This window comes from Salvelinus sp. IW2-2015, linkage group LG17, assembly GCF_002910315.2.
Source record: "Salvelinus sp. IW2-2015 linkage group LG17, ASM291031v2, whole genome shotgun sequence".
Taxonomy (NCBI): Eukaryota; Metazoa; Chordata; class Actinopteri; order Salmoniformes; family Salmonidae; genus Salvelinus; species Salvelinus sp. IW2-2015.
In genome coordinates, this window is record NC_036857.1 from 13,062,535 (window position 1) to 13,134,623 (window position 72,089).

Below are 72,089 nucleotides of genomic sequence, written 5' to 3' on the forward strand. Positions count from 1 at the left end.
TCCTCTTCTGGCTGTGCCGGGTGGAGATTATAACAGACATGGCCAAGATGTTCAAATGTTCATAAATGACCAGCATGGTCAATATAATAATCAACAGTAGTTGTCGAGGGTGCAGCAAGTCAGCACCTCAGGAGTAAATGTCAGTTGGCTTTTCATAGCCGATCATTAAGAGTATCTCTACCGCTCCTGCGGTCTCTAGAGAGTTGAAAACAGCAGGTTTGGGACAGGTAGCACCGTCCGGTGAACAGGTCAGGGTTCCATAGCCGCAGGCAGAACAGTTGAAAACTGGAGCAGCAGCACGGCCAGGTGGACTGGGGACAGCAAGGAGTCATCATTCCAGGTAGTCCTGAGGCATGGTCCTAGAGCTCAGGTCCTCCGAGAGAGAGAAAGAAAGAGAGAAGAGAGAGCATACTTAAATTCACACAGGACACCGGATAAGACAGGAGAAGTACTCCAGTATAACAAACTGACCCTAGCCCCCCGACACATAAACTACTGCAGCATAAATACTGGAGCTGAGACAGGAGGGGTCAGGAGACACTGTGGCCCCATCCGATGATACCCCCAGACAGGGCAAACAGGAAGGATATAACCCCACCCACTTTGCCAAAGCACAGCCCCCACACCACTAGAGGGATAACTTCAACCACCAACTTACCATCCTGAGACAAGGCCGAGTATAGCCCACAAAGATCTCCGCCACGGCACAACCCAAGGGGGGGCGCCAACCCAGACAGGATGATCACGTCAGTGACTCAACTCACTCAAGTGACGCACCCCTCCTCGGGACGCATGACAGAGCACCAGTAGCCAGTGACTCAGTCCCTGTAATAGGGTTAGAGGCAGAGAATCCCGTGAGAGAGGGGGAACCGGCCAGGCAGAGACAGCAAGGGCGGTCGTTGCTCCAGAGCCTTTCCGTTCACCTTTAACTCTTGGGCCAAACTACACTCAATCATATGACCCACTGAAGAGATGAGTCTTCAGTAAAGACTTAAAAGTTGAGACCGAGTCTGCGTCTCTCACATGGGTAGGCAGACCATTCCATAAAAATGGAGATCTATAGGAGAAAGCCCTGCCTCCAGCTGTTTGCTTAGAAATTCTAGGGACAATTAGGAAGCCTGCGTCTTGTGACCGTAGCGTACGTGTAGGTATGTACGGCAGGACCAAATCGGAAAGATAGGCAATAGAATATGCTTTCAAATGATGCCTATCTGACCCAGATTGCGATTTATAATGGACCGTTTTTGGATTTTGTAAACAGCAACAGTAATAGTGTGATGGTGGGGACAGAGGGCTGTGTCCAAACAAAAAAACTACAAGTGTGGGTGCTTCATTTCCTCAACAGCACAGCTACAAGYGCAAAAAAGCACCTAATAGTTGAAGGCTCTTTCCTTAAGTCCTCAAAGTGCATTAAAATGACGTACAAACTGTGCACAATTTGGAGACACCAGTTAGACCTCTCAGTCAAACACTTGTCATTGTTTTGTCTGTGCACCTACCCCAAATGTTCCATKAATATTCTTATTATGTCACTGAATGTGTCCAGAGTATTTTCAGATATCGTTGTCAACACATGCTGTGAAAAGTACAGTAAATATAAAATGCACATAAAATCAATGTTTGGGTTCAGTCTTGTGTTAGGTGAACTGTTGTGTCCTCACCTTTGGTCTAATAATTTCCTCATAATCTCCAAACTGTTCCCTTTCAATTGTTACCATGATTATGCACGTCATCACAWCATTCAAGTGCAATTTTGCTTTTTTTTGCTTTTTTTCAAGTAAAAGTGAAAGTCACTCAGTAAAATACTACTTGAGTAAAAGTCTAAAAGTATTTGGTTTTAATATACTTAAGTATCTGTCACGCCCTGAACATAGCTAGCTGTTTTTTCTCTGTGTTGCTTGGGGCGTGATGGTGACTTGGGTGGGTTATCTAGGAGAATATCTATGTCTATGGTGGCCTGATATGGTTCCCAATCAGAGGCAGCTGTTTATCGTTGTCTCTGATTGGGGATCATATTTAGATAGCCATTTCCTTATGTGTGTTTGTGGGATCTTGTCTATGTTTAGTTGCCTGTCAACACTATTTGTATAGCTTCACGTTTTGTTCGTTGATTATTTTTCATTTTTTTCAGTGTTCATTCATTAAAAGAGAATGTACGCATACCATGCTGCGCCAGCTCTACGCACGGTATCCCCGCTCCATAAGGGCGGGGATAGTAGTGATCTTTATCATTTTCTTTGGGAGAGAAAGGGAAACAGGAGACAAAGGGCTGTGGGACATGGGTTTGATCCTAGACACATGAAAAGTGGGATGTATAACGATGGTAGGCCACCAAAAGCGTTCTCGCACAAAGGCCAGGGTCCAACGGGAGCCTAGGTGGCAGGCAAGCTTGGAAGAGTGGGCACACTCCAGCACCGAGGAGCGGACAGCGTCAGTAACAAACATCCAGTTATTTGCCCCCCCCCGGGGTTCGTCTGGAAACGCTGCGCCTCACGAACCTGTTTCCCTATTCCCCAGCTGAGTGCCGTCGCCAGGCATGAAGGATGGTCTCGGGTTCCGGGGGTGTAGCCGTGGGGCTATAGTGGTGTGACAGAGCATCCTGCTTGACATTCTTGGATCCTGGTCAGTAAGGAAGGGAGAAGTTGAACCGGGTGAAAAGCAGGGCCCACTTAGCTGGCCTGGAATTGAGATGCTTTGCGGTGCGGAGATATTCCAAGTTCTTGTGGTTTGTCCACACAATGAACGGATGTTCAAGGCCTCCACTCCTCCCAACGCCATTTTCACAGCGAAAAGCTCTCAATTCCCCACATCGTAGTTCTTCTCCATTGCGTTGAGGTGAGGGGAGAAGAAGGCGYAGGGATGTAACTTGAGGTCCAGGGCAGAACGCTGGGACATGACAGCCCACACTCTGACATCCGAAACATCGGCCTCCACCACGAACTGGYGGGRCGGGTCACGATGAACCAAGATGGGAGCTGTGGTGAAACGGTGTTTGAGATSCCGGAACGCCCAGTCAGCAGCTGTGGACCACGTGAACRAAACCTTGGGAGAGGTGAGTGCAGACAGGGGGGAAGCCAGGGTGCTGCTGAAGGCCATGTTGAAGGCAGTCTTCCACTTGTCCCGTCCTGTATCCGCACCAGGTGTAGACATTCCGTAGGTCCAGCTTGAAGAACACGGTGGCCCCCTGGAGCGGCTCAAAGGCTGAGGAGATGAGTGGTAGCGGGTAGCAGTTCTTCACCGTGATGTCGTTGAGGCCTCGGTAGTCGATGCATGGGCTCAGGGTTTTGTCCATGTTCTCCACAAAGAAAAACCCTGTGCCGGTGGGGGAGGCAGGACCCTGCAGYTAGGGAGTCCTCAATGTAGGTCTCCATAGCCTTGGTCTCCGGACCCAACAGAGAGTACAGTTGTCCCCGGGGCGGAGTGGTGCCTGGGAGAAGGTCGATYCCGCAGTCACAGGGTCGGTGCGGCAGACGCAAAGTGGCCCAGGCCTTACTGAACACCTCCCAGAGGTCCTGGTACTCCGTGGGAATGGCGGAGASGTCCGGGGCAACTTCCGAGCCCCCAGGAATACGTCCCGGGGCAGGCTGATCTGATTTCAGGCAATGAGCATGGCAGAACGGGCTCCAGCCCATGATGGCACCAGCAGACCAGTCAATAAGGGGATTGAGAATCCCAATACCACGGGAACCTGAGGAGACTTAATAAGCATTGTGGGTGACCCGGCCAATAGAGCGCTCGTCCAGTGCTCTAACGTCCATGGGAATGGAGAGTGGAGATGTCCAGCCCGGACTCCAGGGTAGCGTCCATAAAGCTCTCATCGGCCCCGGAGTCGATGAGTACACGAAGAGATTTAGACTGGTTCCCCCACAGCAAGATGGCATGAAAAKGGTGCGAGTAAGGGGAGAGGACAAGTTCTCCATATTGCCCACCAGAGTACTCGCTCCTACCGGTGAGCCTGGTCTTTTAGTGGACCGGTTGAGACGAAATTACCAGTAGTCCCGCAATACAGGCAACTCTTAGTGTGAAACCTGTATAGCCATTCGGCTGGGGACAGCCTAKCTCTGCCTAGTTGCATCGGCTCGGGAAGAGGTGAATTGGCAGACTTCGGAGACTCTCGGGGGAACTCGGGTAGCCTCGGGTTCTCTCGGCAACGGAGCCGTCGGGGACTTCCGGGATGTCTCGGAGGCCAGGTGGAAGCCTTGGGCTGGTGAGTGAAATCGATCCCCCTCTCCTTCCTTCGCTCCCATAGTCGCCCATCGATCCGAATGGTCAAGGCAATGAGTGAGTCGAGATCCGTTGGTAGTTCCCGGGCTCCAAGCTCGTCCTTTACTTCCTCCGATACTCCGTGCAGGAAAATGTCGAACAGTGCTTCCGGGTTCCAGGAACTCTTAGCTGCCAACGTGCAGAAATCCACCTCATAWTCTGTCACACTGCGGGAGTCTTGCCGAAGCTGGAGTAACTTCTGGGCAGCCTCTCTCCCGGACAATGGAGCATCGAACTTTCTTCACCTCCGCCGCAAACTCCTTCAGACTGAAGCATACAGCCGACTGTTCCCATACTGCCGTAGCCCAGGCGGGAGCCCTCCCGGACATCATCGTGATGAGGTACGCTATCTTAGAGCAGTCCGAGGGGAAGGAGGAGGGCTGCAGCTCGATGATGAGGGAACACTGAGCAAGAAACGCCCGACAGGTGCMCGACTCTCCATCGAAGCATTCCGGGGGAGTTAAGCGGGGTTCCCGAGAAATTGGGGTGGCCAGGGAGGCGGCGCTGCTAACAGCCGGGTTACTGAGGGGCTGGGAAGTTATCATCGTGGTAGGCTGCCAAACAGACAACCGGTGGAATTGCTCCAGCAATGTGTTCAATGCTCTGTCATGGCGTTCGGCCAAGGTCTGGAACCCTTCCATAAGATCACGAAGCAAGACCTTGTGCCTTCCAATGGTGGCTCCTTGGGAGGAGATGGCGTTGCAGAACTGGTCCGAGTCTGCTGGGTCAGTTAGGAGAAGACACAGATGCAGATAGTGGCAAAACGACAGGTCAAGGGCAGGCAGAGGTCAGAAAATCCAGATCAGAGTCAATCAATCAATCAAATGTATTTATAAAGCCCTTTTTACATCAGCTGATGTCACAAAGTGCTGTACAGAAACCCAGCCTAAAACACCAAACAGTAAGCAATGCAGATGTAGAAGCACGGGAGCCCATAAGGTATAGAACGGCAGGCAGTCTCGGTTCAGGGCAGGCAGAAGTCAATAATCCAGGGTGGTGTGATAAGGTACAGCATGGCAGGCAGGCTCAGGGCAGGCAGAATGGTTAAAACCGGGAAAACTAGTAAACAGGAACTAGAAAAAGACAGGAGCAAGCGGAAAAACGCTGGTAGGCTTGACGAACAAAACGAACTGGTAACAAACAAACAGAGAACACAGGTATAAATACACTGGGGATAATAGGGAAGATAGGCAACACCTGGAGGGGGGTGGAGACAAGCACAAAGACAGGTAAAACAGATCAGGGTGTGACAGTAATAAGCAACTTTGCTCTTTTTTATCTGTGCATGGTATTTTGACATAAATCAATCTGGATTTAGGCCAAGGCACAGCATTATCACAGCAACAACATTAGTTGTTAATTATGTTGTCAATGATTTAGACGCTAAAATTAATTGTGCTGCTTTGTTTGTGGACCTGTCAAAAGTGTTTCATACTGTTGATCATGCTATTTTATTGAACAATTGGCCTAGGTTCTGATGCCTGCTCATGGTTTCATGGTTATTTTAGTAACAGAACTCAGGCCATTGTGATTGAAGAGGTTAAGTACGAATTTCTTGAAGTACATAAAGGTGTTCCGCAGGGGTTGATACTAGGACCTGCTCTTTTCACTATTCATATAAATGCTATTGGTTAATCTGTTAAAAAAATGTACAGTATGTACACAATTTCCCCGGCGGCTGATCTGGGTGTGACAAGGCTACAGTCCAATTTTGCAGCTGTGCAGGAAGCCCTTAGTGATTTATAACTCGTACTTAATACGGGCAAAACTAAATACATGTTGTTTTCAAGTTCTCGTAAGATTGTCTCATATGGATTACATCTTCACTCATCGGATGGTTCTATAATCGAACGAATCCCTGCATACAAATGTGTTGGTATTTGGATTGACAATGATTTAACATTWAAAAAAACATACGAATGAGCTTGTTAAGTAGCTAAGATTTAAAGCAGCCTTTTTTATACATAAACAGATTGCCTCTTTCTAGTTAGCATGTAGATCACATCATTACACATTTTTTGTTTACAAAGCCCTGCTCCACAAGCTTCCAATTTACCTAACTCCAATGTTAAAATGACAAGGGTTGGTTAACTCTGGAAACTCCTTCGGTGTCTACAGAGTTAGGTAAATCAGCCTTTAACTTCCTTGCACCCAATGTTTGGAATAATCTCCAAAAGATGTTTCCATCAAAAGATGTTTCCATTGGATGCTTTGGTATCCCTAGAGCAATTCAGACAGCGGACAGGATTTTTATACTGAAGAATGTGTTTGTTTTAATTGACAGTGTTTTGTATCTTAATGTGTATTTCATGTGTATATTTTGTGTATATTTATTTTGTATTTACTTTATTTAAGCTTTATTTAACTAGGCAAGTTYATACTTGTCTATTAATGTGTTTGTTTTTGTATTGTGCAGGACTCATTTGCAAGAGACTATTCTCAATATGACTTCTCTGTTGAAATTAAGGTAAATAAATATAGTAGCCTATCATACATTTCTAGTCTAGGAGAATCATGTAGCCTATATGGACTTTATGCACTATACTGGGAGGCGGCTATAAAGGGAGTCAACCGTCAACGCTTTCATTCTCGAGTTTCAGTTTCAACATATCAAACAATTTCAACCTTTTAAAAAAGCGAGAAATGTTTGCAACATCATCTATATTTTCTGTGATATTTTTAAAAACGTTTAAATTCACCTGTCTATGAAAACACAGATAACGTGTCTGTTATGATAAATAAAAAAATGCAGGCAATAACACGATATAAAACTGGAGTGGGGTCACAGCAGGCAATGCAGAAAATGGCATAGGTCTTCGAACTGTGGTTCAAATTTCGAAACAATCAACTTCGATCAGATTATGTGGTTTTATATAGAAATKACATCTTAAAAAACAGGTTTGCTTATCATTATTCTTGAACGCATCGACCGATCTTTGAATTCTGTCCCACCATGACACCCTACAATCCAGCGCGCTGGGTGCCACGCGCACGTAGCCTATCCAACCTATATAACCAAGTGGTTCAGAGAGTGATTGTCAGTAGGCGGACGGATTTGGTGTTCTCAACAGTTTATTATWGGGCAAAACCTTTCACTGGATATTTAGCCATTTTGCAACTACAGATGAATATGTGATAATTGTTTTCAGTCATGAGGACCTTGCTGTTGATTATATTCTCTAAATTACTTACTGCTCAGCCGTCACCCACAATTGTAAGTTTTTATTTATCCTATAATAATTGTTAAGTTGGGAGATGAATCCTTTTAATTGTTCATTATGTTATCCACAGRGTGTTACCTGTGAGGAATCAGAAGATGGTGAGTTAGCCCAGGGATGGTTCACTCARATTACAATATTATTTATTTGTTTTCTTACCTTGAATTATGGTGACAAGGATAGACTGTAATTCACAAGCTGTCAAATCAGTCTACTAATCCATAGACTKCTTTCAGGGTGAGGAAATAATATTTTAATGACCTGTGCCAAGGTATGCTCATTGCAATCTTCCTTAAGAGGGTTACCTTATTCCTACTAAAGCAGTGGTTAGCAAGTTTGTGTTTTGTAGACCTGCTGCTGTTCGCTACATTGGTGTCAGGAGTGGGATGCTGTCATTTATTGATGGGGTATTTTTTCCCCAAGGGATACCACCGGAATGGATAAAGATTCCTCAGGCCAGTCCTTCTAATCTGCTCGCACTCAAAGTTGCTGTTCTGCCTGAAGACTTTGGGGCCATTCGGCTGAACATAAGTTGGGCCATCAACATCGACAGTAGGGGAAGCCTTATCGTAATGAATTGCATGTTAATAGAAATAGATTTGGAAAAATAACAGTGATGCATATAATACCAACACTTCAAATATTTTGCAGAAAGCATTTACTATCTCACAGGAACTTGGATCGATATAGGTGATGATAAATACCGCTGTCGGTATGAACCACCTTTCGAAGAAGTTGACCTCAGGGGTCTCGAACAGGTGGGCCTACTGGAGCCTATTCCTTTACAACAAACTTCAAATCCCAATCAGTGGCTATATTGCTGATAATTGCCATAGTTAAAAAAGGTATATTTTCTAATGTCTAACTCTTTTTGTATTATTCAGGTAAGGCTCATTGAGATAATGTCTTTTTCCTACAGCTGTGGTTCTATTACCTTGCACCTGCAGAACCAGGGTTCCATCTGGTCATCACTGCTTACAATCTTCCGAATCCGCCAGAGGGCGAATTTTCCAAGTTTACGACATGTAATGTACCGTATCGTAAGTACGTTTAAAAAAAATGAATTGATATGTTTTTACAAGGATATTAGTTAAATAAAAAAGAAGAAGAATACTAATAATTAGCATATCTTACTGAAATTTATACTCTAGTATATAAGACTATACCTGCAGTGGCGTAGCGCAGAATTGTGGGGCCCCGCAAGGTCAGAGCAAGGCCCCCAACCCCTGGGACAGAGAGAGTTATATAAGCTAAACTCATGCTATTTTACACATTTTGACATTAGGCTGAGAGAACATGTTGCTGTTTTAGAGCTCAGGGATTCTTGAAAGACAGAACAGTCTTAACTTATTTTTCACAAATATTTGTCTTAATATAAAAAATTATATATATATTTTGATAGACCAAAGTATCAACTATCGCACCATGTAAAGGAACAACTTATTTTTGTTTTGTTTTATAGCCCTATTCAATGCTCCAGGGCTAATTTCATTTAGATCAATATTTAGCACATAAAATAACATTTATAAAGCAAATATTACCCCTTAGGTCCAGGAAATACTTCAATTGTTTAAGCATATGTTGCAAAACAGTGATGCAAATTATTTGTTCAGAATATTGACAAAACAAATGGATCATAAGGCGGCTAACATCAATGACAGATATTACAAACCACTGACGTAATTAGCAGATACTCAAAACACATATTTTAGYCTCTAAAAATAAAAGTTCAATACAAATATTTGGAAAATTTGGAAAATGATTCATTTGAAAATCCCCAATAAAAACATAACATTCTATCAGATCTGTCAGCACTCTTACGGAGTTGACGTTAGACACAAATCTGATGGAGTTCATGTTTAACGGAGTTGACGTTAGACACAAATCTGATGGAGTTAATGTTTAACGGAGTTGACGTTAGACACAAATCTGATGGAGTTAATGTTTAACGGAGTTGACAAAATTGGCATTTTTCTTCTTCATTCAAGTGGTATACACAGTAGCAAATAGTCTGGGTAGCCATTTGATTAGCTGTTCAAGAGTCTTATGGCTTGGAGGTAGAAGCTGTTAAGAAGCCTTTTGGATCTAGACTTGGCGCTCCGGTACCACTTGCCGTGCGGTAGCTAAGAGAACAGTCTATGACTAGGGTAGCTGTAGTCTTTGACAATTTCGAGTTCTTAGGAAACTATGCAGTATTTAGTTTTTTATGTATTATTTCTTACATTGTTACCCCAAGATATCTTAAATCTTATTACATACAGCCGGGAAGAGCTATTGGATATTAGAGCAACGTCAACTTACCAACATTACGACCAGGAATACGACTTTCCCTGTTCAGACCACCACCCAGGACAATGGATCAAATCCCAGTAGMCGACCCGAAACAAGCGGCCTTCTGGTCAGGCTCCATAGACGTGCACATTGCTCACTGCTCCTGAGTATACTACTCGCCAATGTCCAGTCTCTTGACAACAAGGTAGACAAAATTTGAGCAAKGGTTGGCCTCCAGAGAGACATCAGAGATTGTAACATTTTCTGTTTCATGGAAACATAGCTCTCTCGGGATATGTTGTCGGAATCGGTTCAGCCACTGGGCTTCTCCATGCATCGCTCCGACAGAGATAAACATCTCTCTGGGAAGGGCGGGGTTRTATGCTTTATGATTAACGACTCATGGTGTAATCATAACAACATACAGGAACTCAAGTCCTTCTGCTCACCCGACCKAGAATTCCCTCCAATCAAATGCCAGCCATTTTACCTACCAAGAGAATTCTCGTCAGTTATAGTCACAGCTGWGTACATTCCCCCTCAWGAAGACACCAAGACTGCACTCAAGGAACTTCACTGAACTCTATGTAAACTGGAAACTATACTATATCCGGAGGCTGCATTTATTGTCGCTAGGGATTTTAACAAAGCAAATTTGATAAGAAGGCTACCTAAATTCTATCAGCATATTGATTGCACGATGCGCAGGGGTAATACTCTCGGCCACTGCTACTCTAACTTCCGCGATGCATACAAAGCCCTCCCCCACCCTCCCGTTGGCAAATCCGACCACGAAGCCATCTTACTCGCACCGTCTCATAGGAAGAAACTCAAACAGGATGYACCAGTGACGAGAACCATTCAATGCTGGTCTGACCAATCGGAAGCCAAGCTTCAAGATTGTTTTGATCACACGGACTGGTATATGTTCCGGTCAGCCTCAGAGAACAACATTGACCTATACGCTGACTCGTGAGTGAGTTTATAAAGAAGTGCATTGGAGATATTGTACCCACTGTGACTATTAAAACCTGCCCTAACCAGAAACCGTGGATGGATGGCGGTATTCGCACAAAACTGAAAGCGCAATCCACCACATYTAACCATGTAAAGAGGTCTGGAAATATGGCTGAATATAAACAGTGTAGTTTTTCCCTCCGCAAGGCAATCAAACAATCAAAATGCCTGTACAGGGACAAGGTGGAGTTGTAATTCAACGGCTCAGACACGAGAAGTATGTGGCAGGGTCTACAGGAAATCAAGGACTACAAAAATAAAACAGCCACGTCACGGACACCGACGTCACGTTTCCAAACAAATTAAACACCTTCTTTGCCCGCTTTGAGGATGATACAGTGCCACCGTCGCGGCTCGCTAACAAGGACTGCGACCCCCCCCTTTCCTTCTCCGTGGCCGACGTGAGTAAAACATTTAATCGCGTTAACCCTCACAAGGCTGCTGGCCCAGACGGCATCCCTAGCCGCGTCCTCAGACCAGCTGGCTGGTGTGTTTACGGACATATTCAATCGCTCCCTATCCCAGTCTATTGTCCCCACATGCTTCAAGATGGCTACCATTGTTCCTGTACCCAAGAAGGCAAAGATAACTGAACTAAATTACTACCGCCCCGTAGCACTCACTTCTCCATCATGAAGTGCTTTGGGCGAGGCTAGTCCAAGGATGCCATGATCACCTCCAGCCTTACGCGGTGCCCTAAGGAGCGCAGCTTTCAGTTTGCATACCGCGCCCAAACAGTCCGCACAGATACACAGTCCGCGACACACTGCGCACACTGCCCTGTCCCATGCGGACGAAAATGAATGACGCGTACAGTGTGAAGCGGAAGATTACATGCACCTTAGGCCAGTACGGATTTAAACACAGTTTTTTTTCCAATTCTGACATTTAATCAGAGTTAAAAATTTCGCCTGCTGCAGGTCAGTGAGGTCAGCAGCACGTTATTTTAAATAGTCAAGGACTAGTTAGTAAGGAGGAGGAATGATTAATTTCGGAGCTGTGTTAGTTTGGATTTCATAACATTCCCAGCGGTGCGGTCAAAGTTACATAGCACTTCAATTAGTATTTGTGGCATTGTCTTTCAATTATTTAACTTGGGTCAAAAGTTTCGGGTAAGCCTCACAAGCTTCCCACAATTAAGGTTGGGTGAATTTTGGCCTGTTTCCTTCTGACAGATGCTGGTGAAAATGAGTCGAGGTGTTGTAGGCCTCCTGGTTGCACACGCTTTTTAGTTCTGGTCCACACATTTTCTATAGGATTGAGCGTCGGCTTGGGGTATGGCCCACTCCATACACTTGACTTTTGTCCATTAAAGCCATTTGCCACAACTCTTGAAGGGTATAGCTTGGGGTCATTGTCCGATTTGGAAGACTGATTCGGACCAAGCCTTGAACTTCCTGCTGCTGGTGGTCTGTGAGATGTTGCTTCAATATATCCACATCATTTTCCATCCTCTTTATGCCATCTATTTTAGGAAGCAGCACCAGTCCCTCCTGCAGCAAATCACCCCCACAACATGATGCTGCCACCCCATGCTTCACGGTTGGATGGTGTTTCTTCGGCTGCAAGCCCCACCCTTTATTCCTCCAAAACAAAGCGTATGAGTCATTATGGCCCAAACCAGTTTCTATTTTGTTGGCATCAGACAGAGAGGACATTTCTCCAAAAAGAACGATCTTTGTCCCTATGGCAGTGCAGACCGTAGTCTGCTTTTTATGGAGGTTTGGGAGCAGTGGACTTCTAGCCGTCTTGCTGACGACAAGACTCGTTGTTACTGTGGATTAGAGAACTTTTCTAGCCTGTTTCTCTCCAGCATCTTCGGACAAAGTTCCTTTGCGTTGTTCTGGGATGTGTTTTGCACTTTTCGCCACCAAGAATTCATCTCTAGGAGACAGAACGTGTCTCCTTCCTGAGCGGTATGACAGCTGCGTGGTCCCATGGGGTTTATACTTGCATATTACTGTTTGTACAGATGAACGTGGTGTTTGGAAATTGCTCCCAAGGATGAACCAGAATTGTGGAGGTCTACAATTATTTTCTGAGGTCTTGGCTGATTTATTTTGATTTTCCCATGATGTCAAGCAAAGAGGCACTGRGTTTGAAGGTAGGCCTTGAAATACATCCACAGGTACACCTACAATTGACTCAAATTATGTCATTTAGCCTATCAGAAGCTTCTAAAGCCATGACATCATTTTCTGGAATTTTCCAAACTGTTTAAAGGCACTGTCAACTTAGTGTATATAAACTTCTGACCCACTGGAATTGTGATACAGTGAATTATAAGTGAAATACTCTGTTTGTAAACAATTGTTGGAAAAATTACTTGTGTCATGCACAAAGTAGATGCCCTAACCAACTTGCCAAAACTATAGATTGTTCACAAGAAATTTGTGGAGTGGTTAAAAAACGAGTTTAAATGACTCCAACCTAAGTGTATGTAAACTTCCGACTTTAACTGTCTGTAAGAATGCTGTTCATTGACTACAGCTCAGCATTCAACACCATAGAACCCTCCAAGCTCGTCATCAAGCTGGAGGCCCTGGAGGTCTCAACCCCACCCTGTGCAATTGTGTCCTGGACTTTCTGACGGGCCGCCCCCAGCTGGTGAAGGTAGGCAACAACATCTCCACTTCGCTGACCCTCAACACTGGGGCCCCATAAGGGTGCGTGCTCAGCCCTTTCCTGTACTCCCTGTTCACCCACGACTGCGTGGCAATGCACGCCTCCAGGTCAATCATCAAGTTTGCCTACAGGGAGAAGGTGAGTGCACTCGGAGTGTGGTGTCAGAAAAACAACCTCTCGCTCAACGTCAACAAAACAAAGGAGATGATCGTGGACTTCAGGAAACAGCAAAGGGAGCACCCCCCTATCCACATCGAAGGGACAGCAGTGGAGAAGGTGGAAAGTTTGAAGTTCCTCGTTGTTCACATCACTGACAAACTGAAATGGTTCACCCACACAGACAGTGTGGTGAAGAAGGTGCAACAGCGCCTCTTCAATCTCAGGAGGCTGAAGAAATGTGTCTTGTCACCCAAAACCCTGACAAACTTTTACAGATGCACAATCGAGAGCATCCTGTCGGGCTGTATCACAGCCCTGTACGGCAACTGCACCACCCTCAACCGCAAGGCTCTCCAGAGGGTGGTGCGGTCTGCACAACGCATCACAGGGGCAAACTACCTGCCCTCCATGACACCTACAGCACCCGATGTCACAGGAAAGCCAAAARGATCATCCTGAGCCACTGAGCCACTGCCTGTTCACAGCGCTATCATCCAGAAGGCGAGGTYAGTACAGGTGCATCAAAGCTGGGACCGAGAGATTGAAAAACAGCTTCTATCTCAAGGCCATCAGACTACTAAACAGCAATCACTAACTCAGAGAGGCCGCTGCCTACATTGAGACCCAATCACTAGACACTTTAATAAATGGATCACTAGTCACTTTAAACAATGCCGCTTTAAATAATGGCACTTTAATAATGTTTACATGTCTTACATTACTCATATCACATGTATGTACTGTATTTTATACCATCTATTGCACCTTGCCTATGCCGCTCTGCCATCGCTCATCCATATACTTATATGTACATATTCTCATTCACCCCTTTATATTTGTGTGTATTAGGAGGTTGTTGGTTGAATTGTTAGATTACTTGTTAGATATTACTGCACTGTCGGAACTAGAAGCACAAGCATTTCGCTACACTCGCATTAACATCTGATAACCATGTGTATGTGACCAATAAAATTTGATTTGATTTGGAACACTAAACAATACTTGAATTGCCCTATAACGGTGACAAATGGTGCCCACAGACTGTTAGGGCCTACATAAAGCTGTCCCAACACCTGGCTATCAGCGGAGCCTTGTCTGGCAGCAAAACAGTTCATTCAGCCTCATTTACTTTATGTCCAATAGCCGATGAGCACCTATACGTTTTATCTATAATTTCTCTTCATATGACAAAGATTGAAAAGGATTTGCCAGTAGATTGTTGACTTGATTCATGATAATAACTGCATGTCTAGCTTGCTAGCTAAGATTTTGTAAGTATGATGTTGATATGATCAGTCCAATCAAAGCTATGGTAGATATAACGTGATTTGACGTCATGTTATCTGTGGCCAATGACCTTGAKCCTTCTTGGATTGGCACTTCTAATGTAACTCTATGGCAGCACCCAAGGGGCTTGAATTTTCGAGCTCTCCAGTTTTTGCGGTGACGTAGTGTCCTCCAGAGTGCCAGAACACTTAGGCAATCACGGTACAACTAGAGAACTTTACCAACCCATAGCTCTGTATTTTCCACAGGGCTAGGCTGAAAAACCTGCATCTTGGAGCTGCTTTAGTCAAAAAAGCAAAAAAGAGACCTTGTTTGTAGGCAGCTTTATTAACTCAATTATTATTTMTTTTTTGACATTGTTTTCAAAACAGGCAACAACAAAAAGCTGAACAGGATGGGGAGCCCCACCTGCCCTGATAGACGGGTCGCCACTGCTCGGGACATCTTTTAGAAATCACCGTTTTGGGATACATATCCTTTACTGTCACAGAGGGCTATTGCAAGAAACTACATAATATACTTTTTCAGTTAATATTGGCCGTTTTTTTTATTTTAAAAACTTTTGGAGAGAGTTTGAAATTTGGATCCTTTGCTCCAGACAAGAGTGTTTCCAGACATAGAGCCGACATGGAAATKAACAACATTGAAAGTATTTTGAAAATTTCCAAAAATCTTTCCCTTATCAAAATCCCCTAAATGTAMATTTTAAGCTCAAATAATGCCTTAAAATCTTATTTTTTTTCAACTATAAAAACTAAAGTTTCCCTGCCGGACAAGGATTGTCCTTACTTTCAAGAATCCCTGAACAAATTTCCTGCTATTCTACACATTTTGTCATGAAGCTGAGAGAAACTGTAGCATGTTTATATATTTTTTAAAGCTTTAATGTCGTGCACAATTGCAGTGAAATGCCTTTCTTGCAATCTCTGTTCTGAAGTGTCTGTCATATATCTGAGAGATACAGTGCATTTGGGAAGTATTCAGATCCCTTGACTTTTTCCTAATTTTGTTACATTACAGCCTTATTCTAAAATKGATTAAATAGTCCCCCCCCCCATCAATCTACACACAATACCCTGCCGCTAATGACAAAGCAMAAACGGGTTTTTAGAAAATATCACATTTACATAAGTATTCAGACCCTTTACTCAGTACTTATTTGAAGCACCTTTGTCAGCAATTGCAGCCTTGAGTCTTCTTGGGTATGATGCTACAAGCTTGGCACACCTGTATTTGGGGAGTTTCTCCCATTCTTCTCTGCAGATCCTCTCAAGCTCTGTCAGGTTGGATGGGGAGCGTTGCTGTACTACTATTTTCATGTCTCTCCAGAGATGTTCGATCGGGTTCAAGTCCGAGCTCTGGCTGGGCCGCTCAAGGACATTCAGAGACTTGTCTGGAAGCCASTCCTGCGTTGTCTTGGCTGTGTGCTATTGTAGAAATTCTAGTCAAATGGAAGAGAGACTGCAGATTTTTTCTAACTATTTTTTTATAAGATTAGCAAAAATTAAGCAATCAACCACCACTGAGAATAGTCAGACTTGAAAGTTCCACGAACGGAGTTGTCTCTCTCCTCTTATAGAAAAAGTACAACCTATTTTGTCTACATGGCAGTTTAGCAGATGGGTGGAAACAGGGACGGAACATGTGTAAAAACCGATTTAGCTTGTCTGTGCAGATTAAGATAGATTAAGATGTAGATTAAGACAGATTAAGATGCATGTTTCCGAACATCTAAGTTCCTGTAGATTGTGAAAACAGGATGTCACATACTGCAGTCGCATGGCTCTTATCTGTATGCCCAGACTTATGACTAAGTCACACAAGACAAGCCTGTACCAGCAAAATACTAACATATAATCTCTAAGTAAAAACAGCATAGTAGGTCTAATTAAACAGTATAGTATGTAATGATTATTACATTTCCACCACAGTGCTTAGGGTTGTTGTCCTGTTGGAAGRTGAACCTTCGCCCTAGTCTGATGCCCAGACCGCTCTGGAGCAGGTATTCATCAAGGATCTCTCTGTACTTTGCTCCGTTCATCTTTCCCTCGATCCTGACTAGTCTCCAACTCCCTGCTGCTGAAAAACATCCCCACATCATGATGCCGCCATCACCATGCTTCACCRTAGGGATGGTGCCAGGTTTCCTCTTGACGTGAACTTTGGCATTCAGGCCAAAGAGYTCAATCTTGGTTTCATCAGACCAGGAAATCTTGTTTGTCATGGTCTGAGAGTCCTTTAGGTGCCTTTTGGCAAACTCAAAGCGGGATGTCACGTCCCTTTTTATTGAGGAGCGGCTTCCGTCTGGCAACTCGAGCATAAATGCCTTATTGGAGTAGTGCTGCAGAGATGGTTGTCCTTCTGGAAGGTTCTCCCATTTCCACAGAGGAACTCTGGAGCTCTGTCAGAGTGACCATTGGGTTCTTGGTCACCTCCCTGACCAAGGCCCTTCTCCTCCGATTGCTCAGTTTGGCCGGGCGGCCAACTCCAGGAAGAGTCTTGGTGGTTMCAAACTTCTTACATTTAAGTATGGACAATCTTGTCTCGGAGCTCTACGGACAATTCCTTCGACCTCATGGCTTGTTTTTGCTCTGACATGCACTGTCAACTGTGGGACCCTATATAGACAGGTGTGTGCCTTTCCAAATCATGTCCAGTCAATTGAATTTACYACAGGTGGTCCCCAATCAAGTTGTAGAAACATCTCAAGGATGATTGATGGAAACAGGATGCACGTGAGCTCAATTTCGAGTGTGATAGCAAAGTGTCTGAATACTTATTTAAGGTATTTCTGTTTTTTTTTTATAATATATTTGCAAAAATAAATAAACCTGTTTTCACTTTGTCATTATGTGGTATTGATGAGGGGGAAAAAATATTTAATACATTTTAGAATAAGGCTGTCACGTAACAAAATGTGGAAAAATGGAAGGGGTCTGAATACTTTCCAAATGCACTGTATAAGAAAAATAAATACATAATTTTTATAATGGAATTACTCGTATACCTTTTATGTGGAAACGCCCTATTCACTTCAATACATTTTTCAGCCGGCACCAGRTTACCTTCAGACGAGTGCCGTGAAACATGTCGGAGTCGTGGAGCAAAACAGAGAATACCAACTTGTTCATGAGTCTAATCTTTCTGTAGCGAGGTCATATTAATGTGCAGCAGAAACCGTTCACACGCTACAGACTTTTTTGTGAGAACATCGATTTTCAGGATGTCTGATAAACACTGCTGTAGCTCTGCCACCTTCCACCGTTGTCACTAGTTAACACAGCCACAAAGTCAAAATTGGCTATGTCATAAAAAGTCATGAAAACAAAAATGAGCTTTTTGGTATTTTTGGTTAGGGTTAGGCATAAGGTTAGCAGTCTGGTTAAGGTTAGGGTTAGGCTTATAATCAGATTTTAAGTAGATCAATTGTAAAAATAGGCAGGGTTTAGCCATAATTATGATTTTGTGGCTGTGGGAACTAGTGACGACGGATGCGGTGGATTGACAACAAACAAACAAAAACAGAGTGGAGCATGAGGGGGCTTCAAGCGGAGATTCGTTTTTTTTATGCCCAGCTCATGAGGCCCCTTGATGATGTGAGGCCTGAGGCAATTGTCTCTTCTGTCTAATTGCCTCTTCTTCCAGTGTGTTCATGGCTTATGATGTGTGCATATGCTATCTACGGGCCGACCTCAGGGGGAACCCCAATCACCCCCCCCCAAAAAAATGGAGGGAGGTTGGGGGTCCCCATTGCAGGGGCTGCGGCTGTGTGTGCCACGTCAGTGTACACCTGAGATCATGGTGCTGAGGTGTTTTTCTTTATAGCTCGCACCTCATGTTCAATCATTTCTATATTTGTATATTAAAGTGGCGGGGCTTTGTTTAACCATTCCATTCTATTTTATTCCAGCGACATCAAATGACCACACAGGTCAGCAATCTGATTCATTTGACACATCTGATTTGAAGTGCAGGGATTCCTATGTATTTGATAGGTGKTATTTGTTCATTTTTCTTTTAAGCTGAGTTGACCAGGCCTACTTCAAACCCCACTGTGACGCCCAACTCTGGTAAGATCTTTAAGTCTTTTGAGTGTCTGAACATCTGTGATCTATTTGACATGCTGGTGCCTCCCACCACTCTGTGATGGCAACAATATTCCTGGTTGGACAAGCTTTGAATGTCTGCCCTGGACCAACTGCCTTGCTTAGATTGTCATTCTGAATGTCCTCCCTGCCAGACAGTCAGGTTCCTCCCAGGCCTACCTTGGAAGCTTTTCCTTGCTACTGCCTCTGCTTGCTCTTTGCAGCTTTAGGCCTTGGTTTCTGTAACACTTTGTGACAAATGTATTAGCAAAATGGCTATGTCGATACAAACACAATTTCTATGATTTATCATAATGTATTTGACATGAACTGTGTTCCCTTGTAATATACCTCTCCAAGTAGATAAATAGGGAGATTCTGTCCATGAGATTGATTAGCATTTAGTTTTTTATTAGGATATCCATTAGCTGCTGTTAAAGCAGTAGCCACTCTTCCTGGGGTCCACACAAAACATAAAACATGACATAATACAGAACATTAATAGTCAAGAACAGCTCAAGGACAGAACTAAGTAAATGTAAAATAAGACATACACTTTCACTACTCCGTTCTCCTGATGTGAACATAGCAGTGTCTCATGAATCATGTAGAGGTTATGAAGCTCACTCTGCGCAGCTCCCTCTACGTGAACATAGCCAGGTCTCCATGAATCATGTAGAGTTATTGAAGCTTCCACTTCTGGCTCAGCTCTCCGACCGTAACAATAGCAGTGTCTTCATGAATCATGTAGAGTTATGAAGCTCACTCCTAGCTCACCTCCTGACGTGAACATAGCAGTGTCTTATAATCATGTAGGTTATTGAAGCTCACTCCTGGCTCAGCTCCCTGACGTGAACATAGCATGTCTCATGAATCATGATAGAGTTATTGGCAAGCTCACTTCCTTGGCTCAGCTCTTCCTGACGTGAACATAGGAGTGTCTCACAATCTGTAGGAGGTTATTGAGCTCACTCCTGGCTCACGCTCTCCTACGTGAACATAGGCAGTCTTTCATGACTCCATGTAGATTTATGTAACTCAGCTTCTGGCTAGCTCCCTGACGTGAACAATAGCATGTTCTCATGAATCATGTAGATATTGAAGCTCACTCCTGCTCAGCTCTCCTGACGTGAACATACAGCTGTCTCTGAATCATGTAGAGTATTGAAGCCACTCCGGCTCAGCTCTCCTGACGTGAACATAGCAGTGGTCTCACATGAATTCAATGCTAGGATATTGAAGCGTCCACCTTCCTGCCTGCAACTCTCCTGACGTGAACATAGCCAGCTTGTCTCATGAATCATGCTAGAGTTATTCGAAGCCTCACTCCTGGCTCCAGCTCAGCCTGACGTGAACATAAGCCACATTAATGCCTAAGATCCCTGAAGTGACCATACAGTACCTACATATCATACGGCATATAGGCCCCACTGAAAATCCTTTGCTCTCGCTAAATTCCCCTGACGTGAATAAAGCTACATTGTCATTTACAGGTACCACCTGTAATGGGTCTCCTGGGGGTAAAATGTAGTCTTATTACAGTTACCACCCCATAATGGTCTCCTGGGGTAAAAATATAGGGTTATTACACCCACCACCCGTAATGGTCTCCTGGGTAAAAGCATGTAGGTTATTACAGTCTGACCACCCGTAATGAGTCTCCTGGGGTAAAATTAGTATAATTACAGTAACCACCCGTAATGGTCTCCTGGTAAAATATAGGGTTATTACATTCACCACCCGTAATGGGTTCCTGGGGAATTGTAGTATAATTACAGTGAACACCCGTAATGGGTCTCCTGGAGTAAAATGTAGTATAATTACAGTAACCACCCGTAAGAGTCTCCTGGGTAAAATATAGGGTTATTACACCACCACCCGTAATGGGGCTCCTTGGGTAAAATTGTAATCTTATTCAAGTAACCACCCGTAATGGGTCTCCTGGGGTAAAATGTAGGTCTTATACATGTTTCCACCCTAATGAGCTGGCTGGTAAAATGTAGGGTATACAGTTACCACCTTTGTAATCGGACGGATTTTGTGCCTGTCCGTGGGAAGTAAAATGTGCTGTCAGGAGGGATGGGGTGTGGTGTGTGTGGTGTGTGGTGTGTGTGTGTGTGTTGTGTGAGTGTGTGTGGTGTGTTGATACCTATTACCACCCATAATGTGGGTGGGTTGGTGTTCTCCTTGTGTTGGTGGTGTGGTAGTGGTGGTGGTGTGTAAATTTGAGTTTCACTGTAACTAAGTAGATGCTGTAGTACACATAATTCACACCCTCAATTAATGGTCTCCTGTGTGGTTTACGTAAAACCCTATGAATCTGGTCGTGAGGAGTATTGTAACTCTCCGCTATTACAGTTCACCTAACCCGTAATGATGATGAGGGGAAACCAGCAAGCCTTCCAATAGTCTATCTTGGGTTCTTAGCTGGGCTCGTGGCACTGGTGGCCTGCTTTCTCACTCTGTGTAAGCTAAACAGGATCTCTTTAAATTCAGGAATCAACATTGAACAAACTCTTTGTTTTGAAGTAACTATCTCCTCTCTTATTTCCTTTCCAGATCAAATGTATGGAATGCACTCAAATTCCCACTTCACTGAGCTGCCGAAGGCAACTGAGGTCACTGTGTCAGTGCTGGTGGTGTACCCTGCAGAAAACCCTGTCTTCCAGAGAGCTGTGCTAGCTTTTGCTGAGTTCCTCCAGTGGCATGGTGGCTGCCAGGTGGCTATCGACATGTGGCAGCGTGGCAGGCTGGCAGAGCAGGGCCCGATGCGCTGGCTAGCAGATCAAGCCAAATCCGTAGCCAGGGTGATGGTTGTAAGCCCGCAGCCCAACCACTGCCACACTGGCCCAGGGGAACACACAGTACCAGCCGCGGCTCATGACCTGTTTCCTCTGGTGCTCAACATGGTGGCAAGCCACACTCAAAGCCCCAACGAGCTGGCCAAGTTCTGGTTGGTGCACCTAGGCACGGCCCCGGAGAGGAGCGGCCTACCTGTGGAATTGACATCCTGTAGGGAATTTAGTCTGAACAGGGACTTGGAGAAACTGTGTAGACACTTGCATCAGCAGGGCTCCAAAAGACCAGGGTTAATGTTCAGATCAGGGTTGGCCTATGGGGAGAAGGCGACAGGGAAGCTAAAGGAGGCTGTGCAGCAGTTAGAGGCATGGCAATGCTCTCAGCCAGGAGGTGCAGGGGAGGCAGCTCCTTTGACCAAATTGATGGCTAGACTGTAAGAACCTGATGATGCTGGTGTGATGACAAACCCAGAGCTCTTTGACCACTTGTAAAGCAATGGGACTGCAAAAATGAGGGCATGCTAACTTTTCTCACTTAGCTTTAAGATTACTTTTTAAATAGTTTAATATGTTATTTTTCATCAAATGTTTCTGTTTTGGAAATGAAACAAATATTCTATGGCGTTGACATTTCTTATATACTTATTGAATGTTTTGTTTATGTAAATAAATACTTTAATCTAATTATTGACTAACTTTAATGAGTATACAATATTACACTGTATTTTTTCTTTATAAAGCTTTGTAGTATCACATTTTGTATAAGATGCGCATTTTCACACACTGAATTGAATGGAAAATCAGATCAAAGACCATGGTTTCAAAGACAATGGTTATCATGGTTTGTGATATTTTTCACTTCATCTTACTCAAAAACAACATATGGATTTCACATGCTTATAAATATGTGTCTATAATTGTTTACTACAGAATTACTTTTCCCCTGATTTCTACTGAACAAAAATATAAATGCAACATGCAACAATTTCAAAGATTTTACTAAGTTACAGATCATATGAGGAAATCAGTCAATTGAAATAAATGTTTTTGTCACGTCTGCTCCCGCTCCCCCTCTCTGGCGCTCGAGGTCGCCAGGCTGCTTATCATTATGTCGCCAGGCTGCTTATCACACCTGTCACCATTGTTACGAGCATCAGCGCTTCATCGGACTCACCTGGACTCCACTACGTTATGAATTACCTCCCCTATGTCTGTCACTGCCTCAGTTTCTTTCCCAAGCCAGCATTAATGTTGTTATGTGTCCCTTGTACAGACACTGTTCGTGTTATGTTTCCTGTCTGTTTATTCATTAAATATTCACTCCCTGTACTTGCTTCTCGTCTCCCAGCATCTGTCTTTACAGTATTAGGGTATAATCTATGGATTTCATGACTGGGAATGCAGATATGCATCTGTTGGTCACAGATACCTTTAAAAAAAATGGGCCTCAGGATTTTGTCACTGTATTTTTGTGCATTCAAACTGCCATCGATAAAATGCAATTGTGTTCATTGTCCGTAGCTTATGCCTGCCCATACCATAACCCCACCGCCACCATGGGGCACACTGTTCACAACGTTGACATCACCAAACCGCTCGCCCACACAATGCCATACACATGGTATGCAGTTGTGAGGCCGGTTAGACGTACTGCCAAATTCTCTAAAACAATGTTGGAGGTAGCTTATGGTAGAGAAATTAACATTGAATTCTCTGGCAACAGCTCTGGTGCCAGATAATTAAATGTTCATTTCTCTACCATAAGCTGCCTCCAACATTGTTTTAGAAAATATGGCAGCATCCTCCCTCAACTTGAGAGATCTGCGGCATTATGTTGTATGACAAAACTACTTATTTTAGAGTGGCCATTTATAGTCCCCAGCACAAGGTGCACCTATGGAATGATCATGGTGTTTAATCAGCTTCTTGATATGCCACACCTGTCAGGTAGATGGATTATCTTGGAAAATGAGAAATAAGATTTTTGTGTGTATGGAACATTTCCGGGATCTTTTATTTCAGCTCATGAAACATGTTTACATGTTGCGTTTATATTTTTGTTTAGTATACATACAGAACACCACTGTCATCTCTTTCTCCCTTTGTGATGTCATATGGTGTTCCTGTTTATGCACCAGGCCAGCTGAGTGCAGGTGGGCTCTCCGTCAACCCAAGGCTCTTGCTGGTCCCACCCCAAGTACACACAGGTACACACATACACAGGTACACAGGTACACACACAAACCACTACGTTTCCAACATGACCTGACGTCTGTGTGTGTGTGTGTGTTACAGGAGGAGTTGAAGGTGGAGCATGCCTCGTACCTGCGGCAACACCCAGAGCTCCACGCCATGATGGGCGACTTCTTGCAGTTCCTGTTACTACGAAAACCGAGCGACGTCATCATGTTCACACAGGAGGACTTCTTCGCCTCCCGCCGACCCCCGGGGAGCACCTTCAACATCTCCTCACCTTAAGGAAACACACTGTGGCTGCGTCTGTGTCTCAATAGTCTAGTAGCTTCCTTTCACAGGCACTTTAGTGAGGACAAAACTATTCTGGTTAGCGCTTGTCAATAGCATGTACAGAGGTTCTCGAGATCTAGAGTATTGATAAAATATGAATGCTTTTATGGATGTTTTGTTTTTTATTTTGTGATACTGTTTTTACTGTCTTGTTTGTATGAGGTCCACTGAACCAAATTCCAATCAACTCTGTTGATTGCAAGAGTTACAGTTATGTCAGTTGGTGTGAATGAAAATAATGTTTTACTCCTTGTCTTGTATGTTTCCCATGCTTAATTTCTGTTAATCACTTTACCCTTTAGTGGGAATTCCAGTTACTGCTACTTCGCTTTGGCTCTGATGTGATCAACCCACACATTTTTTAAGAATAAAGTTATAAAATATAAGCTATCTGGACGGCTGGCCGGACCTACCTATCTGGCCCGCCGGCCGGACCGAGCTACCTGGCCAGTTGGCTGGACCTGGCACCCTCCCTACAGTGAAGCACAGTGGTGGCAGCATCATGCTGTGGGGATGTTTTTCAGCGGCAGGGACTGGTAGACAAGTCAGGATCGAGCAAAGTACAGAGAGATCCTTGATGAAAACCTGCTCCAGAGCACTCAGGACCTCAGACTGGGGTGAAGGTTCACCTTCCAACAGGACAACGACCCTAAGCACACAGCCAAGACAACGCAGGAGTGGCTTCCAGACAAGTCTCTGAATGTCCTTGAGTGGCCCAGCCAGAGCCCGGACTTGAACCCGATCGAACATTTCTGGAGAGGCCTGAAAAGAGCTGTGCAGCGACGCTCTCCATCCAATCTGACAGAGCTTGAGAAGATCTGCAGAGAAGAATGGGAGAAACTCCCCAAATACAGGTATGCCGAGCTTGTAGCGTCATACCCAAGAAGACAGATGCTGTAATCGCTGCCAAAGGTGCTTTAACAAAGGAATTTATTTTCTTCTTAATGCGTTTGAGACAATCGGTTCTGTTGTGACATGGTAGGGGTGGTATACAGAAGATAGCCCTATTTGGTAAAAGACCAAGTCCATATTATGCCAAGAAACGCTCAAATAAGCAAAGAGAAACGACAGTCCATCATTCCTTTAAGACATGAAGGTCAATCAATACGGAAAATCTCAAGAACTTTGAAAGTTTCTTCAAGTGCAGTCGCAAAAACTATCAAGCGCTATGATGAAATTGACTCTCATGAGGACGGCCACAGGAAAGGAAGACCCAGAGTTACCTCTGCTGCAGAGGATAAGTTCACTAGAGTTACCAACCTCAGAAGTTGCAGCCCAAATAAATGCTTCACAGAGTTCAGGTAACATTCACATCTCAACAGCAACTGTTCAGAGGAGACTGCATGAATCAGTACTTCGTGATCGAATTTCTGCAAAGAAACCACTAGTAAAGGACACCAATAAGAAGAAGAGACTTGCTTGGGCCAAGAAACACGAGCAATGGACATTTGACCAGTGGAAATCTGTCATTTGGTCTGATGAGTTCAAATTTGAGATTTTTGGTTCCAACCGCCATGTCTTTGTGAGACGCAGAGTAGGTGAACGGATGATCTCTGCATGTGTTGTTCCCACCGTGAAGCATGGAGGAGGTGTGATGGTGCTTTGCTGGTGACACTGTCAGTGACTTATTTAGAATTCAAGGCACACTTAACCAGCATGGCTACCACTGCATTCTGCAGCGATACGCCATCAAATCTGGTTTGCGCTTAGTGGGACTATCATTTGTTTTTCAATGACCTAACACACCTCCAGGCTGTGTAAGGGCTATTTGACCAAGAAGGAGAGTGATGGAGTGCTGCATCAGATGACCTGGCCTCCACAATCACCCAACCTCAACCCAATTGAAATGGTTTGGTATGAGTTGGACCGCAGAGTGAAGGAAAAGCAGCCAACAAGTGCTCAGCATATGTGGGAACTCCTTCAAGACTGTTGGAAAAGCATTCCATGTGAAGCTGGTTGAGAGAATGCCAAGAGTCTGCAGAGCTGTCATCAAGGCAAAGGATGGCTACTTTGAAGAATCTAAAATATTTGTTATTTGTTTAACACTTTTTTGATTCCTACATGATTCCATGTGTTATTTCATAGTTTTGATGTTTTCACTATTATTCTACAATGTAGAAAATATGAAAAATTAAGAAAATCCCTTCAATGAGTAGATGTGTCCAAACTTTTGGCTGGTACTGTATGTAACCTTCGTGCCCGGGAAAAAGGGWGACAGATCGGGCAAGCACGGTGCTTAATCGAAAGCTTGAAATATGATGGCAGCTAGTTTGGTGAACCCGCTAGCAACCCGTTTTACTGTATAATTTAGCTTGATCAACAAGTTTTGTGTCTTTGTCAAATTTTAAGAGGACTTGAGTGTATAGTTAGTCCACTAAAAGCTSCTTGCTTACAACTAGTCATCATCTCTTACACACATTTTACACCAATCAGAGTATCTCCACTGTGTGATCTCCAGAGATGGATGAAGCCCACTTGCTTGCTCTACCCCTCCAGTACTGTTACACTATGTACACCATATTTGCTTGACTCAATACATTTATAGATACACCTTACTTCATATGTGTTCATTGATTTTTCATGCCTGTGCCATACCAATTACTCTGAACATTTAACCATCACAGGTGATATTGTAACCCGGGAACCTGTGACAGAGACATTGTCTAAAGCTTACACAGTCATTCTTCTCCTACAAAATTACTGGTGTTCAAGAAACAGGTTATAATTTACTTAAGTAATGTGCAACTAGGTTTCCTTGAATATGGTTTCCAACATAAGATTGCCAGAACTTTACTGAAGAGCAAGTGCATTACTGTATTGTAATTATTTTTACAGAATACATTATTCACCTATGACTAGTGGCTGCAAACAAARTAGCACTGGTAATTATGACTGAACAGTTTTAGCAGTGTAGCAACAACTTCAGTACACTTAGTTTTATTCAATTGGTTCAGGGTAGTACTGCATCAGTGAGAACGCAATGAAATCAAAAGGGTTCCAGTATTAGATATTTATTACACTGAGAAAACAGTAATACAGAGGCACATGAGGTGGTTTGAATGGGGGTTTGAATGGAGGGGTTGGAGTGGAGGCTTAGAAGTTGTTGTTTCAAGTCCTGTAGGATGGCTGTGGTAGGTAGGAAGGTTTGTTTCCTGGAAGGGAGATAAAAGTGCATATTAGGATATACATAATATAAAAAGCACATGAATTATAAAGTTGTGGCAAATATAGTGATTAATATGTAGGGAGAGTGTCAGAACTGAGCATAACTGAAAAATAGTGGACCCAAAGTGACCCAAAATGGGAATGAAGAGGATCGTAAATTGTAGGGAACAAATCCCTCTCTGGACTACCAACCAACGACATTGAGCCCAATGTTCAATGAAAAAAGCATTGCATTGTATTTGCAGAGTCTGAACTATTTACAGTTTATTCTAGGTTTGATAGTCTGGACTTTAATACTGAGAAGGATGAGCTGCTGTGTGACCTCATCATTAGCACAAGAGGGAAATAGATTTTGTAATAGAAGAAGTATTGTTGCATTAAAGGGGCCATAAGAAGTTACTCAATACATTTTTTAAACTTAGATTTAAATGTTGTTTAAATGATGTTTACTGACACGGTCAGATTCAAGTGGTGTTGTGCATTTGTAAATTCATCAGTTATCTGACACTCTCAGACAAGAATGCTCTGAAATCAGAGTAGATAGACAAATGCACACTAAATATTTCGATGTGTAGCGAACTTTAAAATATTTCACTGTGGGGATTGAACTTCATAATAATAAAGACATTTTACATAGCTTTCTAGGGCAGACCACAGTGCTTTTGGCACCGGTAGGCTGCTGCGCACTAGCAGAACTCATGACTTCAAGCTCCAGACCTGACACCGGCGGCCTGGAACTAATAGGCACATATCCACACTTGTAAACCATATAGATATATATAACCCCACTTCTGACACCAGTGTAATGAAACAGGCAGGGAGCAGGTCTCGAACCCTCGACCTTCTAGCCCGAAGTCCWGCGCGCTATTGGCTCCGCGTTTATAAACCCAGGGTCATTACACGACATTGCTTCTTTCTTTGGTGTGCTAAGTGTAGATATTGGACGATCTTTTTCCTGTTACTTTTTATGGTCGGCCACCCAATTAAAACCATGGGAATAGTCATGGTTGTCCAGCAAACTGATGTTATGTTAGAAGCCACTAACGTAGAAACTGTGATACAGATTTGGTTTTAGCTTTATTGACCACGACACTCCACAATGACACAAGCGGAGAGAGAGCAAGAAAACGGCAAAGAGAAAGAAAAGGAAAAGGAGCGAGAGAAGGAGAAAGAGAAAGAAAAGGAACAGCGTGGTATCAAAAGACCAATCGCGCCACCGGTTATCCCAGAGCCTCTTCAAGAAGTAAGTTGCAAAGCAATGTTAAAAGGGCCAAGGATTGATATTAGATTCGAATACCAACATATTAAATAATTATATGGGAATAATGTTGTTTAGTTTGCACAAAGACTGCTATGGCAGCTACACATGGGCTAATGTTAGCTAGCTAGCAGCTTGCCGACTCAACGATTTACGAAGGCGTTGAGTGGGCAATACTAACTGGCGGACTGGAACTCCGACGTCATATTTAACAAATAAAAAAACTGATTTCAGAACCCAAGAATAGCCCACAATTACACACTACAATGTCAGTGTTACTCTGTCTTGAAGTCCCCGTACTGTTTGCTTCCTTCACAGCAAATTCAGAGCAACTTTATCGTTGTGTTACACCCTGGATCGAAAACGTTGAGAATTGGTAGAGCAACCGACACGCTTCCTGCGACTGTCCCGCACGTCATAGCCCGCAGACATAAACAAACGTGCCAGCCCCGATATGAGGATGAATGGCTGGTGAGAGAAGGCCTGAATGTGAGTCAAAAATGACCAACATATGGGGTCAATTTCACGCCATATGTATTGAATTAAAAATAGAATAAATCGTGAACATGAAAAATAAAGTTGACAATGTAAACATATTGTAGCGACCCGCACAGACAGCTGTGTGTTATGTGTTAGGCTATTAGTTGGTTGTGTTATACTTACCAGTACCCAGTGTTCGCAGGGACATGCCAATCACGGGAATGCCTGGAATGTTCTGATGCTGGGCATCCTGGTGGTTGGCGGAGTGGCGTGGCAGGGGGATGGAGCATTGGAAGTTAAGACCAGGTTTAGCCATTGTTCTTCCTCTTATGTCTGTGCTTCACAAGAGAAGGTTCCGGTTGGTTTGTAGGTTATCTTTCATTTATTTGGCGTGGGCTACGGCCAAACAGTAGCCTGTGTAAAGTTGGGTTAATAAACCGTCAATTCGTTAACTCAATCCTCTGTCTGGACAATTGTTCCTTTATGATCTAGTGTGGTCATTACAATATTTTTGAGGACGGGTGAAATTGATGTTGAAATCAAAATCAAACAATTGAAAGCAAAATGTATAGAATTGTAAACAAAATACATCAAAACCTAAAAACTTGAAAGCAAATCATTTTAAAGCGAGAGCAAAACTCTGACAATTATTAAAGGAAAATATTTGAAAACGAATGCAATAATCGTTTTCGTTTCAACTTTCCCAGCAACTAATCCTATTGAATACGTTTTGCCTATGCATGTACTACCTTTTGGTTACGCTTACTCGTATCTTTGCTTTCGATGTCTGTTGCTTTGCTATCACTGCCAGTCTTTTCGATTGCGAGTTTTAGTATTATTTTCCGTGAAGGGTGGGGTTTAGATGGAGGCGTAGACAATGAGTCTCCATTGGCCMGCTAGTTTTGGAGTGACGGTTCGTCTTAACCCAATCAATGATTTGATGTGTCACTGGCTCTGACCCTTCTAACTACTTAGGTAAACATATGGATTACCTGTTGCACAATGTTCGGCCAGGTGTTGGTAACTCGTTCGCCATGTTCAGAACATGCGGGCACGCATCTTTCTTTTCCCCAAGGCAGTTAAGCCAAAACCACGCCCCGTTATTCAGAGAGGCGTTCTTCAAGGCTTTGACCGCTCTCCAAGTCCGGAAGTGAATATCACGTAGCGCGAAATTTCAGTCACTGATTAACCTCTAATTCCTCCCAAACCCGGATCCGGGAGCACCCCCATCAGTAAAAAAGCTGACTAGCATAGCCTAGCATAGCGTCACAAGTAAATACTGGCATCTAAATATCATTAAATCACAAGTCCAAGACACCAGATGAAAGATACACATCTTGTGAATCCAGCCATCATTTCTGATTTTTAAAATGTTTTACAGGGAAGACACAATATGTAAATCTATTAGCTAACCACGTTAGCAAAAGACACCACTTTTTTTACTCCACCACTTTTTTACTCCATCAGTAGCTATCACAAATTCGACCAAATAAAGATATAAATAGCCACTAACCAAGAAACAACTTCATCAGATGACAGTCTGATAACATATTTATTGTATAGCATATGTTTTGTTAGAAAAATGTGCATATTTAGCGGCACAAATCGTGGTTATACAATGTGATTAGTGGCCAAAACTTCAAGCAATCTGTCGGGCGCCATCTTGGAGAGGCACCTATTCTAATCGAAAACTATTCATAAACTTGACAGAAAAATACAAGTTGGACAGCAAATTAAAGATAAATTAGTTCTTAATGCAATCGCTGTGTTAGATTTTTAAAATTAACGTTACTGCGCAATACAGCGTGCGCTAAAGCGAGACCGCACCATAATTCATGGCGGAATTATTATTTGACATTTGTCAACATAAGTACGAATTAACAGCATAAAGACTGCTTACTATTAGCTGAGCTTCCATCAGAATCTTGGGCAAGGTGTCCTTTCTCCAGAACAATCGTCTTTGGGTTGAAAGATGTCCTCTTGTCCTGTCGAAATAGCCGCTAACGTTAGCCACCCACTGGAGAGGTGTCCAACTCGTGAAAGCGCATCACAAAGAAATCCAGGAAAATCGCAATAAACTGCTATAAACTGCTATAAGTCGGTTTAAATTAACTACCTTATGAAGTTAAGACAAAAAACAAATTAAATCAGAGCCGGAGATAAAGAACTGCTAAACCGAAAGCTTTTGAAGACGCCATGCCGGTTTCCCTCATGCGTCAGGCGCCTCGTCGAAAAGGTCGGTACTTCCGTTCCAAGAGGTTTTATACTCCCCCAGATGGTGCTATCCGCTCCATTCAAAGTCTCACCGCTTACTGACATCTAGGGGAAGGCGTTAGCGGCTAGTTAGCGGCTAGTGCATGTAGCCCCATAGCTTATAAGGGAATTTATAAACCGACCCTGGAACAGAGACCTCAATTTCAGAAATCTCACTTCTTGACAGGAAGTGAGCTGCAGAATGAGTTCTGTTTCACTCAGAGAAATAATTCAAACGGTTTTAGAAACTAGAGAGTGTTTTCTATCCAATAGTAATAATAATATGCATATTGTACGAGCAAGAATTGAGTACGAGGCAGTTTAATTTGGGAACGAAATTATTACAGAGTGCAAATAGCACCCCCTATTGCCAAGAGGTTTGTTTGCCCTTGTATTTCAACATTGAAAAATATAATAACATAATGTCCCTAAAGCTCAAAGACAGATTCAATGGCTGTAGCATAGCGTATTCGACTGAATGATTAGCTAATAAATAGGGAAATTATGAATAATAAGCATATGCTTTTACCTGATAATAGACTACTAATGATAATATAACAACATATACCAACCTAGTAACGTTAAGTCGCCTAGGTAAACTTAGCTGACCTTCAATTGAGGTAATTCAGCAGAGTTCTGAGACACTTTTACAAGTCATTGTAACTCTGAAATATATAAATGGGCAAATGTTACCAAACATTATGATAATAATAGGCCTGCTTTACGGTATGAAGCKAATTGTTAAATTACACTTTCCATCTCTGCGCTGATCTCCTGTGAGTGAGACAACGCTAGCTAGCCAATGGGATCGTAGTAGAACGCCCCTCTGAAAACCGCGGCGTGGTTTTGGCTTAACTGCGTTGGGAGAAAAGAGACGCTGCGGGCACGGTGGAAGATTTGGCGCGTAGTGTTGACGTCAGACCGTCTACTTAGACAGGCTTTTTTTCTATTGCCTACTTATCATGTTCATTGATTGGATTAACCTGTTTGGGATAGGGGGCAGCATTTTCACGTTTGGATGAAAAGCGTGCCCAGAGTAAAACTGCCTGCTATTCAGTCCCAGTTGCTAATATATGCATATTATTAGTAGATTTGGATAGAAAACACTCTGAAGTTTCTAAAACTGTTTGAATGRTGTCTGTGAGTATAACAGAACTCATATGGCAGGTGAAAACCTGAGAAAAATCCAACCAGGAAGTGGGAAATCTGAGGTTTGTAGTTTTTCAACTCTTTGCCTGAGAAAAATCCAACCAGGAAGTGGGRAATCTGAGGTTTGTAGTTTTTCAACTCTTTGCCTATCGAATATACAGTGTCTATGGGGTCAAATTGCACTTCCTAAGGCTTCCACTAGATGTCAACAGTCTTTAGAACATTGTTTGATGCTTCTATTGTAAAGGAGGGGGGGATGAGAGGGGATTGAGTCAGTGGTCTGGCAGAGTGCCATGAGCTGACCATGCGCATTCACGTGAGAGTTAGCTTGAGTTCCATTGCATTTCTGAAGACAAAGGAATTCTCCGGTTGGAACATTATTGAAGATTTATGATAAAAACATCCTAAAGATTGATTCTATACTTCGTTTGACATGTTTCTACAAACTGTAATTTGACTTTTTTGAATTTTCATCTGAACTAAGCGATCGCGCATTGAGCATTTGGATTACTGGGCTAAACGCGTGAACAAAAAGGAGGTATTTGGACATAAATTCTGGATGTTATCGAACAAATCAAACATTTGTTGTGGAACTGGGATTCCTGGGAGTGCATTCTGATGAAGATCATCAAAGGTAAGTGAATATTTATAATGCTATTTCTGACTTCTGTTGACTCCGCAACATGGCGGGTGTATGTTTGGCTTGTTTTGGTCTCTGAGCGCCGTACTCAGATTATTGCATGGTTTGCTTTTTCCGTAAAGCTTTTTTGAAATATGACAAAGCGGTTGCATTAAGGAGAAGTATATCTATAATTCTGTGCATAATACTTGTATCTTTTATCAAAATGTATTATGAGTATTTCTGTAAATTGATGTGGAGGCAAAGCCAAATGTAAACGGAGGTTTTTGGATATAAATATGAACTTGGATCGAACAAAACATACATGTATTGTGTAACATGTTGTCCCGGGAGTGTCATCTGATGAAGAATATCAAAGGTTAGTGATTAATTTTATCTCTATTTCTGCTTTTTGTGACTCCTCTCTTTGGTTGGAAAATGGCTGTATGCTTTCTGTGACTAGTTGCTGACCTAACATAATGATATGTGGTGCTTTCCCCCGAAAAGCCTTTTTGAAATCGGACACTGGTTGGATTAACGAGAAGTTTATCTTTAAAATGGTGTCTAATACTTGTATGTTTGAGAAATTTGAATTATGAGATTTCTGTTGATTGAATTTGGCGCCCTGCAATTTCATTGGCTGTTGGCGAGCGGAACCCCGTTCCCAGACAGGTTAAGACGAACCGTCACTCCAAAACTAGCGGACCAATGGAGACTCATTGTCTACTCCTHCCTCTATACCCCGCCCTTCTCGGAAAAATAATGCCAAAACTCGCAATCGAAAAGACTGGCAGTGACAGCAAAGAAACCGACATCGAAAGCAAAGATACGAGTAGCGTAATGAAAAGGCAGTACATGCAGGCAAGAGCGTAGGCAAAATGTATTCAATAGGATTGGTTGCTGGGAAAGTTTAACCGAAAACGATTTTTGCATTCATTTTCAAATATATTTTTTAATCATTTGTCATAGTTTTGCTCTCGCTTTAAAATTATTTGCTTACAAGTTTTGGGGTTTTGCTTTTGATGTCTTATTTTTTGTTTACAATTCTATACATTTTGCTTTCAAATGTTTGGTTTTTGATTTCAACATCATTATCTCACCTGTCCTCAAAAATATGTTTACATTCTCAACTTTATTTTTCATGTTCACAATTTATTTTATTTTGAATTCAATACATATGGCGTGAAATTGACCCCCTACCAACACACACATATACACACTGTCGCCCTTATAATCCTCCAATGTGTACTCTCTCTCAACAAAGAAACCAGAGAGTAATGAACAGAGGCAGAATGGTCTCAAAATGGTTGACCAGGCGATCTGGTCAAAGAAGATGTCCAATGGTGTACGGAGGACGCCAGTGTCTGCTGAACAGGTGTGTGTAGTTGTATGTGCAGGGCTCTACATATCTTTACCTATGTAGCCTGTGTGTATGTCTGTTCTGCAGCACAATCAGGTGACCGCATGTCCCTGATTGTGCGGGACAGTCCCAGATTTTGTTCTACAAACAATCATGTCCTGCATTTTATCAACAAATTCAAACACCACTAATGTACTTTTTTTGTTGTTGATTTGTTCCGTATTTCAGTCTGACATTATAACCTGTCTCTTACAGTCACTGCGCTGTTTCTGCGTCACCAAATTTTGCTCATGGCAAAAAAGTAGGATAAGTGTGCTTCAATTAGCTTGTTCGGTGCAGCGGGAGCAGGGGGAGCAGGTGGTGCAGCGGGAGCAGGGGGAGCAGGCGGTAGAGCAGGGGGGAGCAGCGGGAGCAGGGGGTGCAGGGGGAGCAGCGGGAGCAGGGGGTGCAGCGGGAGCCGGGAGCAGCGGGAACAGGGGTGCAGCGGGAGCAGGGGAGCAGCGGGAGCAGGGGGAGCAGCGGAAGCAGCGGAGCAGGGGGTGCAGGGGGTGCAGCGGGAGCAGGGGGTGCAGCGGAGCAGGGGTGCAGCGGGAGCAGCGGGAACAGGGGAAGCAGGGGAAGCAGGGGGTGCAGGGGGAGCAGGGGTAGCGAGCAGGAGCAGGGGAGAGCAGCGGGAGCAGGGGGTGCAGCGGGAGCAGGGGATGCAGCGGGAGCAGGGGAGCAGTGGTGTAGTGCTGCCAGAACGTTGCTCCGACACTTTTCACAATGGTTCTCGTTTAGTAAAGTTAGACCAAAGCTAAATCAATGCCTTGGAATATTACATACAGATTAATTAGTGTTCTACATAACCAAAAGAAATAGCATAGTGTAACATTATTGTTACACCAAAACACCACCATATTTTTAGGATGGTTAGCAGAATATTCACATTGTTTTTCTTATGCGGCCAAAACTCAACAGTGCAGAAATTGCTTGGATTGAAAAAAATACAGGAATGCAGAGTAGTTTAACACTATATGCTCTAATTTACAACAAAAAAGTAATGGTAGAAGCTCAATGCATATTCCCATAAAACTGATTGAGATCAAATGATTGGCATGCAGATGCAGTTTGAATGTTTCACAGGTAAAACCTGAAGAATTATCATCATTCACGATTGACAGTAGTGATGGCCTATTTTGAAAGTATGTATGCCTAACTGGGTATTAAAAATATACMATTTTCTTGAGACAATATGTGTGGGCAAACATTGCAATTGGAGGATGTATATTCTGTAATGATATTCAATAAGCAACATATGTCGGTACAAACTTTGAGCATTTATGACAACATTTTGTATTCATGTAGGCTATACTGTCTTGCCAAAATCATCCTGTTGTCCCGCATTTGGGTATTTTAAATGTGGTCACCCTATCGGCAGCTTGTAAACGACGGTTTGATAGTCTGTTTGGGTGTGTTGTCTTGCAGGCCAGGTCTTATAACAGACTGATTCGACCAGCAGGTCTGGACACTAGCTCCAGGATGAAGTGGACCAACACAGCACACCATCCAGAGCACCTGGTGGGAGAGGAGGTGAGGGAGTACAGCACATCTGGACACAATGCATGCATGTTAAAGAGCAGGTTACTTTCAGAAATTGTTTTTAGTATATTAGTGCTTTGTCGATTTTGTCAATCATTGATTTCTCCCTCCTCTCTCGCTTTGTTTTCTCCCCTCTGTCCTAACGGCAGGCATTGTATGTAAACCCCACTGACTGTTACAATGTGCACTGGCCCATCAGCAGGGGGCAGCTCAACGTGCACAGCGGTGCAGGGGGTTCTCTGACTGCTGTCCTGGCCGATTTGGAGGCCATCTGGAGCCACGTCATCCAGAAACAACTGGAAATCCCCCTAAAAGACCTCAAGGTACAGGACAGACAATTGGCTCACTTCACACTACAGTGCCTGAAAATTACCAGTCAAAAATTTGGACACACTTACTCATTCAAGGGTTTTTCTTTATTTTTACTCTTTTCTACATTGTAGAATAATAGTGAAGACATCAAAACTATGAAATATCACATATGGAATCATGTAGTAACACCATAAACGTGTTACACAAATCAAAATATTTGTTTTATATATGAGATTCTTCAAAGTAGCCACCCTTTGCCTTGAAGACAGCTTTGCACACTCTTGGCATTCTCCAGCTTCTCCAGCTTCACCTGGAATGCTTTTCCAACCGTCTTGAAGGAGTTCCCATATATGCTGAGCACTTGTTGGCTACTTTTCCTTCACTCTGTGGTCCAACTCATCCCAAACCATCTCAATTGGGTTGAGGTCAGGTGATTGTGGAGGCCAGGTCATCTGACTTACTCCATCACTCTCCTTCATGGTCAAATAGCCCTTACACAGCCTGGAGGTGTGTTGGGTCATTTTCCTGTTGAAAACAAATGATAGTGCCACTAAGCGCAAACCAGATTGGATGGCGTATCGCTGTGGTAGCTATGCTGGTTAAGTGTGCCATGAATTCTAAATAAATCACTGACAGTGTCACCAGCAAAGCACCATCACTCCTCCTCCATGCTTCACGGTGGGAACCACACATGCAGAGGTCACCCGTTCACCTACTCTGCGTCTCACAAAGACGRTTGGAAGCAAAAATCTAAAATTTGGATTCATCAGACCAGTCTGATGTCCATTGCTCGTGTTTCTTGGCCCAAGCAAGTGTCTTATTATTATTGGTGTCCTTTAGTAGTGGTTTCTTTGCCATAATTTGACCAGGAAGGCCTGTTTCACGCAGTGTCCTCTGAACAGTTGATGTTGAGATGTGTCTGTTACTTGAACTCTGTGAAGCATTTATTTGGGCTGCAATCTGAGGCTGGTAACTCTAATGAACTTATCCTCTGCAGCAGAGGTAACTCTGGGTCTTCCTTTCCTATTGCGGCCCTCATTTATAGATWAAAAAAAAAAAACTTTATTTAACTAGGAAGGGCTCATTGAGATTTGATATCTCTTTTTCAAGAGCATCCTGGCCAAGATAGGCAGCACTAAGTCATTACACAATTTCAGACAGACAACAAGAAAAACTACAGGTAATCTAGTAAAAACCCATATCATTCACAAGAGTATAACAAAATCATAAAACAGCAAATTAAGAACATTGACAGGTCAGGGAATCAGCCTCAAAATCCTTCATCAATGATTTAAAAACACCAATCGGGACAAGTTCTTCCAGTTTAAAAGTATTTTGTAAGGCGTTCCAAGCCGATGGCGCAGAGTACATAAAAGCCCTTTTACCAAATTCAGTTGGGACATTTGGAACAGTTAGCAGGATAAAGTCCAGCGAACAAAGAGATTTCTGAACAATAAAAATGCCAAAATAAAATGGTAGTAACCCCAAAATGGCTTTGTAAATAAAAGTATACCAGTGAGTGAGCCTACGATTGACTGGAGAAGGCCAGCCAACCCTGGTATATAAAGTGCAGTGGTGCGTAAGGGTTTTGCAGTTTAAAATAAATCTCAATGCTCCATGGTAAAGGCTGTCAATTGATCTCAAACTCTGAGCGGAAGCATTCATATATAACATATGGCCATAGTTTAGTATAGGCATAAATGTAGCTGATACTAGCCTCCTTCTGGCTTCAAAAGGAAAAACAGGCCTTATTCCTAAAATAAAATCCCAGCTTCAGTTTTAAAAAAGTTGTAAGTTGTTGAATATGCAATTTAAAAGAGAAGCCTTCATCAATTAAAATTCCAAGATGATAAAATTCCAGTCTCAATCTCATTGCCCTGACAGGTAGTAATAGGTAAAAGGTTCAGAGGTCTATTTCTTGCTTTAGAAAACACCATTAGTTTAGTTTTGTCAGTATTGAGGATACGCTTCAATTGAACAGTATAAAAAGCAGTTTGAACTTCTGGAAATCTTTTCTGAAAGACGAAGCACAACAATAAATAACAGTATCATCAGCATAAAGGAGAAGTTGCGCATTTTGCACATTTTTGTCTAAATTATTTATATTAATAGTGAATAAGAGGGGACCAAGTACAGAGCCCTGGGGCACACCATTACAGACAGACAATTTAACAGACATGAGCCCATCAAATTGAGTGCACTGAGTTCTATTATACAGATAGATAGCAAACCATGCAACTGCATGCGCCGAAAGACCTACGCCTGACAATCTCTGCCTCAGTATAGCATGATCAATTGTATCAAAAGCCTTAGAGATCAATAAAAAGTGAGACACAGTGCTGTCAAATGCTTCAGTGATATCATTTAAAACCTTCATGGCTGCTGTAATTGTGCTATGCTTCTCCCTGAAGCCCGATTTGGTACATTGATAAAATAGTTAGTATATAAAAACTCTTTTAGCTGTTCACTAACAAGGGTTTCAAGTATTTTCACCAGGGGTGACCGCTTTGAGATTGACCTATACTTATTTAAAAGAGTTGATCTTCCCCTTTTTAAAAGTGGTAGGACAAATGCTGATTTCTAGATCTTTGGAATTTCATTACATTACAAAGTTAAATTGAACAGATATGTAAGTGGTTCAGCTATGAAATCAGCTGCCAGATTTAAAAAACAGGGATCAAGAAGATCAGGACCTGCAAGCTTTCTCTGATCTAAGGATTTCAGGGCTTTATGTACCACCTGCACTGAGAATGGCAAAAAGCTAAAAGTTTGACCAGCTCACACTGGTTCATCCACACAGGGTTGTACAGAGACAGAGGATACTGAATCAAACAGCCTACCAGATAATTCAAAGTGCGCATTGAAACAATTCAGCATTTCAGTTTTGTCATATACAGCAAAACACATGACGGTAATTCATTAACATTACCATTACCTGACATAGACTTAATAGCCTTCCAAATCTTTCTAGGGTCATTCAGGTTATCAGTGGTAACAGACATAAAATATTCAGACTTGGCCTTCCTGAGAAGAAAATAATACTTGTTTTGTAGCTGCCTAAGAATAAGCCAATCAGCATCAGAACATGATTTCCTTGCTTTAGCCCAGGCTAGATTACATTTGTGAATAATACAAGACAGCTCAGAAGAAAACTATGGATTATCCCGCCCTTTAACTCTGAACCTGTGGATTGGGGCATGTTTGCTTCCTATTTGGAAGAAAACATCATGAAAGAATTTCCAGGCAGTTTCCACAGGGATAAGTTCAATCTTGCTCCAGTCAAAATAAAACAAATCATGAAAGAAAGCCTGCATATTAAACTCTTAAAATAAAATAATCTTACGAATAAAGCGTGGGTGTTGTCTTAGGAACTTTAGTATTTCTAAAAGCAACAACAGCGCAATGGTCGCTTAAATCATTACAAAAAACACCAACCGCAGAATATTTATGTGGAACATTTGTCAATATTAAATCAATCAGGGTAGATTTCTCTGGAGATTTGGGTGGGTGGGTGAGTTAATGAACTGGGTAAGATTCATAGAATTACAATACATTTTAAAATCATCAGACACCGGCTTTAACCAACACCAGTTGAGATCACCAATCGAGATCATTTCACTGTGAAGAAGTTTAGACATAAGGTGCATCRGAGAAGAAAATGCATCACAGAGAGCAGAGGGGGGTCTATAACAGCCAATCACAGTTATAGAGAGACCCTTTGAAACTTCAAGATTCAAAGCAAGAAATTCCAATTGTTTACAAATAGTTTCAGACTTTGCCACATTTACAAGGAATTTAGTCTTCACGTATAGCCACACCCCCACCTTTCTTAACTCGATCAGTGCGATACACATTGTAACCATTTATACAAATATCCTTATCATGAGAGCCAGTTTCATCATAGCGCTTGATGGTTTTTGCGGCTGCGCTTGAAGAAACTTTCAAAGTTATTGAAATTTTCTGGATTGACTGACCTTCATGTCTTAAAGTAATGATGGAATGTTGTTTCTCTTTGCTTATTTGAGCTGTTCTTGCCATAAATAGGGCTATCTTCTGTATACCACCCCAACCTTGTCACAACAAAACTGATTGGCTCAAATGCATTAAGAAGGAAAGAAATTCCACAAATGAACTTTTTAACAAGGCACACCTGTTAATTAAAATCATTCCAGGTGACTACCTCATGAAGCTGGTTGAGAGAATGCCAAAAGTGTGCAAAGCTGTCATCAAGGCAGAGGGTGGCTACTTTGAAGAATCTCAAATATAAATATATTTTGATTTGGTTACTACATGATTCCATATGTGTTATTTCATAGATTTGATGTCTTCACTATTATTCTACAATGTAGAAAATAGTAAAAATGAAGAAAAACTCCAAACTTTTGACTGGTACTGTATATACTTTTTTTTACCTGACTACACCTAACAAATCATAACATGTAGCAGAGACAATGTTGTGGTCAGCTGTCAGTTTTATTTTGTACTCTGATCTAATCGCCTCTTGTTTGTTGGGTTGGCAGTATTACAGATGTATCCTTTTAGTCCCTGACATCTATAACAGGCATCACATCAAGGAACTGGTCAACATGCTGCTGCTCAACATGGGCTTTTCAGGTACAATACACACTAAATGGCTACACGGACTACCTGAGTTGACCCTTGTATTATTCATGTTTTTTTGTTGCACTGTCTATGCACACTTACAGGGCCYTTCACACATACACTCACTTCATCATTTGCTCACACACATAATATGCACAAACATTTATACTGACTTTACACACACCCACTCAAATACAATCATCATATACGCTGCTGTTTATCATATCCTGATGCCTAGTCACCTTTCCCTTATACATATTTACTTCTGCGCTTTGTTTTACCCACATACTCATATCCGTAAGTTGACATTTAATAGTCGGATCGGATGATACTCCTGATCTGAAAAAAATGAAGTGTTAAGTAGATGTTGGCAATGTACCTCCCTGCACGTTCTCACTGTAAAAAAAGCTGCAGATTAGGAGCAGCGGGCAGAGAAGTGTGTCTGTGTGTCCTCAACTTGCAACAGGCAGCCACGTTTGCTGTTACTCAGTCAGAATGCGCATCAGTATTTCATTTTTTTTCTCTCCATACTGCTTGTTAGATATTATGCACATTGATAGCTTTATAGCAAATGTCCYTGCAATGTGATTTATCATAGTAGTAGCCAGGCAGCAGCAATCTGAATGATCAGACCAAAAACATGCAAGGAAAATTGATCTGGTGAAATTATGAACCGAGTGGATGGAGAAATACAGCTTCACTCTTATCCAATCAGAGCAGCAGGATCAAAGTACTGCCCGCCCTTCTCTTTAGACAGCCAGTCGCGTTATTTAGCCAATGTAGAACCTCACACATTACTGACTGACATGAGAAAGATGCGTGCAGAAAAWATATATTTTTTCCATCACGTATCATTACAAAAAATAGTTGAACCATAATTTTATCCAGAAATGTGCCCATATCTGTTAGGATACTTGTTTTGTCTGGCTACTCGGCACACCCCTAGTAAATATGGTACTGGAACTGATCCTGTATATAGTATGCTTGCTTGCTTTCTTTTTCTTTTTCTTTCTATTTCTTGTGTTTGTGTTCTACATTGTTATGTTTAGTATAACATTGTTATTGATTACTGCATTGTTGGGTTTAGAGCTGGCCAGAAATGCATTTAGCTGTACTTGTACTTGTGTATGTGACTTTGAAACTTGATTGTCACTCCTTGGTCTGCAGCGATCGTAGTCCACCAGGAGTCTGTGTGTGCTACCTTCGGCAGTGGCCTGAGCAGTGCCTGTGTGGTGGATGTGGGCGACCAGAAGACCAGTCTGTGTTGTGTGGAGGACGGGGTGTCTCACCGCAACTCCAGGTGTGTATATTGCATCATGCATCTCATATGTATATATTGTACTCTATACTATGCCACTGTATCTTAGTCCAATGCCGCTCTGACTTATATGTACAGTGGGGCAAAAAAGTATTTATTCAGCCACCAATTGTGCAAGTTCTCCCACTTAAAAAGATGAGAGAGGCCTGTAATTTTCATCGTAGGTAACCTCAACTATGACAGACAAAATGAGAAAAAATATCCTGAAATCACATTGTAGGATTTTTTAATGAATTTATTTGCAAATTATAGGTGGAAAATAAGTATTTGGTCGAATAACAAAAGTTTATGCTCAATACTTGTTTATATCCCTTTGTTGGCAATGACAGAGGTCAAACGTTTTCTGTAAGTCTCCACAAGGTTTTCACACAACTGTTGCTGGTATTTTGGCCCATTCCTCCATGCAGATCTCCTCTAGAGCAGTGATGTTTTGGGCTGTTGCTGGGCAACACGGACTTTCAACTCCCTCCAAAGATTTTCTATGGGGTTGAGTCTGGAGACTGGCTAGGCCATCCAGGACCTTGAAATGCTTCTTACGAAGCCACTCCTTCGTTGCCCCGGGCGGTGTGTTTGTGGATCATTGTCATGCTGAAAAGACCCAGCCCGTTCATTTCAATGCCCTTGCTGATGGAAGGAGGTTTTCACTCAAAATCTCACGATACATGGCCCCTTCATTCTTTCCTTTACACGGATCAGTCGTCCTGGTCCTTTGCAGAAAACAGCCCCAAAGCATGATGTTTCCACCCCGGATGCTTACAGTAGGTATGGTGTTCTTGGATGCAACTCAGCATTCTTTGTCCTCCAAAACGACGAGTATGAGTTTTTACCAAAAAGTTATTTTTTGATTTCATTGACCATATGACATTCTCCCAATCTTCTTCTGGATCACCAAATGCTCTCTAGCAACCTTCAGACGGCCTGGACAGTACTGGCTTAAGCAGGGGGGGACACGTCTGGCACTGCAGGATTTGAGTCCCTGGCGGCGTAGTGTGTTACTGATGGTAGGCTTTGTTTTACTTGGTCCCAAGCTCTCTGCAGGTCATTCACGTAGGTCCCCCGGATGCGTTCTGGGATTCTGCTCACCGTTCTCTTGGTGATCATTTTGACCCCACGGGGTGAGATTCTTGCGTGGAGCCCCAGATCGAGGGAGATTATCAGTGGTCTTGTTATGTCTCCATTTCCTAAATATTGCTCCCACAGTTGATTTCTTCAAACCAAGCTGCTTACCTATTGCAGATTCAGTCTTCCCAGCCTGGTGCAGGTCTACAATTTTGTTTCTGGTGTCCTTTGACAGCTCTTTGGTCTTGGCCATAGTGGAGTTTGGAGTGTGGACTGTTTGAGGTTGTGGACAGGTGTCTTTTATACTGATAAATGTTCAAACAGGTGCATTAATAAGGTAACGATGTAGGACAGAGGAGCCTCTTAAAGAAAGAAGTTACAGGTCTGTGAGAGCCAGAAATCTGCTTGTTGTAGGTGACCAAATACTTATTTTCCACCATAATTTTGCAATAAAATTCATTTAAAAATCCTACAATGTGATTTCTGGATTTTTTTTCTCATTTTGTCTGTATAGTAGAAGTTGTACTATGATGAAAATTACAGGGCTCTCTCATCTTTTAAGTGGGAGAACTTGTACATTGGTGGCTGACTAAATACTTTTTTGCCCCACTGTATATATATTCTTAATACATTCCTAACTTAGATTTACGTGTATTTTGCTTATATGTTGTGAAACTGTTTAGATATTACTGCACTGTCAGAGCTGGAACGCACAAGCATTTCGCTACATCCGCAATAACATCTGCGTAAACATGTGTATGTGACCAATAAAATTTTGATTTGAGTAGAAGTGTGCACTCCCTCCCTGGTTGTCTGTGATGGTTTTGAACTGAAGTGTACACACTAGGTTTGAACTTTCCACTGAGGATTGAAGGGTGCACAGTAGGGGTGTATCGAAGTAAAAATGTATCGGTAACATATCAGTCTGGTATAAAGATGCTCTGTGTGACAGTCGTCGGCCAAAGTTTTGAGAATGACACAAATATTAATTTTCACAAAGTCTGCTGCCTCAGTTGTTTATGTGGCAATTTGCATATACTCCAGAAATGTTATGAAGAGTGATCAGATGAATTGCAATTAATTGCAATGTCCCTCTTTGCCATGCAAATTAACTGAATCCCAAAAAACATTTCCACTGCATTTCAGCCCTGCCACAAAAAGGACACTGACATCATGTCAGTGATTCTCTCGTTAGCACAGGTGTGAGTGTTGACGAGGACAAGGCTGGAGATCACTCTGTCCATGCTGATTGAGTTCGAATAGAAAACTGGAAGCTTCAAAAGGAGGGTGGTGCTTGGAATCATTGTTCTTCCTCTGTCAACCATGGTTACCTGCAAGGAAACACGTGCCGTCATCATTGCTTTGCACATAAATGGCTTCACAGGCAAGGATATTGCTGCCAGTAAGATTGCACCTAAATCAACCATTTATCGGATCATCAAGAACTTCAAGTAGAGCAGTTCAATTGTTGTGAAGAAGGCTTCAGGGCACCCAAGAAAGTCCAGCAAGCTCCAGGACCGTCTCCTAAAGTTAATTCAGCTGCGGGATCGGGGYACCACCAGTACAGAGCTTGCTCAGGAATGGCAACAGGCAGGTGTGAGTGCATCGCCACGCACAGTGAGGTGAAGACTTTTGGAGGATGGCCTGGTGTCAAGAAGGGCAGGAAAGAAGCCACTTCTCTCCAGGAAAAACATCAGGGACAGACTGATATTCTGCAAAAGGTACAGGGATTGGACTGCTGAGGATTGGGGTAAAGTCATTTTCTCTGATGAATCCCCTTTCCGATTGTTTGTGGTATCCGGAAAAAAGCTTGTCCGGAGAAGACAAGATGAGCGCTACCATCAGTCCTGTGTCATGCCAACAGGAAAAAGCATCCTGAGACCATTCATGTGTGGGGTTGCTTCTCAGCCAAGGGAGTGGGCTCACTCACAATTTTGCCTAAGAACACAGCCATGAATAAAGAATGGTACCAACACATCCTCCGAGAGCAACTTCTCCCAACCATCCAGGAACAGTTTGGTGACGAACAATGCCTTTTCCAGCATGATGGAGCAACTTGCCATAAGGCAAAAGTGATAACTAAGTGGCTCGGGGAACAAAACATCAATATTTTGGGTCCATGGCCAGGAAACTCCCCAGATCTTAATCCCATTGAGAACTTGTGGTCAATCCTCAAGAGCCTGGTGGACAAACAAAAACCCACAAATTCTGACCAACTCCAAGCATTGATTATTCAAGAATGGGCTGCCATCAGTCAGGATGTGGCCCAGAAGGTAATTGACAGCATGCCAGGGCGGATTGCAGAGGTCTTGAAAAAGGGGTCAACACTGCAAATATTGACTCTTTGCATCAACTTCATGTAATTGTCAATAAAAGCCTTTGACACTTATGAAATGCTTGTAATTATACGTCAGTATTCCATAGTAACATCTGACAAAAATATCTAAAGACACTGAGGCAGCAGGCTTTGTGAAAATTAATATTTGTGTCATTCTCAAAACTTTTAGCCATGACTGTACATGTGTCTGTCCTCCTGCAGGCTGTGTCTGGCATACGGGGGCGCTGATGTCACCCGCTGTTTCTTCTGGCTCCTGCAGAGGGCAGGCTTTCCCTACAGGGAGTGTCAGCTCTCCAATAGGGTGGACTGCATCCTGCTGCAGCAGCTCAAAGAGACCTTCTGCCACCTTGACCAGGTACTTAAACATCAAATTCATAAGGCATCAATCGGGAAGAAAACAGCCTGAAATAGGGAGGAGCTTCTTTAACTTGTCCATTTTAAGAAACCGTTATTTTTACCGAATTTCTATCAACATGTTAAATATGCAACCAGAGGTAAAAAAATACCACCTCCACACACAGAGACGTGTACAAAGCTCTCCCTCGCCCTCCATTTGGCAAATCTGACCATAACTCTATCCTCCTGATTCCTGCTTACAAGCAAAAATTAAAACAGGAAGCACCAGTGAATCGGTCTATAAAAAAGTGGTCAGATGAAGCAGATGCTAAGCTACAGGACTGTTTTGCTAGCACAGACTGGAATATGTTCCGGGATTCTTCCGATGGCATTGAGGAGTACACCACATCAGTCACTGGCTTTATCAATAAGTGCATAGAGGACATCGTCCCCACAGTGACTGTACGTACATACCCCAACCAGAAGCCATGGATTACAGGCAACATTCGCACTGAGCTAAAGGGTAGAGCTGCCACTTCAAGGAGCGGGACTCTAACCCGGAAGCTTATAAGTTTATGCCCTCCGACGAACCATCAAACAGGCAAAGCGTCAATACAGGACTAAGATCGAATCGTACTACACAGACTCTGATGCTCGTCGGATGTGGCAGGGCATGCAAACTATTGCAGACTACAAAGGGAAGTACAGCCGAGAGCTGCCCAGTGACACGAGCCTACCAGATGAGCTAAATAACTTCTATCCTCGCTTCGAGGCAAGTAACACTGAAACATGCATGAGAGCGTCAACTGTTCCGGATGACTGTGTGATCACGCTCTCCGCATCCGATGTGAGTAGGACCTTCAAATAGGTCAACATTCACAAGGCCGCTGGGCCAGACGGATTACCAGGACGTGTACTCCGAGCATGCGCTGACCAACTGGCAAGTATCTTCACTGACATTTTCAACCTGTCCCTGTCTGAGTCTGTAATACCAACATGTTTCAAGCAGACCACCATAGTCTAAGAACACTAAGGTAACCTGCCTAAATGACTACCGACCCGTAGCACTCACGTCTGTAGCCAAGAAATGCTTTGAAAGGCTGGTCATGGCTCACATCAACACTATTATCCCAGAAACCCTAGACCCACTCCAATTTGCATACCGCACCAACAGATCCACAGATGATGCAATCTCTATTGCACTCCACACTGCCYTTTCCCACCTGGACAAAAGGAACACCTATGTGAGAATGCTATTCATTTACTAAAGCTCAGCGTTCAACACCATAGTGCCCTCAAAGCTCATCACTAAGCTAAGGACCCTGGTACTAAACACCTCCCTCTGCAACTGGATCCTAAACTTCCTGACGGGCCACCCCCAGGTAGTAAGGGTAGGCAACAACACATCCGCCACGCTGATCCTCAACACGCGGGCCCCTCAGGGGTGCGTGGTCATTCCCCTGCAGTACTCCCTGTTCACTCATGACTGCACGGCCAGGCACGACTCCAACACGATCATTAAGTTTGCTGATGACACAACAGTGGTTGGCCTGATCACCGACAACGATGAGACAGCCTATAGGGAGGAGGTCAGAGACCTGATCATGTGGTTCAAGACAAAGGAGTTGATTGTGGACCTCAGGATAAAGACGACCGAGCACGCCCCCATTCTCATCGACGGGGTTGTAGTGGAGCAGGTTGAGCGTTTYATGTTCCTTGGTGTCCACATCACCAACAAACTAACATGGTCCAAGCACACCAAGACTGTCGTGAAGGGGGCACAACAAAACCTATTYCCCCTCAGGAGACTGAAAAGATTTGGCATGGTCCTCAGATCCCCAAAAGGTTCTACAGCTGCACCATCAAGAGCATCCTGACAGGTTGTTTCATTGCCTGGTATGGCAACTGTTCAGCCTCTGACCGCAAGGCACTACAGAGGGTAGTGCGTACGGCCCAGTACATCACCGGGGCCAAGCCTCCTGCCATCCAGGACCTCTATACCAGGCGGTGTGAGAGGAAGGCCCTAAATATCGTCAGACTCCAGCCACCCTAGTCATAGACTGTTCTCTCTGCTACCGCACGGCAAGTGGTACCAGAGCGCCAAGTCTAGGTCCAAAAGGCTTCTAAACAGCTTCTACCCCCAAGCCATAAGACTCCCGAACAGCTAATCAAATGGCTACCCAGACTATTTGCACCCCCCCTTTGCTACTACTCTCTGTTTATTTTCTATGCATAGTCACTTATACATGCAGGTAGGTTTGTTTATCTCAATTACCTCGACACCAGTGCCCCCGCACATTGACACTGTACCTGTTCCCCCTGTATATAGCCGCGCTATTGTTATTTACTGCTGCTCTTTAATTACTTGTTTTTCTTATCGCTTATTTTTTAGGTATTTTCTTAACTGCATTGTTGGTTAAGGGCTTGTAATTAAGCATTTCACTGTAAGGTCTACTACACCTGTTGTATTTGGCGCATGTGACAAGTAAAATTTGATTTAGTTTCTTCTATGGTGTGCCCTAATAACTAAGTCCCTGGTGTACTTTTCAACGTAAGGACTCTCCAACCCTGGTCTTGAAGTGCGAACTGTATGGTTATGGTTATGGCTTTTATTTCATTACATCACAACATGCCAGTTTCAAATGGCCAACTAATGAATCATGGTCTTCCGTCTGGGCTATAAGGCCATAGCTGATATAAGGTGTGTTACTGAAGAAGGGGGACTTAGGAATAAAAGGTGATAGATACCCCTTTTCTACATGCTCAGCTCTTTCCCCTTTTTCTCCAGGACATCTCTGGGCTTCAAGACCACGAGTTCCGCACCCGTTTCCCAGAGTCCCCTGCACTTCTTTACCAGGTTCGACTTGGTGACGAGAAACTGCAGGTATGTATACACACCCAGTCAGGGAAGGGCTGTCAGTGGTAAAGCGGATGATTGTGGTTTTGAAGCCCAATTTTGATATTGAAGATGACTATAATAAATATGACATAATAAATGCTGTCACAATGTGTCATTTGTGTACCACAGGCTCCTATGGCCCTGTTCTACCCCACCACGTTTGGGATAGTGGGCCAGAAGATGACCTCCTTGCAGCACAGATCTCAGGGTGACCCAGAGGACCCACATGATGAACACTACCTACTGGGAACCCAGAGCAAGCAGGACCAGGTAGTCTAGGAACACCTGACTCCATCCTATTAGAACTATCTGATTGGCTGATACTCCCTCTCTGTTTCCATCTCTCCCTTCCTTTTCCTCCTCTCTCCATCTCATCCTCCCTCTCCCATTATTATGCTCAGTCCTCTAAAGCCTCAGCAGAGCGTAAATCCCTTCCCAAGCCGCCTGGGTTTGAGGGGGAGTTGAGCAGCCAGGGTGGGGACCCCTCAGAACGTGGAGGTGGTGCCCATGGCCAGGATGTGGAGCTGGGACACTCCCAGAACGACTGCCTGATGGGGGGWGCAGAGATGGAGGAGCCTCCCTCAGCACTCCTCTCCAGGAAGACTGCCATGACCCAGTTTGAGGGCAAAGCGCTAGGCTTGGACAAAGCCATCCTGCACAGCATCGATTGCTGTGGTAAGCAAATTACCCTGCTTCAAAACTCTGTCCTATAATACAGTATCTTGTTTTATTCTACCATAAACACGAGGTAACATACACTAAATAATAAACATAAGATATAGATAAAACATTATTGGACATGATATTCATTATTCTGTTATGAAGTGAGGGTAAATTGTGAATTCTAAGCAGTGGTTTCCAAATGTTGGATGTTTTGATAGGGAAATGTTAGTTTGTTTTGTGTGTATTTTGTTTGTGCCCAGCATCTGACGAGACCAAGAGGAAGATGTACAGCTCCATCCTGGTGGTGGGGGGAGGCCTGCTGTTTCACAGGGCCCAGGAGTTCCTGCAGCACCGCATCCTCAACAAGATGCCCCCCTCCTTCCGCAGGGTGGTGGAGAGCGTGGAGGTCATCACACGACCCAAGGTACACTGGCTTCTACGTACACTGGCTTTACAGTGGACTAACATGGTCTTGAGGCATGCAGAAGACCAGGTGTTTATATCTAGTCTAACACAGTGGGTATAAAATGCAATCTTGCAGGAGTTTGTGTGTCGCTACAAGCAGAGGTGTTTTAATGGCTGTGTTTTCCAGGACATGGACCCTCGCCTGATCTCGTGGAAAGGGGGAGCGGTGCTTGCCTGCCTGGACACCACCCAGGAGATGTGGATCCACCAGAGGGAGTGGCAGCGCTTTGGTGTGCGCATGCTGAGGGAGAGGGCTGCGTTTGTCTGGTGAACCACCCCAGACTACATCCCACTGGAACAAGGGAGCACAGAGGGAGAAGCCCATTACTTTAGACAGTAAAACACTGGCACAGGTACTACTCACAGAGAAAGACTGCCGGACACACAATATAAGGCAAATACTTAACCTGGGCACTGACCCTCGTAGGCTTCAAACATCTCTCTCTTGGTACCTTATATTGTGTAGTGTAACGTGTACTGCATGTCTTTCTCACAGTTTAACTGGTGCCTGTGTGGTAGATGGTTTAAATAGTTGTTTTGTTCCCAGTTTCTTTCTTCTGTCATTGTGGATGTTACATTTGATTAAAACGTACTTATTTCTTGAAGGACTTACTGTTTTGACATTTCTTATAGACCTTATGTAGGTTGGAAGAAATTTGATACGAGACATATTTAACGGTAAAATGTTATGAACGTGTACCTATCCTACTTCACAATTAGCTAAGACGCCACGTGTGTTTGCGAAGCAGAGGATCTGAGATCGAGCACCAGTAAGGACGCTATACTTAAACGATCAGTGACGCTTGTCACAGTTAAATGCTATGACTAACTCCTGTAGTGTCATTCATCATACCCCTAGTAAATCAAATTTAATTTCAACATACACTACATGACCAAAAGTATGTGGACACCTGCTTGTCAAACATCTCATTATAAAATYATGGKCATTAATATGGAGTTGGTCCCCCCTTTGCTGCTATAACAGCMTCCACTCTTCTGGGAAGACTTTCCACTAGATGTTGGAACATTGCTGCAGGACTTGCTTCCATTCAGCCACAAGATTATTTGTGAGTTTGGGCGATTAGGCCTGGCTCGCAGTCTGCGTTCCAATTCATCCCACCAATCTTGACAAACCATTTCTGTATGGACCTCGCTTTGTGCACGGGGGCATTGTCATGCTGAAACTGTTGCCACAAAGTTGGAAGCACAGAATCGTCTAGAATGTCATTGTATGCTGTAGCGTTAAGATTTCCCTTCACTGGAACTAAGGGGCCTAGTCTGAACTATGAAAAACAGCCCCAGACCATTATTCCTCCTCCGCCAAACTTTACAGTTGACACTGCATTGGGGCAGTTAACATTCCCCTGGTATCTTCCAAACCCAGATTCGTACGTCGGACTGCCAGATGGTGAAGCGGGATTCATCACTCCAGAGTCCAATGGCGGCGAGCTTTACACCACTCCAGCCGACGCTTGGCATTGTGCATGGTGATCTTAGCCTCGTGTGCGGCTGCTCGGCCATGGAAACCAATTTCATGAAGCTCCAGACGAACCGTTGTGCTGATGTTGCTTCCCGAGTCAGTTTGGAACACAGTAGTGAGTGTTACCACCGAGGACAGAAGCTTTTAACGTGCTTCAGCAGTCCCGTTCTGTGAGCTTGTGTGGCCTACCACTTCGCGGCTGAGCCGTTGTTGCTACTAGACGTTTCCACTTCACAATAACAGCACTTACAATTGACAGGGCAGAAAGTGGACAAATTGACTTGTTGGAAAGGTGGCATCCTATGACTGCCATGTTGAAAGTCACTGAGCTCTTCAGTATGGACATTCTACTGCCAATGTTTGTCTATGGAAATTGAATGGCTGTGTGCTCAATTTTACACATCTGTCAGCAATGTGTGTGGCTGAAATAGCCGAATCCACTAATTTGAAGGTGTCCACTTACTTTTGTATATACAGTGTAACATTGCACTGAAGTCTTTAAAAAGGACATGTATACAGCACAGGAGTTTATTGAACAGTGGGATACAAAAAATAACAGATTTTGAGAGGAGGCAGGAGAGTGATGTGAAATGATTTACAATGGGAAAGGAAGAGGGGTCAGAAACGGAAAGCTGTCGTATTGGCCACCCTGGCCCCTACGTGTAGGAATTCCCAGAGCAGCGTCAGGAATCTGGTGAGCAGAGGCAGCCAGAGAGGAGGGGGTTGCCCCACATGAATATCGTTGCAGCCTAAATTAGGCTACACGTCTGCAGACAGTTTGCCACACCCCATGCCTATACAAAAGGTGTAGGCTTTTACCTATGGAGAGGAACATAAGACGAGACAATGTAGTTATGTTCTACATCACCACAGGTGAACATGAGTCACAGTAGAATTGTATGACCTAACTGTGCTCTAGAATCAGAAGTTTGATGCACCTCACCTTCATCATCCTCCCTCCATGGAAGGGGCCCCCACCGTGGTTTATCCTCCACATCTGCCAGGGGGGCTGATGGGAGACAGACAGCCATGGGAGTGTTGGAACACTGGAACATTTGTCCACTGTCATGATGAAATCAGTCAACCCTTGCTCTGTATCAACATGACAAGTCTAGCCCCAACCTCTAGCTAGCACCTACCCTTAGCCCAAAGATGGCAAGATGGCACTGATGGAGATGGCAGCTTCGATTTTGTCCTTAGGAAACTGTGCAGTATTTTGTTTTTTAATGTATTATTTCTTACATTGTTAGCCCAGAAAACCTTAAGTGTTATTACATACAACCGGGAAGAAATATTGGCTATCAGAGAAACGTCAACTTTCCAGCACAACCAGCATTACGACCAGGAATACAACTTTCCCAAAGCAGATCCTTTGTCTGCACCTCCCAGGGCATTTGAACTGATTCCAGAGGCTGACCCAAAACAACGCCGCCGGAGGAGAGGGTGCCGTTGCGGTCATCTAGTGAGGCTTCGGATGCGCGCACACCACCCACCGCTTCCGAGTATATTACTCTCTAATGTCCAGTCCCTAGGTAACAAAGTCGACAAAATCAGGGCAAGAGTTGCTTTCCAAAGAGATATCCGGGATTGTAACATACTCTGTCTCAATGAAACATGGCTAGCTGGGAACATGCTGTCGGAGTCCATACAGCCAACGGGATTTTCAGTGCATTGCGCCAACAGGAATAAACATCTCTCTGGTAAGAAGAAGGGCGGGGGTGTATGTTTCATGGTTAACGACTCATGGTGTAATTGTAACAACATACAGGAATTCAAGTCCTTTTGTTCACCTTCCTCACAATCAAATGCCTACCGTATTATCTCCCAAGAGAACTCGTCTCGGTTATCGTCACAGCCGTGTACATCCCCACGCAAGTGGATACCAAGACGGCCATCAAGGAACTTTACTGGACTTTATGCAAACTGGAAACCATATACAGTTGAAGTCGGAAGTTTACATGGACTTAGGTAGGAGTCTTTAAAACTTGTTTTTCAACCACTCCACAAATTTCTTGTTAACAAACTATAGTTTTGGCAAGTCAGTTAGGACATCTACTTTGTGCATAACGCAAGTAATTTTTCCAAAAATTGTTTACAGACAGATTATTTCACTTATAATTCACTGTATCACAATTCCAGTGGGTCAAAAGTTTACATACACTAAGTTGACTGTGCCTTTTAAACAGCTTGGAAAATTCCAGAAATGATGTAATGGCTTTAGAAGCTTCTGATGGGCTAATTAACATAATTTGAGTCAATTGGAGGTGTACCTGTGGATGTATTTCAAGGCCTTCCTTCGAACTCATCATGGGAAAATCAAAAGAAATCAGCCAAGATCTCAGGAAAAAAAATTGTAGACCTCCACAAGTCTGGCTCATCCTTGGGAGCAATTTCCAAACGCCTGAAGGTACCAGGTTCATCTGTACAAACAATAGTACGCAAGTGTAAACACCATGGGACCACGCAGCCGTCATACCGCTCAGGAAGGAGACGTGTTCTGTCTCCTAGAGATGAACGTACTTTGGTGCGAAAAGTGCAAATCAATCCCAGAACAACAGCAAAGGACCTTGTGAAGATGCTGGAGGAAASAGGTAYAAAAGTATCTATATCCACAGTAAAACGAGTCCTATATCGACATAACCTGAAAGGCCGCTCAGCAAGGAAGAAGCCACTGCTCCATAACCGCCATAAAAAAGCCAGACTACGGTTTGCAACTGCACATGGGGACAAATATCTTTCTTTTTGGAGAAATGTCCTCTGGTCTGATGAAACAAAAATAGAACTGTTTGGCCATAATGACCATCGTTATGTTTGGAGGAAAAAGGGGGAGGCTTGCAAGCCGTAGAACACCATCCCAACCGTGATGCACGGGGGTGGCAGCATCATGTTGTGGAGATGGTTTGCTGCAGGAGGGACTGGTGCACTTCACAAAATAGATGGCATAATGAGGGAGGAAAATTATGTGGATATAATGGAGCAACCTCTCAAGACATCAGTCAGGAAGTTAAAGCTTGGTCGCAAATGGGTCTTCCAAATGGACAATAACCCCAAGCATACTTCCAAAGTTGTGGCAAAATGGCTAAAGGACAACAAAGTCAAGGTATTGGAGTGGCCATCACAAAGCCCTGACCTCAATACCATAGAAAATTTGTGGGCAGAACTGAAAAAGCGTGTGCGAGCAAGGAGGCCTACAAACCTGACTCAGTTACACCAGCTCTGTCAGGAGGAATGGGCCAAAATTCACACAACTTATTGTGGGAAGCTTGTGGAAGGCTACCCAAAACGTTTGACCGAAGTTGAACAATTTTAAAGGCAATGCTACCAAATACTAATTGACTGCGTGTGAACTTCTGACCCACTGGGAATGTGATGAAAGAAATAAAAGCTGAAATAAATCATTCTATTATTATTCTGACATTTCACATTATTAAAATAATGTGGTGATCCTAACTGACCTAAAACAGGGAATTTTTACTAGGATTAAATGTCAGGAATTGTGAAAACTGAGTTTAAAAGTATTTGGCTAAGGGGTGTAATCTTCTGACTTCAACTGTATCCTGAGGCTGCATTTATTGCAGCTGGGGATTTTAACAAAGCTAATTTGAGAACAATTTGACCGCTCCTGATGACCTGGGTAAATCATGCACAAGAGATCCCTCAAACTTGGGATCTGAGGGAGACCACACTTTGGGAAYGGAGCAGATGGACCCACTCATGATCTGAGAGGCAGCGAGCCGAGTGGATCCCAGATCTCGAACTTAGTATTTTATAAGAAAAAGGTGAGTGAAACACGCAAAGTTTAGTTTTTAAGAAAAGCCTCTGTCACGTAGGCTCTGAGTGTATATTCCTGTGTGAGGGGGTCACCTTGGAGGTGGAGTCAGTGGAGGATGATCTGAGAGTTAGGTGTCTTTGAGTCGACTATCATTGGTCGGTTGCGGGAAACCTTGAGCCGTCCCAACACTGAATTGATCACAGTGGGGATTGGTGTGATCTGTAGGGGTGAGGGGCCAGGGTGACTGAGTTTTGTGTGAAGCACGGTACCTGGTGAAACCCTTGGTCATCTGGGTTTGGTCATTTACCATTAAAACGTCTAGAATCTGTGTGAATTAGTTAAGACCATTTATGATATAGTATAAATAGTAAGGTGTACCTGTAATTGTTTTTAACCTGTACCCCATTTTAGAAGTATTGAAAGATGAAAATGTATTATCCTAGGAGCTAACCATGAGATAGAAATKAGAAAATATTCCTGCAGGTCAAAAAACAACTAATTGATTAGGTATGTTTGGGAATAGCATTGTGTGAATATGATATGAGAGTTTTGTAAGTGTGTAAATAAGATCTGATAAAAATTACAGACCTCTACATGCTTTGTAAGTAGGAAAACCTGCAAAATCGGCAGTGTATCAAATACTTCAGTTCTCCCCACTGTATGTGACCAATAAAATTGGATTTGATTTGGGGGGAGGGAGAGTCTGGCCACTCTTAATTCTTTATAAGGTCATTCATCTTAACTGCTACAAAGCCCTACTCAGGGTTTTCTGGTTAGCTTTATATTCCAGCTCAGTCTTCATCTGTACTACAACGGTGGATGTTGCTCGTGCGCCTGCCACTAACTCTAGCAGGCTTGGAACTGCGTGTGCATGACGCACCTGGCTAGTCGAACGCTTCATTGAGACAATGCTGAAACATCAATTCATTGGCGAGTCAGTGCCACATTTTCATTTGTTCCAAAATCTAAATTAAAGGAACGTTATCTTGCAAATTCAGCAGGTTATGGTGTGAAATAGGCTTTTAGAAGTGCTGTCTTTATTACTTATCATTAATGCTGTCTTTGGGCTTGTCAATGCACAAGCACTTTTTTACCCACACATTTTTTTTCATAAGTGTTATTGTGTGATGTTTAAAATGCATTCTGTCATTACTGAATGTGTAATGTGATATTTTAACATAACACAAACATTTGATTAATAAAATGTTTAATTAGTCATCTTCCTCAAAAATGAAGGGGATGACACAATCTTTGCTAGAGTGAGGGAATTTGACTTGTCTTCAACTTGTGGCTCTGTCATTTCATTCAGGGAAGGGGAGTTAGCCTGCCCCGGAGCAGGTTAGTTCTGAAGGATTCGTTGCCATAGAAATGTACCTGGCTAAAAGGTGAGACACTTTCTTATGACCGGTTATCCTGAGTTGAACTAAGTTTACCAAAGTTACCTCGCTAACTGCGAGACCCTGCTTTGTAGGATACCCCTCTAGATATGCACTGGGAGTGTTTTGAGACTGCCACATCATCCTGACATGAGGGGAAAGTAAGCTGCCTCTCTGTTTTGAACCAAGGGACTAGGTAAGGACTACCCCTTTATCATGACTCCATTACATTACACATAAGTCATTGGATGAAGGCTTCTTCTGTATGAAGTAGGTTTGTTAAGAGCCCTGACGCTCGGTCTGAACATTAACTCCATTGTTTGCGGTATGGTTTTGGAAGCATAAGGACCTTTTCTTTCATATCAGCAAGAAATTATTTTCAAGAAACTGGGTTACATTGATACACACCTTTTTATAGGGTTAGTGTTCCCACACGGCCATATCTCCATGCTACCCCACTTGTTTATGGAAGACGGAGGGAACAACTGCTAATTAGCCATCTAGCATGCTCCGAACACTTGTGTGTAACAGCAGGCCGCCAGAAGCGTATTGTCACTGAAAAATACTGTTGGCTGCAACTGTGACAGTTAAAACAGTGAGTGYATATTTTGCATTTGTGAAGTAATTTTGATGTTATATCAAAGTAAAGGGCTTTATGTTTCTTGAACCGTATTGAAATTTAGAATCGATTCACGTTTAGATGGAGGTTYTGGCTGMCAAAGCCAGTCTACCTCTGAAGRTATCATATAAGGTCCKTGTACCTTAAGGAGTAATGGTATGCTCCTTAACAGTACATCTTGGGMTAGGTAGGGACTTACCCTCTGCCATCACTGGGGCCTGYAGAGGATGAGCCAGTGTTACCGGTCTTTGTCAGATCTGGCTGGACCAGTGTTTGGAACCTGAAARAAAATTAAGTAAGAGTATTAGATTTCTAGGCTAGGCTTAAAACTTTCTAATGATAAGCCTCACAGCAACAAGCAATGCTAGTGCCATGCCAAAGCAGAATGCACCGAGGCCCCTGAATGCTGACTTACAACAAGCCAATGATCTCCACGGCACTCCGGAAGAGATGACTGAGGAATGACAATCGCCATGGAGACTGTGTCCTGTTGTCCAGAACCTGACCTGAAGAGTGGGAACACGTGTTAGTGATGGTTTTAACCATACTACAAAGCCTGGAACTAACGTCTTGGTCCATCAGCCAGTTTGACKGACTGGTGCATGAACCCTCCCACTTTTTCTAACCAGCATTTGACAGGTGYTAATTTCAAGCCCTGCATTAAGGAACACAGAGGCTGTGTTTCACTTGCATTACATTAGTTACCTCCCAAATATCAAATGGAGAGACAAACACACACAAGCTTAGCTATATAGCCAGGCTCAATTGGATGATCCACTCTACAGTACATAGAGGGCCAAAACTTTCAAACACCGTAATATTTAATAATAGTTATTGCTGTCTATAGTAACTAGCTAGCAACATTTCGCATTTCTGTCAAAAGGTGAAGACATTGGGAGACCGCAGCGATGAATGCTACGATTTGTATGGCAATTAGCGACTAATAAAACAATAAACAAATACAAACACATACAGTTGTAAAAGATTAACGGTTAGATGAATACACAATTTTTGCAGCTTCCACTGATTTATTTACTGCTGCAATGCCGCATCCGGTGTACTTCTTTGAGGTTTATTGGSAGACACTCATAAGGAATATTGCCACCAGCTACTATACGATGTAGGGGAAAAATCCCCCAAAACAAAAACTGTTTTGGATTAACAAATTCAAACTGCCAAAAACAAAAAACACTAACCAAAATTCACTCTACTACTGTTCAGGTCCCTACACATGCTCAGGAACCTCTTCATTCAGTACTCCCTGTAACGTTTTGGCTGTAAAGTCCTGGACATCCAGAAATATATTTGTCACCTTCACAATGACATTTAGCTTCTTTGATTGTTTTATTAGCGCAATTGATCACAACAAATGCCACCTTCTTCACTGTTAGTGCATGTCATTCACTGCAGACTGTGGGACATACACTACCATCTCATCTCTAATCACACCTTCAGATATTTTCACTGCCTCCACATAGGTGACCTGCTGGATAAACCTGATCCTAGCTACTGCGGCCCTTACAGGACACTCTGGGAACTCAGGAATGTGATTCCCATCACAATTACTGCAACATGTTTGTTGTTAGTTTTCTTTAYCTTTATTTAACTAGGCAAGCCAGTTAAGAACAAATTCTTATTTACATTGATGGCCTACACCGGCCAAACCCTGACGACGCTGGGCCAATTGTGCGCCGCCTTATGGGACTCAGTCTGGATTTGAACCAGGATGTCTGTAGTGACCCCTCTAGCACTGAGATGCAGTGCCATAGACCACTGCGCCACTCGGGAGCCCGAGTAGTGCAGCGGTCTGTTTCATCTGACTCTTCAACTAAGACATATTTATTCCTTCGTCAAACACTTGCCACGTGTCCAAAGTTATTACAATTGTAACACTACAGCGGCTTCTGTACATACGGTCTAACCGCATATCTCACATACCCAAGTTTTACGTAAGTCGGGAGAACCACTTCATCAAACTTCTTCTTCGGTGGTGTTTATTGGCGTTTGGCATGCAACGTTATGGTGCATTACCGCCACCTACTGTACTGGAGTGTGGGCCAAAGACAGAGGGACTAAATCCTACCTGYCAGCCCCRTTTCTCTTAAAAAAGATGATAACAAAAAATATTTGAGACTGTATCTAATGACGTTCTACTCAATATACTCTTTAAACTAATTTCCTGTATACATTCCCTCATACTAGATCTCAGCCTCTTTCCCTCTCATACTGCACACACTATATCAATACATGCCCCACTATCTCTGTTTCCTGGCAATAATCACACTTTCCTGTTGGATGCTTTCCTATCACATTTAAAGTCTTATTCAATCTTGCAAAAATAGCCTCCTCTCTTCTGTCCCTTCCTGCCGTCCTCCCCTCSCTGACTTTCTTCTGTACTTGAAATAAATGCCTGACATTGGTATCGCTATTCCACAGCTCTTGCCATCTCTGCACACTCACTGTTCATATTAGGCTTATTGCCTCTGCCTTGCTCATTGAAACTACAACATCAACATCCACATGACTAAGTGCTTGTTTAGCCAGTACTTCAACTGCCTCGTTCCCCCCACTCCCACATGGGCTGGGTCCCAAGTAACTCTTATCTGTATACCCATCTGTCTAATCCTGCCATGGGTTTGTAGTACATAATAAAACAGGTTTTGTCTGCTACATGAGCTAAAGGACTGCAGACTCATCAACACTGCACATCAATCAGAGCAAATAACTACTCTGTTTGGCTTGACTTTCTCCRCCCAYTGCAAGGCCAACAATATGGCCATCAGCTCCGCTGTATATACAGCCAGATGATTTGTAATATGTTTCCTGACTGCCACCCCACATTCCTGCACTACAAATGCTGACCCAGTACGTCCTGTCCTTGAATCTTCTTAATTATCTGTGTAAATGGATCAACACCCTCCATATATTTCCGTAGTCTCTCCAACACTTCTAGATCAACTACTGGAGGCAGGAGTAGCCATGGTGGGTTTACAGGAATAGCTACTGTTGGACTAAACTCCCTTTCATACAGTCCCATCTCTCTCGTCTGAGTATTACCCACCCGCCCAAAACATGTGTTGTGTCCTTGCTCATGTTCCCAGCATGCCTGTAAAATCCCTTTCGCAGGATGAGACACCCCATGTCCCTGTAGGTTGATCCAATAATAATTTGCCAGCTGCTGTCTCATAATCTGCAATGGCATATCCCCCATCTCCACCTGTAGTGCAGCTACTGGGGAGGTCCAAAAAGCCCCACTACATGTTCTGAGTCCTTGCCCCTGTATGACATCTAGCCCTTCCAATGAGGTCCGGGCTGCTGAATCCCCACATGAATGCCCACCGCTCTACCTCAGTTGCTTCCTGTACCTTCCTGACTATGTAGGGCACATTTCTTCCCCTTGTTGGGTTCTGAGAATAGGAAATATACTTATTCATGTCACTGAGGGAGAGAGGGTAATGTATAACGTTTACATTATGTCAGGATATGTTATTGTTAACCATCAGGGATCCTCTGGGAGGAGAAGAGACACAGTCTGGTATCAATCACCATGACAGCCGTGAGTTGGGGAGGAGTGAGCACTTTGGGGCAGAGGTCAGGTCAGATGAAGTGAGGAAGAAAGATATCACTAAAGGTTCTGTCTAGCAACAGAGATGCATTGGCTGTTCAGATGTGTAGGAGGAGACTCAGCATAGGAGAAAGGGTTAAATACTAGTGCTCGTGAATATGTTTTTATCAATTCAGCTGTTCGATTCTTTGGGAAGAATAAACTTGGTTTAAGCTTTCACAGTGTCCGAGTTCTTACTCTAATAATTATAACCTAACACCCTCTTCCATAAGGCCCCATCATCTGCAAATAACGACCTCCCAATATCCGTCCGTACCTGAGAGTAAACATCATTGATCATAATTGAGAACAACAGAGGACTAATCATGCTCCCATGCAGTGTACAAATATCCACCAGGTAGCTGTCTGTGCATGCTTCAAGTGGTAGAACTCAGAAAGCACTACCAGCACTTTGAAAAGTTGATGTAATTATACTTTCCTGTGGATATATTGTCTCACATTCCTACCTGAAAAATGACTAACCACACGGACAAACGATAAAGTAAGTTCAAATGTAATTTTATTAAACATTTTGGCTTCTAGAGCTTGTGAGAGGAATTTTTCCAAATAAATGTATAGCATTAATCTCAGACTGTGAACCAGAGCTGTCCAGTCTGATTGTCAGGCAATGATTAGGCATGATCTTAAATGTCTCTTTTTGCGATGTATATTTCTTGTCAGACTATGATACATTCTATACATCATAGATGTGTTTTCTGAATCTATTATACGTTTTCTGAGCCTGAATAGGCCTACCTTCTAAGTCATGTTTGAAGTTGCTTTCTCACTTTGCACCACTGTCTGTAAGTCACATGGTACTGTATTCACATCATTGCTTGTTGCACTGCTGTTAAAGTTCCCCTACTTACAAGTGAGACAATTTGAATGTTTCTCACATTCCTATACCCATTTGGTGAAGTAACCTATGGCTGTATTGAAAGCAGTCAATGTCCAGTAGATGGCAGTCCATGCCTATTCTTTTTTTTAACTATCGATGGTCCTCTGTATGTTACCCACCGTAGAGTCAAGTGGCTGCTTAGAGATGGAAAAATGTCTCTTCTGCAGGTAGACAGCCATCATATCAATCCATGTTTTACTGAGATATAGGTGATATTAGTATTATCATTATTACCATTCTAATGAACTTTGTTGCCTTTTCAATCTTCCAAGAGATTCACACCATTACACACTTTCTCATTTTCTTCCTCTCACACTAAACACAACCCACGCTATCTCTATGAATTTATGTCTTCATATGTCCACAAAAAGACACCATCATTGTGCTCGGCTAATTGTGCAAGTCTGTTTGGGACTCATTTGTAGAAAAAGGAAGCAAGGGAATTCAAGGAATGAGAAGGGCAAGGAAAGCGAGAGAACTACACACTTCCATCTAGGCACCAGCAGGGAAGAAAATACAATTTTTTACAGCTATAAGCCCCCATGAAACACATTCAGGCCAATGCAGCTGTTGACTCGTGAAGTGGGCGTGGTGTGAGGTCATCACAGAGCGCAGGGTGTCAGAGACAATGGAGGAGCCAAGTGTGGGGGAAACCAGTATCTATGCAGCAATAGTCTATGTGCTAGGGGGGCTAGGGTCAGTCTGTTATATCTGGTGTAATTCTTCTGTATTATCTGTTGTCATGTGTGAATTTAAGTAGGCTCCCTCTAATTATCTCCCTCCCTCCCTCCCGCTCCCAGAGGACCTGAGCCCTAGGACATGCCTCAAGATTACCTGGCCTGATGACTCCTGGCTGTCCCCAGTCCACCTGATCGTGCTGTTGCTCCAGTTTTAACTGTTCTGCCTGCGGCTATGGAACCCTGACCTGTTCACCAGACGTGCTACCTTGTCCCGGACCTGATGTTTTCCTCTCTCTCTCTCTCTACCGCACTCTGAATCCTTGAGTATGAAAAGCCAACTGACATTTACTCCTGAGGTACTGACCTGTTGCACCCTCTACAACCCTGCTGGTCATCTAACGTTTGAACATCTTGATGAACAATCTGGCCTTAATGGTCATGTTCTGTTATAATCTCCACTCGGCACAGCCAGAAGAGGACTGGCCAGCCATCAGAGCCTGGTTCCTCTCTAGGTGTCTTCCTAGGTTTCTGCTATTCTAGGGAGTTTTTCCTAGCCACCGTGCTTCTACACCTGCATTGCTTGCTGTTTGGGGTTTTAGGCTTGGTTTCTGTATAGCACTGTGTGACATCAGCTGATGTAAATGGGCTTTATAAATACATTTGATTGATTGATCTTCTCTGTCCTAGTAATGTTATACGTGAGCAGGGGGACACTGGGTGTTTTCTATCAGGCGCACAAAGAGCCATTGAAGTGGGTTTGTTCTTCTGCCTCACACAGGCCAGGGCTGGGCCCTCCTCTAGGCCTGCATAGATCTACACAGAGTAACAGCTGGGCTACAGCCTAGGCTGTGAAGTGTGCATCTCAAGTAGGCCTCCAGTGATGTGCCGTGGTCAATTCCGTGATGCTTACACCATCAATATCAAACCTTGACCAACGTAGCCCATTGGAGCACATGTAGCTCATCGGAGGCCCTTATATTGAGCGCAGAGCTCCCATTGGGTTACATACGACTTGTGTTGAACACATTGGGTAATACTTGTGTGGGATTTAGAGGCCTTTAACTGGTTTTATACCCAGAAAAGCAGCAGTCTCTGAACTGTAGAACATCTTCCACCCCTACACCTCTGCCTGCCTGGCATCCCCTCTCCCCGCCACTGGTCCAGTGCCAGAACTCTTAGAGACAGTGGATGAGAATGGGAGGGGTGGACAGAGGAAGTGTGTATGTGTGTGTGTGTGTGTGTGTGTGTGGGGGGGGGGTGGTATATGGTGATTCTTTCAGCGATGGTGAATGGCATAGGGAGGGGGAGGGTATGGTGAATGGCCTATGGTGGGGAGGGGTATGGTGGGGAGGGGTGTTATTGTGCGCATTTCTATAAAGCCGAGGCTTAAACTACAGCATCCTGCTCATTCTGTCCCGTCCCCCTGTGCTCTTCCTGTCTTTTATTCTATACCTTTTGTATTTTGTCTTTGTCTTCCCGTCTTCCTCCAGAGTTAACATTGTGTGTGTGCACAGTGCTATTCATAAGCCAATGAACAAAAAGCTAACAACACAGCCAATTTTTACCAGCTTTCTTTTGATTAATTCTTTCACGGTTAAAGGTTGTTTGAACAAACTTTGTTTGTGTAAAGAGAGCTCTCTGTAGTGTGACCTTTACAGTGCTGTCCTCTCTGCCCCCCGCCTTTTTGTCCTGAGAGAGTTGGATTGTCTCTGTAGTCCATTCTATGAGTACCAATAGATTCCAGGGAGACTGCTTACATCTTTGTGGCTGAATACAGGTGGATCTGTTGTCATCAGTGGAATAATACAGTACTGTAAAGTAATGGATGAATCATTTAATACTTCCTAGAAGTGGTGGGTGGGAAGAAGAAAAGAAGGAGGAAGGAAGAAACGTAGGGATGGGTTGGGATTGTGTTTTGTATGTGTGTGTGTGTTATCCATTTATTAGACAAGAGGAGATGTGGAGTCATTCTTCAGAAGAGCATCTTGTTCTGAAGATGCACCAGAAGAACATTGGAATGATCTGCAACATCTTTGTTCTCTCACTCCCTGTGAGAGCATTCTGAACCCTGTCCCACGTCACAGTTAAACCCTGCATAGCCAGTACGGTTTCATCTTTCACACATGTTGTTCCCCTTTCTCAGTCCAACTGGCAAGGCATCTTTGTTTTGTCATGTTGATTAGCCCTCTCCCAAGCTGTGGCTTGGGTTCCAGTTGTACCAGTGCCATATTGGGTCGGTATGTCTTGGCCCCTTTTGGATCTCTTTTCGCCAAGCTGTAAGACGTCCCATGTTGACAATTGACATTTACCCTTGTTGTTTTTCCATTGCTATGTTTGTCCCGGTAGCCATTATGCTCCTCTGTAGTTATGTATCTCACACCTGTTGATTGATGGTGTTCCAGAGATGGGAACATTTAGGGGGAGTGGGCATGGGGGGTTGGGGAGGCTTAGGGGGCATAGCTAGCTCCTAAATAATGAGAGATAGGATTAGTGAATAAACTCTAAAGATATTGAAGAGGTATGTTAAAGCCAGAGGCTGTCTCTCTGTCTTCAGAGATGAGGTAGTTACTGGAGATCAACACCATGTAGAGCTAGCAAGAAAGACATTTTACCAGACTTGTACATTTGACATTAAAACTTGAAACTTGAAACCTTTTCACCCTCCCTTAAAAATCACGTGGATGAAGTCACCTCCTCTCACTCTGTCTGTTTGTGACCCCATGGCTCTAACATAACTAATCTCTGCCATGATCTTTCACCATCCATAACCTCCGGTACTTCTGAGACATGGAGTCTTTCCCTGTGTGTCAGCTCCAGGTGTCATATGGTGTTATGGCATAATGGATGTCCTGTGCCGTACAGGTCAGGGAGGCAGTCTTTTGTACAGCAGGTTCAAAGTCCTCTGAGAGAGTGCCGTCACCATCCCCGCCATGCCCCGCCATGCCCTTCACCCTACTGGCGTCAGTCTGTTGTGGTACTGGGCTGTAAAATGTGAACTCTGTGAGTCTGGATGACAGATATTCATATAGCACTCCCCATGTCGGCCATAGGGCTTGAGGGTTAAGGGCTTTGAACTGGGTTCAACTGTGTTGAGCTCTGCGAGGGTGTTGAGTGTGTTAGTGTGTAAACAGCATGCTACAGGGCTATTACTGACCATGCCTGGCGTGTCCGTCTGTCTGTATGTCTGTCTGTCTACAGACCAGGGCTCTTATGACTTCCACTTCCCTGATCAAATGAATAATTGACCAGCCATATTTCTGGTTGCCAGGGTTACCGCCGGCCGTTTGCACAGTGGCAGATGATGCATTGATCTGTGCCGTGATAGGGCTGGAGGAAGGGCGGGGCGTTTTTGTTTGTGCCATGGAAAATAGAGTGAAAAGATTTGGTAAGTAAAGAGCAGTTAAGCTACTGTCTGATGAAACCTGACATGGAGATGTCTGATAAGACTGGTCCTGGGAACAGTCACGTTTAGTGTTAACAAGTAGGTAAGGGGATAGCTCTGACTCTACCCAGTAAGAAAATGTACTTTGTGTGATACCAAGGTATGCAGAGTGTCCTCAAATCTGCCTGCTCTCTACATACCGGACATAAACACTTCTACCACTTAAGCCAGGCAAGGAGTTTCTGCTGAGGAGGAGAGGAAGGAGAAGAGAGGAGGGGGAGAGAGGGGGAGGAAAGGAGAGGAGGGAGAGGAGAGTCTGAAGGCACTTCTGTCAGAGGATAAATATAGGAGGTAGAATGGGCTCTGTTGTTCCCATGGAACAGCACTCTGCCTCTCTGTATGGTACACACTACAGAGTACTTATCTGTGTGATTGAAGGAGTGCGAGGAAAGAACAGAGTAATCAATCACTACAAGCACCTTTCATCTCTGCTGCCTATCTTACCTTCTTTGTGTGTGCGTGCTTGCATGTGTGGATGTGTGTCTATGTTTGCGTGTGTGCGTACATGTACCTGCATCCGTGCGTGTTTGTGCATGCCTGTGCTAATGTGTTCAGGTGTGTAAGACAGAGAGAAACGGGTCCCTACTGAAGCAGGTGTGCAAGACTGCATGCATCATGCATGTGTGTGCATTACAGTATAACGTATAAGGGGACATTTCATAAGTACAATGCATAATTCATTGCTAAGAGACAGGAGGCTCTTTTATTAGACAAACCAATATGAAGAGTGATGGCATCCATGCCCATCCCGTTTCCCACCCCCTTCTCTAATGTGATTGATGTACAGTACTGTTATGGTTATGTATCATACAGTGTCCTTGGCCTGAACACTCTCACTCTGATTAAAAAAGCCTGTTTTTAAAGACACTTTTTTATAATCTGTATAACCTGTATAATTTATGTTATATACAGAAAGTGCATAGAACAGTTAGTGACTTTGTCCCAGAGGGCACAGCTTTCTGTTCTTTTACATATACATCAGTCTAATCTCTGTCTCTGGTTCTCTCTCTGCTTTCATCTTCTCGTCTCTCTCTCTCTCTGCTCTCTCTCTCTTCTTCTCTCTCTCTTCTCTCTCTCGTCTCTCGTTCTCCCTCTCCCTTCCTCCTCTCTTCTCTCTCCTCTCTCTCTCTCTCTCTCTCTACTCTCTCGCTCTCTCTCTCTCTCGCTCTCTCTCTCTCTTCGTGCTGTTTCTCTCTCCACCGTTTTCTCACTTTATGTCAGCATCTCTCTGCCTTGAGTTTCTTTCCTCATGTCTTTCCATATATCCGTCTCTACTTGTTTGTGATTCGTCTTTCTTATCGGATCCTCTGTTGTCTCCACTTCTCTTGTGAATGTACTCCAACTTTTTCTACTCATACGAGTTTTCTTTTGAAATTTTCTCCTGGCTCTATTCGATCTCTCTGTTATCTCTCTCGTCTCGACCTTCTGCATGTCTTTCTATAACTTATAACTTGGTTCTCTCTCTCATCTCTTGCTTCTCCTTCTCTTTGTCTTTTGTCTTCTTACTCTTAGCTCTTCCTATCTCTCCTCTCTCTCTTTCGATAATTTATCTCTCGGTGACTTGGTGTTCTCTCTCTCTATTATCATCTCACTACTGCAGGTTTCTCTCTCTCTCCATACTTACTCTCTCTTTCATTCTTCTTTCATATAATTTTCCACTCCTTTACTTTCTCTCTCTCTCTGTCACTCATCTTACACTCTATTCTCTATCTCAATCTCGTGCTCTATAAGCTGCTCTCTCTAGTTATTTTTTCTGCTTCTGATTATTCGAATACTTCTCCATCATATCTTCTGATTACTCATCTACTTCTCTTCTCACTCACAAGTACACCCTGTTAATTGAATGTCTTTCTCTTCACTCTCTCTATCTCACCTCTTCCGCTCTCCTGTTTCTCTCTTTTCTTCTCTCTCGTTCTGTGCCTTCTCTATCTCGTCACTCTCTCCTCCTCTCATTGTAATGTGCTCTCTTCTTCTTCTTTGCTGTTTGTACGTTCGATGGACTCATGCTCAACTGCCTCGTGACTGTTTCTGTCTCCTGGTGAATACTTCTCTTTGCATTATATTCTTCTTTAACTTTGGTTATCTTCTTCTTCTTTTCTGTGCTTTCTCTGCTTCCGTGCTTCTTCTCTTGAATCTACAGGCTACGTACTCAATATGTCATATGCTCTATCAGTACTCATATACTACTGTCTCGTTTAACTAGATCGAAGAAGTATAGAAGATGCACAAACACCCTGTTCGACTGAATATACAGTAAGTATAACATAGTTGAACATTAAGATAATGTAAGATATGTGAATAGCATATTTAGTCCCCTAAACTTTGGCATTTTTGTAAAAGGCCAATTGGCTAATGTATGTTTTAATTTGGTGGACTAAGTGATATGTTTTCTCTCCTACTTTGTTAAATGGCCAGTTGATTGAGGTCTCCATTAGGCAGCCTCTCTTAGTTAGTAATTGCTATTTAGCTGTCTGATGGCCTTGAGATAGAAGCGTGTTTTTCAGTCTCTCGGTCCCAGCTTTGATGCACCTATACTGACCTCGCCTTCTGGATGGTAGCGGTGTGAACAGGCAGGGGCTCGGGTGGTTGTTGTCTTTGATCTTTTTTGCCTTCCTGTGACATCGGGTGCTATAGGTGTCATGGAGGGCAGGTAGTTTGATGGCGCCAACAGAGATGGTCACATCGCTTTGAGTCCTTAATAAACTATGCAGTATTTTGTGTTTTTATGTATTATTTTTTATATTGTTACCCCAGGAAATCTTAACTGTTATTACATACAGCCGGGATGAACTTTTGGATATAAGAGCGACGTCAACTTACCAACTTACCTTACGATCAGGAACACGACTTTCCCGAAGTGGATYCTCTGTTTGGACCACCACCCAGGACAATGGATCTAATCCCAGAAGCTGACCCAAGACAACTGCGCCGTAGAAGGGGCAGACGGAGTGGCCTCCTGGTCAGGCTCTGTAGATGTGCACATCATCCACCGATCCCGAGTATAGTACTTGCCAATGTCCAGTCTCTTGACAACAAGGTAGGCGAAATTCGAGCAAGGGTAGCCTCCCAGAGAGACATCTGAGATTGTAACATTCTCTGTTTCGCGGAAACATGGCTCTCTCAGGATATGTTGTCGGAATCGGTTCAGACACAGGGCTTCTCCATGCATCGCGCCGACAGAGATAAACATCTCTCTGGGAAGAGGAAGTACGGGGGTGTACGCTTCATGATTAACGACTCATGGTGTAATCATAACAACATACAGGAACTCAACAGTAGTGGAGAAGGTGGAAAGTTTTAAGTTCCTCTGCTTACACATCACGGACAAACTGAAATGGTCCACCCACACAGACAGTGTGGTGAAGAAGGCGCAACAGCGCCTCTTCAACCTCAGGAGGCTAAAGAAATTTGGCTTGTCCCCAAAAACCCTCACAAACTTTTATAGATGCACAATCGAGAGCATCCTGTCGGGCTGTATCACCGCCTGGTACGGCAACTGCTCCGCCCACAACCGTAAGGCTCTCCAGAGGGTGGTGCGGTCTGCACAACGCATCACCGGGGGCAAACTACCTGCCCTCCAGGACACCTACACACCCGATGTCACAGGAAGGCCAAAAAGATAATCAAGGACAACAACCACCCGAGCCACTGCTTGTTCACCCCGTTATCATCCAGAARGCGAGGTCAGTACAGGTGCATCAAAGCTGGGACCGAGAGACTGAAAAACAGCTATCTCAAGGCCATCAGACTGTTAAACAGCAATCACTAACATTGAGAGGCTGCTGCCAACATACTGACTCAAATCTCTAGCCACTTTAATAATAATACATTGGATGTAAAAAATGTATCGCTAGCCACTTTAAACAATGCCACTTTATATAATGTTTACATACCCTACATTACTCATCTCATATGTATATACTGTACTCTATACCATCTACCTATCTATTGCGTCTTGCCTATGCCGTTCGGCCATCGCTCATCCATATATTTATATGGACATATTCTTATTCCTACCTTTACACTTGTGTGTAAAAGGTAGTTGTTGTGAAATTGTTAGATTACTTGTCAAACATTACTGCATGGTCGGAACTAGAAGCACAAGCACTTCGCTACACTCGCTTTAACATCTGCTAATCATGTGTGTGTGACCAATAAAATTTGATTTGATTTGAACTCAAGTCCTTCTGCTCACCCGACCTAGAATTCCTCACAATCAAATGCCGGCCATATTACCTTACAAGAGAACTCTCGTCAGTTATCGTCACAGCTGTGTACATTCCACCTCAAGCAGACACCAAGATGGCCCGAAAGGAACTTAATTGGACTCTATGTAAACTGGAAACCATATATCCTGAGGCTGTATCTATCGTAGCTGGGGATTTTAACTAAGCAAATTTGAGAACAAGGCTATCTAAATTCTACCAACATATTGATTGCACTACGCGTGGGGGTAATACACTAAACCACTGCTGCTCTAACTTCTGCGATGTGTACAAAGCCCTCCCCCGCCATCCCTTCGGTAAATCCGACCACGACGCCATCTTGCTCCTACCGTCTTATATGCAGAAACTCAAACAGGATGTACCAGTGACTAAAACCATTCAACGCTGGTCTCACTAATCGGAATCCACGCTTCAAGATTGTTTTGATCACGCGGACTGGTATATTTTCCGGTCAACCTCAGAGAATAAAATTGACCTATACGCTGACTCTGTTAGTGAATTTATAAGGAAGTGCATTGGAGATGTCGTACCCACTGTGACTATTAAAACCTGCCCTAACCAGAAACAGTGGATGGATAGCGGCATTCGCTCAAAACTGAAAGAGCGAACCATCGCATTTAACCATGGAAAGAGGTCTGGGAATATGGCTGAATATAAACTGTGTAGTTATTCCCTCCGCAAGGCAATCAAACAAGCGAAATGCCAGTACAGGGACAAAGTGGAGACGCAATTCAGCGGCTCAGACACGAGACATATGTGGCAGAGTGTACAGGAAATCACGGACTACAAATAGAAAACCAGCCACGTCATGGACACTGACGTCACGCTTCCAGACAAACTAAACACCTTGTTTGCCCACTTTGTGGATAGTACAGTGCCACCGTTGCGGCCCGCTAACATGAACTGTTCCCCCCTCCTTCTCCGTGGCCGACGTGAGTAAAACATTTAAACGTGTTAACCCTCGCAGGGCTGCTGGCCCAGACGGCAGTCACGTCCTCAGAGCATGCGCAGACCAGCTGGCTGGTGTGTTTACGGACATATTCATTCGCTCCCTCAACACTGGTGCCCCACAAGGGTGCATGCTCAGCCCCCTCTTGTACTCCCTGTTCACCCACGACTGCATGGCTGAAATGGTCCACCCACACAGACAGTGTAGTGAAGAAGGCACAACAGCGCCTCTTCAACCTCAGGAAGCTGAAGAAATGTGGCTTGTCCCCAAAACCCTGACTAACTTTTACAGATCCACAATTGAGAGCATCCTGTCAGGCTGTATCACAGCCTGGTACGGAAACTGCTCCGCCCTCAACCGCAAGGCTCTCCAGAGGGTGGCGTGGTCTGGGCTGTGGTAGAGATTAGAGGGTATTGAGTTTATTGGGGGAAGTCCTTAATRCTTTAGCTGTACTGTTTCTAATTGGCCCCCATTCACTCCCACCCTGTTGGGAGTGAGCGGGGAGTGGGTGTGTGTGGACTCGGGAGCGTTTGGACATCGAGGGTGTGTGAGGACGGCCCTGTGTGTCTTTCATATATTACCCCGGTTCCCTTCTCAGTTCAAAGACAAACACAGAAGAGCTGAGCTGCCGGAAACACCATAACTGTGTGTGTCAAAAGATCTTCTCTATCCTGGCACCCGAATGCTGAAACCAACTTCCCCCTGAAGCTAGGACAGCAACGTCCCTGCCCATCTTTCAAAAACGTCTGAAAACCTACCTTTTTCAAAGCGTATTTTAAATAAGTCGATTCAGTATGTGTGCCATAGGTGTTTTGGGGGACGGTTGATCCAGTGCGTCAGATGTCTATATGCATACCATACCTCTGTTTCTTCATGAGCTCTTGAAGCTGCACTGCGTTACTTTGTGGCCCCTCTGTGCTATCTGATCTCCACATCA

General features: G+C 43.6%; 3 protein-coding genes across 5 annotated transcripts; 2 read left to right on the top strand and 1 right to left on the bottom strand.

Moving 5' to 3' along the window:
* The first annotated feature begins 7,306 nt into the window (after positions 1-7,306).
* On the top strand, positions 7,307-23,052 carry LOC111976659 (interleukin-17 receptor B). 3 transcript variants are annotated; one of them, XM_024005661.2, is made up of 8 exons: positions 7,307-7,477; positions 7,555-7,582; positions 7,905-8,033; positions 8,133-8,239; positions 8,401-8,521; positions 18,751-18,771; positions 18,863-18,910; positions 21,485-23,052. In XM_024005661.2, exons 1-8 carry the CDS (start codon positions 7,415-7,417, stop codon positions 22,159-22,161), a joined length of 1,194 nt encoding a protein of 397 aa, XP_023861429.2. In that variant the 5' UTR covers positions 7,307-7,414; the 3' UTR covers positions 22,162-23,052. The 3 variants fall into 3 exon arrangements, with proteins under 3 accessions (XP_023861429.2, XP_023861432.2, XP_023861430.2); XM_024005664.2 differs by having other exon boundaries at positions 8,154-8,239; XM_024005662.2 differs by lacking the exon at positions 18,751-18,771.
* Positions 23,053-28,410: 5,358 nt separating this feature from the next.
* actr8 (actin related protein 8) lies at positions 28,411-50,714 on the top strand. The gene is made up of 13 exons (XM_024005660.2): positions 28,411-28,657; positions 28,991-29,161; positions 34,438-34,548; positions 36,001-36,105; positions 36,264-36,437; positions 40,947-41,040; positions 42,196-42,328; positions 45,945-46,098; positions 48,868-48,963; positions 49,108-49,248; positions 49,380-49,653; positions 49,902-50,065; positions 50,234-50,714. The coding sequence occupies exons 1-13, from the start codon at positions 28,514-28,516 to the stop codon at positions 50,375-50,377; spliced, it is 1,905 nt and encodes a 634-aa protein (XP_023861428.1). The 5' UTR covers positions 28,411-28,513; the 3' UTR covers positions 50,378-50,714.
* Positions 50,715-52,345: 1,631 nt separating this feature from the next.
* Positions 52,346-57,899, bottom strand: selenok (selenoprotein K). Its single transcript, XM_070448173.1, has 5 exons — positions 57,769-57,899; positions 57,553-57,633; positions 56,733-56,736; positions 52,530-52,595; positions 52,346-52,405 (listed from the first exon to the last, which is right to left on the bottom strand). The coding sequence occupies exons 1-5, from the start codon at positions 57,897-57,899 to the stop codon at positions 52,346-52,348; spliced, it is 342 nt and encodes a 113-aa protein (XP_070304274.1).
* Positions 57,900-72,089: the final 14,190 nt, after the last annotated feature.